This window comes from Dendrobates tinctorius, unplaced genomic scaffold (genome assembly GCF_039654945.1).
Source record: "Dendrobates tinctorius isolate UK_male_01 unplaced genomic scaffold, ASM3965494v1 ptg000103l, whole genome shotgun sequence".
NCBI classification, from domain to species: Eukaryota; Metazoa; Chordata; class Amphibia; order Anura; family Dendrobatidae; genus Dendrobates; species Dendrobates tinctorius.
In genome coordinates this window covers 40,512,095-40,565,257 of record NW_027361771.1, presented here as the reverse complement: position 1 = coordinate 40,565,257, position 53,163 = coordinate 40,512,095, and the positions used below count along the sequence as shown (strand labels likewise).

Here is a 53,163-nt window from a genome sequence, read left to right as displayed (position 1 = left end):
ATTGGCAAATCCAATAAAAAAAATGCTAAAAAAACGCTGTGTGCACACAGCCTTACAGTGGGAGCCGGGCTGCTATAGTATCTTTAGAGAATGCTTCTCTCTCTGTTTCTTTATCTCTCTAATCTATCTTTTTTCTTTCGCTCTGTTTCTTTCCTTCTTTCTCTGTTCTTTCTTGCTGTCCCCTCTTTCTTTCTCTTCTTTCTTTCCCCTCTTTCTCTCTGTTCTTTCTTACTTTCTCTCTCTCTGTTTTCTTTTTTCTCTCTGTTTTTTCTTCCTTTTCCTCAATACCAGTAGAGTAAGAGGGGTAGGAAACTAGGTGGCACTGGTCACATTGAGCCTCTCATACTTTTTTTTGGTGTATAATCATATGCCCTGAGCACCCCCATAAAGTGGGCCAGCCCCAGACAACAGGGTACAAACAAATCACTATTACTATCAGTCCAAGTGGACAATTATATACGTAAAGTTAATGATGTCCCTGTGCCAAGCAGTGCGGAGGATCAGAATACACTGAGGAGACTGAGTAGCGGGGTTTGGGGAGAAGAATTATATGGGGCCCATTATACTGTATGAAGTAATATATGGTGCCCATTATGCTGTCTGCAGTAATATATGGGGCCAATTATACTGTATGCAGTAATATATGGGGCCCATTATACTGTATGCAGTAATATATGGTGCCCATTATGCTGTATGCAGTAATATATGGTGCCCATTATGCTGTATGAAGTAATATATGGTGCTTATTATACTGTATGAAGTAATATATGGCACCCATTATACTGTATGAAGTAATATATGGTGCCCATTATACTGTATGCAGTAATATATGGTGCTCATTATACTGTATGCAGTAATATATGGTGCCCATTATACTGTATGAAGTAATATATGGGGCCCATTATACTGTATGCAGTAATATATGGTGCCCATTATACTGTCTGCAGTAATATATGGGGCCCATTATACTGTATGAAGTAATATATGGGGCCCATTATACTGTATGCAGTAATATATGGGGCCCATTATCCTGTATGCAGTAATATATGGGGCCCATTATCCTGTCTGCAGTAATATATGGGGCCCATTATACTGTATGAAGTAATATATGGTGCCCATTATGCTGTCTGCAGTAATATATGGGGCCCATTATACTGTATGCAGTAATATATGGGGCCCATTATACTGTATGCAGTAATATATGGGGCCCATTATACTGTATGCAGTAATATATGGGGCCCATTATACTGTATGCAGTAATATATGGTGCTCATTATACTGAAGTAATATATGGGGCCCATTATACTGTATGCAGTAATATATGGTGCTCACTATACTGTATGAAGTAATATATGGGGCCCATTATACTGTATGAAGTAATATATGGTGCCCGTTATGCTGTCTGCAGTAATATATGGGGCCCATTATGCTGTCTGCAGTAATATATGGGGCCCATTATACTGTATGCAGTAATATATGGGGCCCATTATACTGTATGCAGTAATATATGGTGCCCATTATGCTGTATGCAGTAATATATGGTGCCCATTATGCTGTATGAAGTAATATATGGTGCTTATTATACTGTATGAAGTAATATATGGTGCTTATTATACTGTATGAAGTAATATATGGGGCCCATTATACTGTATGCAGTAATATATGGTGCTCATTATACTGTATGAAGTAATATATGGGGCCCATTATACTGTATGAAGTAATATATGGGGCCCATTATACTGTATGAAGTAATATATGGTGCCCGTTATACTGTATGCAGTAATATATGGTGCTCATTATACTGTATGAAGTAATATATGGGGCCCATTATACTGTATGAAGTAATATATGGGGCCCATTATACTGTATGCAGTAATATATGGTGCTCATTATACTGTATGAAGTAATATATGGGGCCCATTATACTGTATGAAGTAATATATGGTGCCCATTATGCTGTCTGCAGTAATATATGGGGCCCATTATAATGTATGCAGTAATATATGGGGCCCATTATACTGTATGCAGTAATATATGGTGCCCATTATGTTGTATGCAGTAATATATGGTGCCCATTATGCTGTATGAAGTACTATATGGTGCTCATTATACTGTATGAAGTAATATATGGCACCCATTATACTGTATGCAGTAATATATGGTGCCCATTATACTGTATGCAGTAATATATGGGGCCCATTATGCTGTATGAAGTAATATATGGTGCTCATACTGTATGAAGTAATATATGGGGCCCATTATACTGTATGAAGTAATATAAGGGGCCCATTATGCTGTATGAAGTAATATATGGTGCTCATTATACTGTATGAAGTAATATATGGGGCCCATTATACTGTATGAAGTAATATATGGGGCCCATTATACTGTCTGCAGTAATATATGGGGCCCATTATACTGTATGAAGTAATATATGGTGCTCATTATACTGTATGCAGTAATATATGGGGCCCATTATACTGTATGCAGTAATATGGGGCTCATTATACTGTATGAAGTAATATATGGGGCCCATTATACTGTATGAAGTAATATATGGGGCACATAATACTGTATGGAGCATTATGTGGGGATAGGGGATGACTCTGTTTGTTGTGGATCTGACCGCTGGGACCCCCATGATCCTGGGAAACATAGCTTTGTAGAGCACCATGTAAATGGAGCGGTGGTCAATCATACGCACTGTGGTGCCATGCACATGTGGCTCTTCAAATAACTCCTTAAAGAGAGTGATGAGGGGACAACAAAGTATAGCAAAAATTCACTGATCGGGGTGAGGAGTGTTATAGTTTGTAGGCTGGTGGGATTTGTGTGGCAGGGCTGCTTTTTTGTCCGTGTCTGGTCCTGTGCCAGGCCTCCCATTGCCATTAATGGCCCTCGTTCTGGATACTTCTGTGCTGTTCTTGTATGTGCATGTGGTGGCGCTGACATCCTTGTGCTTGGACCCCTTTTTTTCTATTTATCTAAATCAAAATGGCCATAATTGTACTCAGTTTTACAGGATAGATATGAAAATTTACTTTGTGTGCGGGGGGGGGGGGGATGTCATTTTGCTGTTCACCTGAGGTAGCAGAGAGGCTAGGTTCACCCCTGGGTATAATTCAACCCCCTCATTGGGTATAACTCAGCCCCCTCATAGGGTATAATATAGCCCTCCCCATAGAGTATAATGAAGCCCCCTCATAGGGTATAATGCAGTCCTCCCCATAGAGTATAATGCAGTCCTCTCATAGAATATAATGCAGTACCCCTAATATAGTATAATGCAGCTCCCCCATAGAATGTAATGGAGCTCCTTCAGAGTATATTGCAGCCCCCCCATAGGGTATAATGCTGCCCCCATAGAATATAATGCAGCCCCCCACATAGGGTATAATGTAGCCCTCTCCATAGAATATAATCCAGCCTCACAGCATCATTGCCACCAGTACCCACTCATTTATATATACATAAAAAAAAAACAATACTCACCTCTCCCCTTCGCTCCCCCGCTGATCCCACCTCTGCTACTATCTCAGCAGCTGCAGTGCAGTCTGCCCGGCACACAGCATGGCACTCAATGAAGTGACGCCATTGCGCACCCACTGGGTCAGAGGTAGAGGGGAATGATGAGGGAAGGAGCGTCATGTGACGCTCTCTCCATTATTGCTGTCAACTGTATTGGCATCTATGATGCTGATACAGTTGGATGCGGCGCTAGCGCCAGATGGGCCCCATAGCAGCCACTGACTGGCTCGGGACCTCTGAGGGAGCAGGGGCCCTGTCTGCCTGCCGTTAATGCTGGCCTGATAGGCAGGTGCTGCAGAAACCGACTGCTGCAGCTAACACTGTCCGCTATTAAAGGGAATCCGTCACCAGAAGTTGCAGGCCTATGTAAATGGCCTGGGTCCCGTCCAATGGGCGGTGTTTGTTCTTCTTTCTCCACCCCATCCGTGGCCCCCGTCCACGATCTTCTCCAGTATTAGATTAGTTCTCCATAGTTCACGCATGCGCAAAGCAATCTTGCTTCGCATACGCACAGTATGCTTTGCCCAACTGCGGGCAAAGCCGATAATCATTACTGCCAGGGGCGGACACAGACTGTAGTGGGCCCCTGTGCAAGAAATTTTTTGCCCCCCCCTTCATAGGGCAACAAAGTTATTTGTTGTTATCTAATATTAAGGCTATGCAGGGCTGGATATAATATCTGTAGGGTGCTGCTGGGCTGTATTTATTATTTGCCAGTTGCAGCCTCCAAATTATATATACAGGCCAGCACAGCCTCCAAATAACATATACAGCCCACTAGCCCAGCATTGCCTCTAGTTGTTAATATATACAGCCCAGCACAGCCTCCAAATAAAATATGGTATACAGCCCAGCATAGCCTTCAGTTAATATGTACAGTCCAGCACAGCATCCAAATAGCATATACAGTCCAGCATAGCCTCCAGTTAATATATACTGTCCAGCAACAGCCTTCAGGTAATATATACAGCGCCCAGCACAGCCTCCAGGTAATATATACAGCCCAGCACAGCCTCCAGGTAATATATACAGCCCAGCACAGCCTCCAGGTAATATATACAGCCCAGCACAGCCTTCAGGTGATATATACAGCCCAGCATAGCCTCCACTCCAGGTAATATATACAGTCCAGCATAGCTTTAAGTTAATAGATACAGTCCAGCATAGCCTTCAGGTAATATATACAGCCCAAAACAGCCTCCAGGTAATACATACAGCCCAGCATAGCCTCTAAATAAAATATATAGCCCAAGACAGCCTCCAGGTAGTATATATAGGCACCCCCGTTTCCCTTTGTTTCATAATGCTCTCCCCCATATGCGGTCTACTTTTGGCATAGAGCTTCTCGCCTTATGTGGCCCCCCAGTTTATGCTGCTTCTCCCCATGTGGCCCCCCCAGTTTAGGCTGGTTTTACATTAGCGTTGAAACAACGCTGCGCACTGCGTCGGTAAGCCCCGCATTTCGGCGCACGGCGCACTGTCAAAAGTGCGCAGCACGCTACTTTCACACTGGCAGCACATGATCTGCGCACCCTATGCTAAAGATAGGGTGCGCCGATCGCATGCGTGCAAAAGCGATAGTAGGCGGTGATCCCGGATGGGGCGGGCAGGGAGCCGGATCGGGGCAGGGCTTACCGACACAGTGCGCAGTGTTGTTTCAACGCTAATGTGAAACCAGCCTTATGCTGCTTCTCCCCCTATGTGAGCCGCCAGATTCATGTTTCTTCTCCCCCCATGAGCCGCCCCATTCATGAGCAGCCAAGCATCTCCCCCAGGGGCCCCCCCATTAATGAGCAGTCATGCTTCTCCCAGGGGCCCCCCATTTATGAGCAGCCAAGGCCATGCTTCTCCCCAGGCCAGGGCCCCCCCCCATTCATGAGCAGCCAGGCCATGCTTCTCCCCAGGCCAGGAGCCCCCTATTCATGAGCAGCCAGGCCATGCTTCTCCCCAGGCCAGGGGCCCCCCATTCATGAGCAGCCAGGCCATGCTTCAGTTCTCCCCCAGGACGGAGCCCCCCAAAAATCATGCCTGCCATGCTTCAGTTCTCCCCCAGGAGCCCCCCAAAATCATGCCTGCCTCGGTCCCAGTCCCTCAGTCCTGCTCAGCTCTGGTACTCTTACCTGGAGCAGGCAGGGCAGGCCTGACCAAGAGGATCCATCCACACTGTCCGCACATTCCTGAGCTGCTGCAGCATTTAGTTATGGGCAGGGACACAGCACACAGTGACTCACAGACAGACACACACTGACCTGCGGCTGCAGCCACAGTCCGGCCGGCGCCACATGCACAGTGAGTGACAGACTGTCTGTCTCCTCCCCACAGCAGCAGCGCAGCACAGCAATGACGCTGGCTGGTCTCACCTCAGGGCTGGCTCCTCTGCACCGGCGCTCGCACTCTCAGGAGTCAGACCCGCTCCCGCAGCGCTGCTCTCCTCCTTGCGCCTCGGCTCTGCGGCACTCCACATGGCTAATTTGAAAATTGAAATAATTAGCCATGCGGTGCTGGATGCAGGGCTGGTTTTAGGCAAAGTGGGGCCCTAGGCAAAAGTTTAAAATGGGGCCCCAAATGCTAACATATTGCACATCACACAGAAGCATTTCTGTTGGATTTATGTGTGCTGTGTTCAGTCTGCTAAACGAGTGTGATCGACATTATTGAAGATGTTTGCTTGTTTCCCAGCCTCTTTACACCAACTGAGAAAGAATGATGGGAACTGAACAATCACTATTAGATCCCCATACAGTAACATGTTATCAGCAGCACATCTACAGTTTACACCGGCGATGTGCTGCTGAGAACAATGATTTTTGTTCTGGCATAAACAATCCAATCACTCAATGAATATGCAGCATTTTGCTTATTTAGTGTAATACACCCCATAGTCCTCCATATAATATAATGTGCCCCATAGTCCTCAATATAATACACTCCCCATAGTCCTCCGTATAGTATAATACACTCCCTATAGTCCTCCATAAATTAAAATACACTCTGCAGTACTCCATGTAGTATAATACACTCCTCATAGTCCTCCATATATTAATACACTGCTAAAGTCCTCCATATAGTATAATACCCTCCTCATAGTCCTCCATATAATAAAATATACTGCTCAGTCCTCCATACAGTATAATACACTCCTCATACTGCTCCATATAGTATAATGCACCGCCAGTCATCCATGTACTACAATTCACTTCCCATAGTATAATGCACCCCATAATTCTTCATACAGTATAATGTATTCCCCATAGTCCCCGATACAGTATAATGCAGCCGACATAGTATAATGCAACCACTCCATAGAGCATAATGCAGCCACCCCACAGAGTATAATGCATCCCTGCCATACAATATAATGTAACCCCCATAGAATATAATGCAGCCCCTCCATAGAATATATGGTAGCCCCCACAGAATATAATGCAGCCCCTCCATAGAATATAATGCAGCCCCCTTATAAAATATAATGTAGCCCCTCCATAGAATACAATCTAGCCCTCCTCATATAGTATAATGCAGCCCCCCACAGAATATAATGTAGCCCCCATAGAATATAATGCAGCCCCCCATAGAACACAATATAGCCCCCTCATAGTATAATGCAGCCCCCTCAGAGTATGATGCAATCACCCCTCAGATTATAAATATAATACAGCCCCCATAAAATATAATGTAGCCCCCATAGAATATAATACAGCCCACCTCCTCATAGAATAGAATGTAGCCCCATCAGAGTATGATGCAATCCTCCCTCATATAATATAATACAGCCCCCCACAGAATATCATGTAGCCCCCTCATAGTATAATGCAGCCCCCCTCAGTGTATGATGCAATCACCCCTCAAAGATTATAAATATAATACAGCCCCCATAACATATAATGTAGCCCCATAGAATATAATACAGCCAACCTCCTCATAGAATAGAATGTAGCCCCATCAAAGAGTATGATGCAATCCTCCCTCATATAATATAGTAGAGCCCACCACAGAATATAATGTACTCCCTATAGAATATAATACAGTCCACCTCCTTATAGTATATAATGTACCCATCCATAGAATATAGCCCACATCCCGATAGAATATGATGTACCCCCCATAGAATATAATAGAGCCCACCCCCCATAGAATATAATGTACCCCCCATAGAATATAATACAGCCCACCTCCCCATAGAATATAATAACCCTCTTCCAAGAGAGAATGTTTTTACACTTTTTTCCAGGAAAAAGTTACCGTAGCTTTCCTATTCTAACAAAGTGATTGGGATTTCTTAAATCTGACGCAAGATCTGCTTATTTTTTCCTGGAAGATTTGAAGCAGTTTCATATCTGTCGTGTGTCAGTTCTTTCAGCTTTTTTCCTGCCAGCAGACATGTTTTTTGGTGCAGAAACATCTGCTGTAAATTCCTAACGTGTGCACACAGCCTTAGGTTTCTCACCTCCTGTTACCGCTTTCTCCGTTTTGTGATGCAGCGTGGTGTAGTCCGCACTAGTTATATCAGATAATACTATACACATTATACAAGTGCAGAGCAAACAAAAAAAAATGCATCCTGGTGTTTTTGCATTTGTGAAAGTGGAAATCAATGATAAGAAAAAAAAATAATTCACAACCAAGTGACATTATATTAGCACAGGAGATGGTGCGAACATGAGACCCTTGTAAGGTGGAGGTCCACACAGGGGCAGTGAGAAAGACACAGGCAAACAGTGACTAGGAGGGCAGGGGAGAAAGACACAAGGGGTCTAGGGGACACAGGCACAATGGTGACACGGGACTAGAGAGCAAGGGAGACAGGCACAAGGGGACACTGGGGCTAGGAGGCAGGGGAGAAGGGCACAAGGGGACACACAGGGACTAGTGGGAAAGGGAGACAGGCACATGGGGACTAGGAGGAAGGGGATTAGGGGGCAAGGGAGACAGGCACAAGGGGACTCCGAGGGCAGAGTAGGTAGGGAGGCACGGGGAGACGGGGCTGCAAGGGGACATGGTAACTTGGGAGCAGGGAAGAAGGGAGCACAGGGTTTACGAGGACAGGGTAGATGGAGGACACACGGTGTTAATAAAACAATTGTCCGTTTTTTTAGATCCCCAGTTTGTGCATTTTTTTTTTATTGTTCTCACTTATGAGCTCTATAGAATGCTGGCTCTGTCTGCAACAAATTTTCACAAATCCATGATCTTGTCATCACTGAAACCTGGCTCATCTCCTCTGATACAGTTTCTCCAGGTGCACTTTTTTATGGTGGATTCCATCGTTCACACCCCCCCACCCCAGCGACAAGCATGGTGAAACAGGTGATTTTCTCCTGTTAGCTAACTGCTCCTTCACCCCAATTCCACTGCCACCATCCCTTACTGTCCCTTTTTTGAGGTGCACTTTGTCCTCATCTACTTCCCCTCCAACTGGCTGTCATTTGCCACCTGCCCTGAGCTCGCCACCACCTTTTTTTTAACCACTTCAGCACTAGGCTACTTCATTTCCCTTCCACTGACATCTCCACTATCATGATCTTGATTTATACTTCCTACTCAGATGTCTCCAAGCTTCTAACACTCACTTCGTCCTTAGGGTCTGTGCACACATTGCAGATTTGGCCCTGCAGATCCGCAGCAGATTCTTCTGCTGTGTACAGTACCATTAAAGTCAATGTAAAATCAAAAACGCAGTGCACATGCTGCGGAAAAATCCACAGCATAAACGCTGCGGGTTCATTTCCGCAGCATGTCAATCCTTTGTGCAGATCCACAGCGTCTTGACACCTGCTCCACTATAGGAATCCGCAGGTGTCAAAACGCAGGACATTTTACCTGCGGATTTAGCCAAATCCGTGCTGAAAAACGGATTACTTACAGGTAATACTCTTTTGTAGAGTCCACGACAGCACCCACTGAGAGAGGGGATCCGCCCCTAGGAACAGGAAACCTACAGAGAGATAAATGGGGCGGTCCCCCTCGCTCCCTCAGTTTGTATTACAGAGAACAACGGAGGAACCGCCATACACGTTTTAGTCAATTTGTTTAGACGATTCATCTATCCTTACACATATATACTTCTATGTTTGCTAAAGTTATCAACATCTTAAATTATAATTATAATCACCACCACCAAGGAGAACCATTTGTGAAAATGTTACAGGCGGGAAGTGAGCGGGTGCTGTTGTGGACTCTACAAAAGAGTATTACCGGTAAGTTATCCGGTTTTTCCTCTTCGCCACGACAGCACCCACTGAGAGATTTTCAGAGATAATCACCTGGGAGGGCACACCGTGTTAAGGACAGATCTACCAAAAGTCAGATCCTCGGTAGAAGACAAATCTAGTCTATAGTGACTATAAAAGGTAGACGGAGAAGACCAGGTTGCAGCCTTACATATTTGCTAAATTACATATTTGCTCAAATACATTAATTTCTGTGTAGACACCTCGGTACCCACAAAAGTAGTGAGGTGCTTCTCTAACAATAAACCATGGATCAGCCCCGGAATAAAGGCTCTTCTCAAAGAGAAGAAGTTGGCCTTCAAATCAGGTGACAAGGGCAGGCTGAGAGAGGTGCAGAAAGATCTGAAGAATCTAATCAGGCAGGGAAAGGCTAATTATAAGAGAAAGATTGAACTGAAATTGTCACAGAAAAGGATTCATGAAGTCTGGGAGGGTCTAAAGTCTATATCTGGACATAGACAGACTGTCTCCAGGATGGTTGTAGATAAAGAGGGGCTTAATGAACTTAATCTATTCTTTAACAGATTTAAATCACACACTTGCTGCTCCTGCCCCTGCATACCATTCACACCTCTCTGCTACAATAACCTCACCCCCTGCTGCAACTTGTCAACTGAGCCAGGGTCTGTTCTTCACAAGTACGCAGGTTGCAAAAGAACTGGATAAGATCAAAGTTTTGAAGGCTGCAGGTCCTGATGGCATCAGTGCAAGGCTAATCAGAACCTGCGGGCACCAGCTGAGTGAGATCATTACATATCTGTTCAATATGAGCCTGAGAATAGGTATAGTACCACAACTGTGGAAATTATCGTGTGTGGTACCAGTTCCGAAGAAACCTTATCCGAAAGACCTTAATGACTATAGACCTGTAGCATTGACATCACACCTGATGAAGGTACTAGAGAGATTGGTTCTCACACGTCTCCGTCCTCTATTGAGCTCGGATATGGACCCTCTCCAGTTTACCTACAGGCTGGGCATTGGTGTGTATGATGCCATTATCCACCTTCTAGATAGGACTCTCTCACCTGGAGAAACCTGGGAACACTGTGTTCTTCGATTTCTCTAGTGCTTTTAATACCATACAGCCAGGTCTACTGAGAGACAAGCAGGGCCTTGTTGGCGTGGACCTCCAACTCTCCACCTGGATCCTTAACTACCTCACGAACCGACCTCAGTTTGTAAAAGTTTAGGACAGTGTGTCAGACACGGTAATCTGCAATACAGGGGCACCTCAAGGTACAGTTCTTGCCCCTTTTCTCTTCACACTGTACACTGAGGATTTTAAGTGCAACTCATCTAGCGGCTACTTGCAGAAGTATTCTGATGACTCTTCAATAGTAGGCCTCATCACAGGAGGAGATGAAAGAGAGTACAGAGATACTAACCAAGCTTTTGTGGAGTGGTGTCAGAGGAACCACCTTAGGATTAATTCCGGGAAGACCAAGGAATTGGTGGTGGACTTTCGCAAGGGAAAAAATCCACCAGTAATGGTGAACATTCAGGGTAAGGACATTGAGATAGTCGACACCTATAAGTACCTTGGTGTGATCCTCAATAATAAGCTTGACTGGGCCCATCACTTGGATGCAGTGTACACGAAGGGCTACAGTAGGCTTTATCTGCTCATAAGGCTGATAGCCTTCAGAGTTAGGGGGGGCACTCCTTGCATCCTTCTTCAACTCTGTTGTGGCATCAGTCATCTTCTTTGGTGTGGCGTGCTGGGGTAGTGGCATATCAACCAGGGACAGGAATAGGCTGGACAAACTGATTAGAAGGGCCAGCTCTGTCCTGGGATGCCCCCTTGATCCAGTTCAGGAAGTAGGCGACAGGAGGATACTGGCCAAGGTGAGCTACATGGTGCAGAATAATTCCCATCCCATGCATGAGACCGTGACAAAGATGTGCAGTACTGTCAGTGACCGGCTACTTCATCCTAAATGTGAGAGGGAGCGCAATCAAAAGTCCTTCCTTCCTGCTGCAGTTAGGCTGTATAACCAGCACTGTCCAAAACGGAGAACAACCCAAACAGTGAACTGATAGATCCAAAGTTGTGATAGTCCGGTTATATCTTTTTTTTCCGTATATATACCTACCTACTGTCAATGTAATGCCTTTATGCATCTGTATCTGTACTTGTTCCTGCCTTGCTGCTGTAATGCTCTGAATTTCCCCATGGTGGGACGATTAAAGGATTATCTTAATTGGGACGTTTGCCCTCTCGGCCCAGGAGGATGACATGGCTCTAGTAGAGCACGCCTTAATACCCCGTGGAGGGGCCTCTCCTTTTTCCGAATATGCCATTGTGATCGCATCTCTGATCCACCTGGACAACGTGCCTGTTGTAACTCTAGCCCCTTTTTTGTTACCCTGGAAGGAGACAAAAAGAGACCTACTCTGCCTCCAGGGACTGGTCCTATCTAAGTAGGCTAGCACAGCTCTTCTTACGTCTAAAGTGTGATATTTAACCTCGTCCTGTGTTGTTGGGTTCTCATAGAAAGAAGGTAGGCAGATCTATTGAGACCATGAAACTTAGTTGCCCGTTTGGGAAGGTAGGACGGGTCCATTTTCAATACCAATTTGTCCCGTGTTACTGACAGGAACGGGGGGGGGGTCTACTGACAGGGCGTGAAGATCACTTACTCTTCTAGCTGATACTAAGGCTACTAGCATAGCAGTTTTTAATGAGAGGCATTTCATTGATGCTGAATTTATGGGTTCAAACGGGGCCTGAGTGAAGGCATCCAAATCAAGACTAAGGTTCCATGCTGGTAGCTGAGGAATATGAACTGGCTCTGACCGCTGACAAGCTGAAATAAACCTGGTCACCCACCTATTACCTGCCACGTTGTAGCTAAACAAGGCTCCTAGGGCCGATACATGGACCTTTAGAGTATTTACTGAGAGCCTCATTTCTCGGCCCTTCTGAAGGAATTCTAGAATGGCCGTAATGGGCACTTCACCGGATAATTTTGCTGGGTGAAAGGCCAGGAATTTCCTCCACACCTTAGTGTATATTCTTGTTGTAGATTCCTTCCTACTTTGCAGAAGGGTACTAATCAGGTTTTTTACGAAGCCTCTCTGCTTCAATAGTTCCCTTTCAAATTCCAGGCCGCTAGGCGCAGGGCTTTGACCTGTGGAAGGTAGCAGGGTCCGTGCGAGAGAAGGTCCTGGTGTAGCAGCAGAATCCATGGGTCGGTTATTGACATGGCTCTCAGCCATGAAAACCACGGCCTCTTGGGCCAAAACGGGGCTATCAAGATGACCCTCGCCTTTTCTTGTCTTATTTTCCTGACCACTGTTGGTAACAGAACCATTGGAGGCAAGGCATAGGCTTGCCGGAATGTCCAGGATGCTTGGAGGGCATCTAGTATGTCTGGGTTGTCTGCTCTGTAGAGAGAAGCGAACTTTTTTACACGCCTGTTGGCTCTGGTCGCGAACAGGTCTATTTCTGGTCTGCCCCATTTCGCCGCTATCATCTCGAAGATGTGCCGGCTGAGGACCCACTCACCCTGATATAGGGTTTGGCAGCTGAGGTAGTCTGCTCGAGAATTGTCCACTCCTCTTATGTGGAGTGCAGACAAGGAGTGAAAATGCACTTCGGCTATCTCTAAGATCTTTTCCGCAATAGACATCAATGGTCCTGATCGCGTACCTCCTTGCCGGTTTATATATGCCACTGCGGTGGTATTGTCTGACTGGATCCTCACATGGGCTCCTCTTAACTGCGGGAGAAATTGAGATATAGCATAGTAAATTGCTGTTAGTTCCTTCATATTAGAGGAGCTTTCTGCTACATGCTCCAGCCACCGGCCCTGTACCATCTCTTCCTCCAGGTGGGCCCCCCACCCTGAGGGGCTAGCATCCGTGTTGAGTACCATAGAGGGAGTAACCCACCATTGAACTGCTTTTGACAAATTGGTAGGATCCAACCACCAGCCTAGGGAGTTAATAACTTCGGGCGATAGGGACATCTTCCCTTCCAACCGCCCCTGCAGTCTGTCTCCTGTAAAATAGCCCACTGCAATTTTCTGGAGTGGAATTGGGCCCATTGCACCACTGGAATGCATGATATTAGGGACCCTAGCAAGGACATACCCTGTCTCAATGATATTATGGGTTTTTCAGTAATGTTCCGTATTTTATTAACTATGGCCTGCGCCTTAGCATCTGGTAGAAAGCATTTCTGACTTACGGAATCTACTTGCAGGCCTAGGAACTTCTGACAGGTTACCGATTTTATCCTGGACTTCTCCCAGTTGATTAGCCAGCCTAATGTCTGTAGGGATGAGACAATATCAGCTATTCTTCTTTCACATTGGGAAACAGATTTTCCTACTATGAGCAGGTTGTGCAAGTAGGGGACCACTAGGGTGTCATTCAGCCTTATATATGACATCACCTCTAGCATCAATTTGGTAAACACTCGAGGAGCCATAGATAGTCCGAACGGCATTGCCGTAAACTGGAAATGTTGAATCCGACCCTTGAACTAGACTGCTACCCGCAGGAACTTCTGGTGACCTTGGTATATGGGGAGATGGTAATAGGCATCCTTTATGTCCAAGACTGCCATATAGCACCTGGGGAACAAGAGTTTTATTGCTGAATTTATTGACTCCATTTTAAACGGCCTCAGCTTCAAGAATGTATTAAGCTTTTTTAGATTTATTATAGTCCTAAAAAAGCCGTCTGACTTAGGGACTAAAAATAGGGGAGAATAAAAGCCCCATCCCTTTCGTCCCCTGGGACCTCTATCAGAACACGCTTAGTTAACAGTGCTGCAATCTCCATCTCCAGTGCTTCCTGCTGTGTTTGGGACTTCATAGAAGTCAATAGGAAGGAGTTCGGTGGATGCCAAACAAATTCTAGTTTTAGGTTTGATAAGATGATATCAATGTCCCAGGGGTTGGATGTAATTTTTCCCCATTGGCTGAATTTCAGTAGCCTGCCACCTACCGGTGTACTGGTACTAGCGGAACCTGTCTCCTCTGAATGGACGTTTCCCAAATAGGCTGCCCCTCTGTTTGGGATCCTTATTTCCCCAGCAGTCCTGAGGTTTGAAATCTTTTTTTCCCAAACGGAGGTTTCCTGAAGGCCCTCCTGTTAAAGGGAATATACGGGTTAGGAAAACCTTTCTTTCTCTCCCCCGCTTTTGTTAGGATCTCATCCAGCTCCGTGCCAAATAGGTACTTACCCTGGCAGGGTATAGCACAAAGTTTGTCTTTGTCTGCGTATCTCCTCTCCATCCTTTCAACCATAAGGCCCGACGGCCTGAATTGGTTAGCCCTGCTGCTCTAGCAGATAGTCGGAGACAGTCCGCTGAGGAGTCAGACAGGAAAGCCGCTGCTCCTTTAATCAGGGGAATAGAGGAAAGGAGCTCGTTTCTAAATACTCCGCTTTTAATTTTCCCCTCCAGGTAATCCAGCCATACCAACATTGACCTTGCTGTGCACGTGGCTGCTATTGCGGGCTTAAAAGCTGCCGTGCATGCCTCCCAGGATCGTTTAAGAAAGGTATCTGTCTTACGATCTAATGAGTCAGCCAACGACCATGAATCCTCCACCGGCAGGGAGGATCTACAAGAGGTAGAGGCCACTGCCGCATCTACTTTGGGGGCTCTCGACCAAGATGTTAACTCCTCGTTGTCAAATGGATATTTGCGTTTTGAAGTCAAGGGGAGGAAGGTTCTCTGACCCTGCTTCTCCCACTCTCTCTTTACCAGCTCCTTAATAGCTGGGACTACTGGGAAAGCACGGATCTTCCTCCGGGAAATTCCTGCGAACATCATGTCTTGCAGAGTTTTGGGGTCCTTAGTCTTGGGTAGCCCCATGGTATTTCGGACAGACTTAACCAAGTTATTAACACTGTCCATAGGGAAACAAGTCTGTTCCTCTTCATCTGAGGAAAAGTATTCCTGGGATCTATCGGAGTCTAGTTCCCCAGTTTCTGATGGCGATCCCGACGCCCGTGAAGCTACTCCTCTCGGTGAAACTATTCCTTTGACAGAGGAGTGACCCCCCCCCCAGACTACTGGAGCTGCCCAAGGCCCGTAGTTCCTCTCTAATTATCGCTCGGATATCCTCTTTTCTCCCTGAGGATTCCTCTTGCAAGGTCTTTTCAATACAAGACTGGCATAATCTTTTAGGATGGCCATCTGGGAGGGGCTGAGAACATAAGGCACACACTCTATTTTTCGCCTTCTCTGTTCTTTTGGTCTAAAAGGTATGGATCAAGGAAACGTCATCAGCTATAAGCCTGACTAAAAACACTCACCCGTGAATTTCGTCAGCAAGTGTCCGGATGCGGGGTTCACGACTCAGGCTGAGGCGAGGTGTGGGACGGCTTTTTCTCCTTCCGTTTTTTCTCCACGGGCTCATTTTGCCTGGAATGGCCGCTGGACTCTCTTCTGGAGCTGCCACTTCTCCTGGTGCTGCTGCTCCTTCTTGTAGCACCGCTCTTTCTGCTGCCCTGTGGGGACTCGTCTGGCTGGCTCAGTTGGAGCAAAACCGAGTCGTTTGTGGACATCGCTGCGCACCGCTGTAGCATTACCGGTGTCTTTTATGCAGCTTACCGGTTCCGCCTCTCTTTCTCTCCCCCTTTTTTTCTTCTCTGCCTCCTACTGCACATGCGCGGCTCCTGCTCCCGCGATACCGCTCTTACCTGCGTCCTCTGACCCGGGAAGCTGTTGCAGCACTTCCGGGTCGCCTCAGCCTGGGAGCGCTGGCTACCTGCCCGACCTGTCGCCTCATCGCTGCCCCTTAGACCGCCGGACACCTCCCAGGTATTTTCCTCAGCGCTGCCCCGCACCTCAATCTGTGAGCTCAGGTCTTCATGGTTTACCCGGCCTCGCTGTAACGGGGGGGGCATCCCCCGGTGCCGCGCTCCTGTAATCCGTTCGTATCCCTCTGTGGGGGGGGGACCCTGCCCCACAAAGTGAGCCTCGGTACTCCACACCACAACCTCACCTGCATTACCAGCCTGGGGGGTCTTCTCTCCACCCGACACTGCATCCAGTCCTGGAGCCCCCGCTGCTCATATCATGCATGCGGGCGGCTACCAGACCAGGCATCCTCTTCTGCGGGTTCATTCTAGGAACAGGAAACCAAACTGAGGGAGCGAAGGGGACCGCCCCATTTATCTCTCTGTAGGTTTCCTGTTCCTAGGGGCGGATCCCCTCTCTCAGTGGGTGCTGTCGTGGCGAAGAGGAAAAAATCTGCAGGGTAATCTGCAACGTGTGCACATACCCTTAGGTGATGAGGTTCATTAAGCAAGGCCTGTCTGTTCCCTATCTAACCTCTCCCCGACTGACCATTCTCTTCCCTCTCCTTTCCAAGTGCACAATCCCCATGCCACAAACATAGACACCATTGCAGAAATCTCCAAATACCTTGATTTACAGACTTTGAGTCCCTTCTCCCACTAAAAAAAACTGAGGCTGGCTTCCTGGGTTGCTGAGCAGATTAAAAAGATCCCATTCCAATGAGCACTTCATCACATTCAAACTGTCCTTCACCACTTAGTCCACACTCACTGCAACAAAACAAACCTACTTCTCATCTCTCACATCCTCCCTGTCTTACAAACCTAAGCAGCTATTCAAAACTTTCAGTTCTGACCTCCGTTCCCCAGCACCTCCTCCCTCTCATCTCAGCTGAAGGCTTTGCCTCATTCTTCAAGCAGAAGATTGACAGAGAAAACTGACAAGCCCACAACCTGCAGTAACCCTCGTTCCACTATACTGCTGCACGACCAGCTATACCCTCACCATCCCTTTTAGACTGAGTCCTGTCTCCTCCTGTACCAGTCAGTGACTCATTTTGTTCAAGATTGTACTTGTTTTTTTGTTATGTATACCTTTTCACATGTAAAGCACCATGGAATAAATGGCACTACATTAATTAGGCCAGTGTGCTGCCTGTGACATCCAGCACAATCCAATAGCTGTGCAATCACCTAGTGTGAACTTTGTCAGCTGCAGTGTTTACTGATGTTGCACAGCAAGTCAGTTCTAGCACACACTGACATGTTTGTGGAGATGAGACTCCTACTCTTCGTATATATGTGAGGTGAATGCAAGGTGAAAGGTGAGAGGCCAGCTCTGCTTAATCTGTGGGATCCAACTTCAGACGCTCCATTGAGAATTACCAGTAGGAACAGAATACAGTAAACATGCATACACTGAGTCCCCATTCATGGTTTACCCAGCTGTAGTGGCTCTTCACATCTACACAGATACAGTACCAGGTTCAGCCATTGTGGCTATGTGATGGACTAATAATATCGGCTGAATAAAGTAATCAGTCATGCTTCTCCACAATCAACAGAGGTTTTCATGCTTTTGTGATCAGACTTCCTTTTGTCAGTCTATAATCCTTTTCTATACTTGAACACGTCACCTAGCAGATTATGTAAATTAAACATCCTCAGTGTGTAGCATTACTCAGTATGCAGAACTATTAATGGATTTTATATGGGGACAGCAAATCATGATGCCCCAGATGCTGGGAAGCTACAACTCCCAACATGCCCTGACAGCTGCATGCTTAGAGTTGTGGTTTCAGAACAGTTGACCAATATGACTTCAGTTTTCATATCTAAAGCAAGGGTGAAGCTGGAAGACTCAAGGATAATTTTGAAAGTCTACTAATCCACTAAAAACTTTCATTTTTCATGCATGGTATTTAAAGATGAGTAACTGCATAAAAATTGATACCCGATATCACACTCCATCACAACTGATTGCACCCATGCTCCTCCGTGGTCCTTTTTGCACCTGTCAAGAGACATCCCTTCTGGTATTAGTGACGTGACGGTGGTGACCACCATTAGAGTTTTGATCAGGGCAGATTCATCATTTCCCAATCCCATGGGTTTAAAAAAAAAAAAAAAAAAAAAAGGACGCTAGTAAATGACTGGACACCGAGTTACGGGAACGTATCCTGGAACACTATAGCTTCTCATGATGCAAACAACGTTTTATCAAATTATTACCCCTTTTAAAACTTGGCCCCCCAATATGTAACAGACGAGAGATGCAATATCTATTAGAGAGGCCTCCAGATTACAGTGGAGAAAGTAAAAGTCACACAAAATGTTAAGTGGACAGAGGGAGCTTTATTAAAATGAACATATCCTATAAAAAGTAACAGAAAATCGTATGTACAAATAAAGGGGGATTCTCAACGTAATCCACTTTGTGAGCTTCCGGCTCCTGGGTGCTCAGGACTATGGCGATTCTGGAAAGGAATGAAAAGTCACACGTTACAAGATGTGAGAAAAGAGGTTATGGTAGATTACTAGTTTATTTCACTACTTCCTGATGGTTGGGGGTCCATCTGGCAGGGCTCAGATGGATCCTCAACATAAAGGCATTAATGAGTAATTAAACAGCATGTTTTTTTATACACTGCAGTCAGTTTACCTGCCTGCATATCAGTGGGGTCTGGGTGGCGAGACCCTCCCTAATCATTCAAAAGTCCTCCGTGAAGCATGCAGCTCAGGTGTCAGGAATGTGCACACAGTGTGGCCTACAAATGAATAAAAAAAGAGCTATGGCTAGATATGTGCAATTCTCGGGACTTGTGAGTAGACATGAGCAAACATCGTCGGTTCCCTCATTCGGCAGAAGCTGCATCGGGAAGCCGGATACTTGGAGCGCTCCCTATAATCAGCTGATTGGCCCCGCAGCTGCATGTGTCGCGGCTGTGCGACAGTCACTGCACATGCATGGAGAGCCCAAAGGCCGGGACGTATGCAACTGTGGCACCGAACAGCTGATTATGAGTAACGCTCCAGGTATCCGGGTTCCTCAGGCAGCTATTCGGTAAGTGCTCTAGCTATTCCGATAAGGAGGGAGCCTAACATTCACTCAAGTCTACTTGTGGGCACTCTGTGGGAGGTCTAAGGTCCCAAACCCTCCCATCGAATTGCAAGCCAATGAAGGAGCTTTCAAGTAGAAAAAGAGAAATAGGGATTTTTGTGTACTCACCGTAAAATCCTTTTCTCCAAGCCAATCATTGGGGGACACAGAAGGGTTTTATGCTGCTTGCCACTAGGAGGACACTAAACCAGAAAAAAAGTTAACTCCTCCCCTGCAGTATTCACCCTCTCGCTGGATGAGTTTTCTCCAGTTCGGTGAAAAAAGGAGTAGGAGCATAAACAGTCAATAATAACCATAACTATGTCAAAACCTAAGAATGCTACAGTGAGCCAATAGGGTAAACAGGGTGGGTGCTGTGTTCCCCAATGATCTGCTTGGAGAAAAGGATTTTACGGTGAGTACACAAAAATCCCTATTTATCCTACGCCTCATTGAGGGACACAGACAGTGGGACGTCCTAAAGCAGTCCCTGGGTGGGGAGCATACATCTGCTAATACCCCAAGTACCACTGACTTAACATTGTGGTACTGCCGATTGCAGGATGCGTCTGCCGAGAGCTGCATCCGCAGAGGCCTGAGAGTCAGTTTGGTAATGTTTTGTAAAAGTATGCAGACCTGTTCTGCCGAGGCCTGGTGCCGAATGGTCCAATTGGCGCGCACTGAGCGGATAGAGTGCACCTTAATCCCTACTGGGACAGGTGCTTTCCTGACACGGTAGGATTCCTGAATCGCCAAGCGAATCCACCTGGCTAGCGTTGCTTTTGAAGCGGCTAGACCCATCCTATGCCCCTTTGGAAGTATGAACAGGGCATCTGACTTGCGGAAGGGAGCCGTCCACGAGATGTACCGTATCAAAGCCCTAACCACATCCAGGGTGTGGAGGGGCCTTCTCAATGCGATGGACCGATGCCGCACAAAAGGAAGGCAAAACAATTTCCTCATTGAGATGGAAAGAGGATACGACTTTGGGCAGGAAGGACAGGGACGTCCTGAGAACTGCCTTGTCCTGATGAAAGTTCAGGAACGGAGGGCGGCAGGACAGGGCCGCCAATTCCGAAACTCGTAATTGCCACTAGAAAGACCACCTTCCAAGAGAGGATGGTCAGTGGCACGTCCTGCAGCGGTTCGAAAGGAGCCTCCTGTAAGCCCCGGGAACCTGGTTAAGGTCCCATGACTCCAATGGCCTTCTATAAGGAGGCGCCACATGGGAGACTCCCTGAATGAACGTCTTGACCTGAAGTTTGGTGACAATTTTGCGTTAGAATAGCACTGACAAGGCCGAAATCTGGTCCTTGAGCGAGCCAAGCGTGAGGCCTGACTTTAATCCAGATTGAAGGAATTCCAATATGGCCAGAATGGAAAACACCAGAGGGGATCGACCATGATCCTTGCACCATGAAAAGAAGGTTTTCCAGGTGCGGTAATAGATGTGCATGGACACAGGCTTCCTAGCACTAATCATGGTGGAAATAACGTCATAAGAGAACCCAGCCTGTGCTAAAATCCAGGATTCAACGGCCACGCCGTTAAAGACAGGGCCCCGGAGTTCTGGTGGTAAATCAGGCCCTGAGAGAGTAGATCCATGCGATCTGGAAGTCGCCAGCGGACATCGGCGACTAGTATCAGTTCTGCGTACCATGCCCGGCGCCGTCAATCTGGCGCAACTAGGATCACTGGTACTCCCTCTGTTCTGATCTTCTTGATGACCCACGTAAACAAGGGAAGGGGGGGGGGGGGGGGGGGGGGAAGATGTACGGGAGCTGGAACCGGTGCCACGACAGAACTAGGGCGTCCGCTCCGATGGCGCATGGATCGCGCGATGAATCAAGGACCCTTGTTGTTTAATCTTGAGGCCATGAGATCCACATCCAGAGTCCCCCAACGATGACAAATCTGCTGAAAGACTTCCGGATGAAGAGACCACTCTCCCGAGGCAAGGCCCTGGCGACTGAGAAAATCTGCTGCCCAATTCTCTGTGCCCGGGATGTGGATTGCTGAGATGGGCGAATGGTTGGTCTCGGCCCAATGGAGGATGTGACTCACTTCGTGCATGGCCATCCTGCTCCGAGTACCTCCCTGGCGGTTGATATACGCTACAGCCGTAGCGTTGTCGGATTGGATCCTGATGGAGTGACCTGCGAGGAGATGGTGGAAACTCCGTAGAGCTAGTCTGATCGCACGTATCTCCAAGATGTTGATGGGGAGACGTGACTCTCGAGTTGACCAACGACCCTGTGCCATGTGGTGACGAAAGACCGCACCTCAGCCCAGAAGACTTGCGTCGGTGGTTACTACCAACCATTTTACTGGGAGAAAAGACCTCCCTTGACTCAGGGAGGACTTCAGTGTACAGCACTTGAGGGCTTGGCTGTCCCGCAGGGACAGAAGGAACCGACGGTCCAGGGAGAACAAGTTCTTGTCCCAAGCTAACAGCAACGCGTGTTGTAAGGGACGGAGATGGAACTGTGTGAATGGAACTGCTTCCAACGCTGCCACCATCTTTCCGAGAACTCTCATGCTGAAACGAATGGAGTGAGAAACCGGTCGGGAAAGAGTCCGCGCTGCCCGTTGTAAGGCTTGGGTCTTTTGTGGAGGGAGAATGACCAACCCGCGGGAAGTGTCCAAGATCATTCCTAAAAAGGAAATCTGCTGAGCCGGTTTTGGGAAAGACTTTTCGAAGTTTATCTTCCAGCCCAGGCGAGAAAGTGTATTTACTGTTATATCCACGGATTCCTCGCAGGCTGGAAGGGACGGACCCTTGATGAGCAGGTCGTCCAGATACGGTAACACCACCACTCCCCGAGAGTGGAGAATGGCCATGACAGCCGCCATGACCTTGTTAAAGACCCTGGGGGCGGTGGCAAGTTTGAAAGGCAAGGCAACGAACTGGAAGTGTTCCTCATGAATTGCAAAGCGCAGGAACTGCTGGTGGGACGGGCAGATCGGAATGTGAAGGTAAGCGTCCTTGATGTCGATGGATGCTAGGAACTCTCCTTTTTCCATGGAAGCGACAACTGATCAGATTCCATTCGGAATCGCCGTACCTTGACAAACTGATTTAACAATTTAAGATCCAGTATGGGCCGCATCGTCCCATCCTTCTTTGGAACCATAAAAAGGTTTGAATAAAAACCCCTGAACCTTTCGTAATGAGGGACTGGAATGATGACTCCGTCCCTTTGCAGAGCCTGAACAGCCCGAAGGAAGGCTCGTCTTTCTTGGATGGTGGGGACCGGAAAAAAAACGTGCCCGGGGGGGGAGGGGGCGCTAGTAGGCCGGGAAAGCCAGGGACTAGATTTTTAGCCTACCCGTGGTAAGCGCCGAGAGCAAGGGGGGGGGGGGCCCCCGCGAGGGGCGCCGGAGCACCGCTGCTGAGAAAGTCAGCGCCTCTCCCGGGGACCAGGACCCGACCCCATACCTCTACTCCAGTGCTCAGGCCTGCAGTCGCTGTCCGTGCCATCCATGCAGGTCTTCTCATCCTCCTGTGCTGATGTAGCAGATTCAGGGCATTCGGGAGCGCTGTAGGTAAGGTCCTCTGTCGGTCTCCATGCACTCCATGCTGCGCTTGGCCTCATATCTGTCCACCGTAAGGAATGATCGTCAGAGGAATCAGCCCAGTTCGTCGTAGGAAAGTGTACGGGGAGGTATACTCCGCGTGCTTGCCTGTTGTTGGTTCGGGGGAGAGCGGGACGTAGAAAGAAACAGTCGCCCCCTTCACTCCGTTAATTAAAAAATAAAAATTTACAGAAAATTGAAAAAAATAAATACGGTGGGGTCTGAAACCAGACCCAAGTGCCTCCTACAGACACTAAGAAAGAAAAAGAGAAATCTCATCCAGCGAGAGGGTGTATACTGCAGGGGAGGAGTTAACTTTTTTTCTGGTTTACTTAGTGTCCTCCTAGTGGCGAGCAGCATAACACCCACTGTCTGTGTCCCCCAATGAGGCGTAGGAGAGAAAAAAACAAGCTAAAAGGTTTAAACTGTGTTCCAAATTATTATGCAAAAAGAGTTTAGGAGTGATAAGGTTAGAATTTTTTTGTCATTTAAACTCATTGATGGTGATGTGTATCAGGGCTCTTTATATCACTGAAAGCAATTGCAGATACCTGTGCAAATTAGTTTGGCAGGTGTGTCCAAATAAAGGCAAGACTACTTAAGAAGGCTGTTCCACATTATTAAGCAGCCTACATTTTTTGCCAAAATGGGAAAGAAAAAGGATGTGTCGGCTGCTGAGAAGCAACAAATTGTGGAGTATTTAGGTCAAGGCATGACTACAATCAACATTGCCAAGACACTTCATCGTGATCATCGCACAATCAAGAAGTATGTAGCTGATTCCCAGCACACACGTGTGCGTGCTGATAAGGAAAAATTGAGGACTCTTTCCAACAGGCAATTGCGTCAGGTTAAAAGAGCAGCTGCAAAAATGCTTTGTCATAGCAGCAGACAAGTTTTTGAAGCTGCTGGTGCCTCCAACATCCCCCGAACAACAAGATGCCTTCAGAGGTTTGCAGCTGTGCGTAAGCCATCCTGTCGACCACCTCTATCCACTGCACACAAGCAGAAACGGCTCCAGTGGGCCAAACGATACATGAAGACTGACTTCCAAACTGTTTTGTTCACCGATGAGGGCCGTGCAACGCTCGATGGTCCAGATGGATGGAGTGGAGGATGGCTGGTTGATGGACACCCCATGAAAACACGGCTAAGGCGCCAACAAGGAGGAGGTGGAGTAATGTTTTGGGCTGGAATCATGGGGAGAGAGATTGTCGGCCCCTTTAGGATCCCTGAAGGGGTAAAGATGAACTCCATAATCTATGTGGAGTTTCTAAAACAGCACTTCCTGCCATGGTTCAAGAGGAAGAACCGTGCTTTCCACAGCAAGATCATTTTCATGCATGATAATGCACTGTCTCATGCTGCAAATAACACATCTGCATCTCTGGCTGCTATGGGCATAAAAGAGGACAAACTTATGGTGTGGCCACCATCTTCCCCTGACCTCAACCCCATTGAGAACCTCTGGAGCATCATCAAAAGGAGTGTCTATGATGGCGGGAGGCAGTTCACATCTAAGCAACAGCTCTGGGAGGGTATTCTGTCCACATGCAAAACAATTGATGCACAAACGATCCAAAAACTGACATTCAATGGACGAGAGAGTTCAGAAGCTTCTTTCCTATGTGCAAATGTAACATCACCTAGAATAAAGTTTTGACTTGAAAACTGTTTGATTTCATTTTGTAATAAGCTGATAATGCTTATAAGGTCACAATTGACCATTTTTTTGTTCAAAATAAAAAGGTTGAAAACTCTGCTGTACATAATAATTTGGAACATGCATTTTGAGTGTTTCTTATTTTTAAAAATATACTGTTTTCATAGGCAGTTTGTTCAAAAACAATGCAATTATACTAGAATATTAGATGACTGGAAAATAACAATGACTGCAATTCATATAGGTAATTTAGAGAAAATATGAGGAAATATTTTTTGCATAATAATTTGAAACACAGTGTAGAAGCCCTTTCACAGCAAGTTCATAGATTGCATTTTTTGTACTTTTTTTTCCTGCACCAAAAACCAGAGTGTTGAGCGGTTTTCCTGTGTACAATATGCTCGTTTGTGCTGCATTTTTTATGTTTTTTAGTGTTCTGACTTCGGTTTTTCACCCATTCATTTGAATGGGGGCGAAAAGTGCAGCAAAAATTTTAAAAGAATTGACATGCTGTGTTTCGGCAGAAATGCAGGTCTGAAGATACGAGTGGGGAAAAAACAAAAAAACACTGTACGCATCAGATTTCAGAAGTCTCGTCAATTAAGCTGGTACTGCAAAATGCTGTGCAAAATACACAGCAAAAATGCCATGTGAGAACATGCCCAAGTGCTTTGACTTCTCAGATTTTCTCCATACAGTGCTCCTGACCACCTGCTGAGCAGAGAGCCAAAACACAGCCCCATTCACAAAAATCCAACTGTGCACTGAATTCCAGCTCAGCAGATGGCACAGTCGAGGAGAGAACTGATGAACGCACAGTTGGCCCTTCACTCTGAAGGGATACTAATAAGCCAATATCTGCTAATGTAAACTAAGCTGCACAGATTCCACCCCAAATTTATACCTTTTCATTTTTTTCCCCTTTGGGTCTTCCTCCACACCACTGCTGATCTGTGCTGTGCTACCGTGCATGAACTACTGGAAATGAAACGCACAATCGGACAGTGACCCAATTATCTGCTTTATTTGCCGACAACTCCCAAAACCACAGAACATACATGTTTGGACACAAATATTGGGACACTCCTCAGTGAATTCAGGTTTTACCATTATCACGAGTATATAAAATTCCGGCCCCTCACCTTGCAGTCGCCTTTACTAACATTTCTGAAAGAACGTTCTATAGAGCTCAGAAACAAGAGTGGCCCTGAAATAGGAGGTCACCAGTGCAGCATGTCATGACATTTCTTATCTCCTAAATCTTCTACAATCAAATCTGAATACATTACTGAAAAGTGGAAGTGTTTAGAAGCCAAAGTGACAGATGACGTAAAGTTGCAGAGTAGTGTCTACGAGTGCTGAGGGGCATTGTACATAAAAGTCACCAAAGTTACGCTGAGTCAATAACTGCAAATCACCTACCTCCGCTGGCATTAACATCAGCACAAAAACTGTGCATCAAGAGCTGCAAGGCATGGGTTTCCATGGCCAGCCATCTGCATGAAAGCCTTACATCACCAAGCACAATGCCAAGCGTCAGATGGTGTAGTGTAAAGCCGCCACCACTGAACTCTAAAGCAGTAGAAACGTGTTCTATGGATTGATGAATCACATTTCTCCATCTGGCATCTGAGGAATGCCAGGAAACTGTTACCTGACTGACTGCACTGTCATGTTTGGGCAGGAGGGATAATGCTATAGGATTGGTTTACAGAGGTCAGCCTAGGCCCCTTATTTCCAGTGAAGGGGAATCTCAATACTTCAGCATTCCAAGACATTTTGGACAACTTTAGCTTCCACATTTGTGGGAACAGTTTGGGGAAGGCCCTTTTCTGTACAAGCGTGACTGTACCCCAGTGCACAAAGCACAGAATCCAGACCTCATCCCCTTCGAGGTGAATAAGAACAGATTCTGAACCCGGCCCTCTCATCTAACATCAGAGTCTGACCTCAATAAATGCTCTTATGGATTAATGGGCAAAAATTAGCACAAGCTCCAAAAACTGTTCTAGCTGCAGAATGGGGACCAGCTCTATATTACTGTCCACGGATGTAGAATGGGAGGTCATACGAGCTCCTGTAGGAGTAATGTGGAGGTGTCCCAATACTTGTGTCTAATTTCAAGTTAATACCAGATACTGCACCCCACAGGCAGCTGTACATATAATCCTTCAGGTTAGCTGCCAAAATTCATGCACTTGTGCAGGCAGAAGGCCATTCTCTAGCATTGCACTGCATTTTAGTTAGGATTCCACAACCCGTAACAATGTATGAACCTGGCAATGACAAGTGTACCACTGACTGACAGCCTCAAGCTCAGTGACCGACAGAGTCAGTGGTGCGCCCATCGCAAGGCTCGCACACAGAGTTGCGAAATTCCCATGAAAATCCTATACAGAATGCAGCTGGTGAGCTGAAAGAGAAATAAAAAGGGAGTCACAGGGTGCCTCGTTCTGCCCTGGTTTTCATCTTACCTTCTTTTTCTTCTTGTCTTTCTTCTTTCTCCTTCTTTCTGGGTCATCTTCTCTTTGTTTCTTCTTCTTTTTCCTGTGATCAGAATCTGATGGTGTTTCTGTAGAAGGCAGTAGAGTGAGATGGAGATCACCTCCTCGCCCATGACATACCCACACACATTATACAGACCTGGAGGAGCCGGCTCCTGTGTTCTGCTTGCTTTGTGTTTCTTGTTCTTTTTCTTTGGGGGCTGTATGTGCATTAGACGACAGTGTTCTGGAAGCTGAAGGAAGATGGAAGAACATAGATGAAGCAGAGCACAGTGCGATTTGAGTGTGCAAGCCCCAGCACTGCATGGATGTGGCTAATATACAGAAAAACTGGCCAAATTTCCACCCAATAAACAAGTAACCGGCCTTAGTGGCCCACCACCTCCATGGACAATATGATCTTGTCTCATATAGTCAGTGAGGACAGGTGTGGGTCCCATGATCAGGATCACAAGTTGATTTGAGAAACAATGCAGTAGACATAGCATTTATTGGGGTATCCTACAAGAAAGCCAGTCACTCCTATCACTTGGTAAGGACAGCAATGGCGTTTCACAAATACGCTTCCGCTCACCGGGCCTGCATGTAGTCTGAAGCCAGTTAGTAGTGCGCCAGTCAGAGGAGTGAAAGAATTCCCGCAGATCGGTGGCTTTTCAATTAAAGATCGGAGACTGCTATTATCCTGAGAGCCGGGGGTATCGATCATACCTACAAAGAGGACAAGGAGAAACGGAAATGACTGCTAGGATTAGGTCAGAAAGCACAGGTCATTTTCAGAATTGACTAGCCTCCACCAGCTACATAACACTAGAACTTTCACCCGCAATACATCATGTTGTGTGACACGGACCCCTCTGTCCAATGACTGATAACATTCTCCGACAGCTTGGATTCCTCCAGCAAAGGAAGAGGAAAGGGAGATGCAGGAGTATGAAGGGTTAAATTTCGGTGGCCACTATGGATTACACTTTCTGTTCAGCCGCTCTTCAATCTCCGAGAAGAGTTTATTAATCAGTGGGGACGGTGTTCGGGGGGGGGGGGGGGGTATGGGAGGGGGTCACAGCACCCGGACCCACAGTGATTAACACTATAGACACCGGCGTTATGGCAATTTAGGTTTCCTATTATATATCCTAAAACTCAACGTAGACAAAACTGAACTCATTATCTTTCCTCCATCTCACGTATCTTCCCTACCCGATCTATTATGGTAAATGGCTCTCTCATGCTCTCTCCCGCACCTGAAATCCGCTGCCTTGGAGTAACTTTTGACTCTGCCCTGTCCTTCAAACCGCATGTCCAATCTCTCGCCACCTCCTGTCGCCTCCAACTCAAAAATATTTCCAGAATCCGTCCCTTCCTGAGTCCTCAATCTACTAAAACTCTTGTACATGCCCTTATCATCTCCCGCCTTGACTACTGCAACACTCTCGTCTGTGGCCTCCTTGCCAACTCTCTTGCACCACTCCAGTCTGTCCTCAATTCTGCTGCCCGACTAATCCACCTCTCTCCTCCCCTGCCTCTCCCCTCTGCAAATCCCTCCATTGGCTCCCAATTCCCCAACGAATCCAGTTCAAACTACTAACACTGACCTACAAAGCCATCCACAACCTTTCCCCTCCCTATATCTCTGAACTAATCTCCCAATATCTTCCCTCACGTACTCTTCGATCCTCCCAAGACCTCCTACTCTCCTCCACACTTAGTCGTTCCTCACACAACCGCCTCCAAGATTTCTCCCGAATATCCCCTATCCTCTGGAATGCCATGCCTCAGCACGTCCGATTATCCACCACCCTCGGATCCTTCAAACGGAACCTGAAAACCCATCTTTTTAGAAAAGCTTACAAGTTACAATAACCATTCTGCCGCCTCACCACCGCCTGAGCTGCCGCCTCATCACCACCAGAGCTGCTGCACACCCCCGACCGTCTGTCTTTTCCCCGCTATCCCGTAGAATGTAATTCCGCAAGGACAGGGTCCTCTCCCCTCTGTACCAGTCTGTCACTGTAAATTTGTTGTGGAAATTTGTTCACTGTTAACGATATCTATAACCCCCATTCTCATGTACAGCACCATGGAATTAATGGCGCTATATAAATAATTAATAATAATAATATTTCATGCTTGATGTGAGGTCTGTGTCCAGGAGGCGGCCATCTTCACTAGTTCTCACGTATCGGCACAGATATATTCCCATTGTGCCTGACCCTTCAACTGCCCATGAAGCCTAGTAACCTGCTTGTGATATCAGGCACTGAAAAGTTCCTACTTTCCTTCTAAAACAGCTGATCAAATGGATGGTCATCACCGCCGAGTCTGCGAAAGCCGCAGTGTCATGACTCTCCCCTCTGACCAGGAGCAGGGCTTCTCCCTCCACAACATCCATACGCCTGGACAGTGGGCATTTTCACTTCTTACCTGGCAGGTCCGGAAGAAAGTTGCTGAGTTTTTCTTTGACTTTCTTGCCACAAAACTTCCCAAATGAATGTTCCAGATTGTAATGTAGAATAAGATTAACGCTGCCTGTGAGGTCAGAAAGCCCTGAAAGAGACAAATCAGAAAACACTAGAATCTAAAGGGTACAAGAGGATAACCACCCCCCACACACCATGGGGGCACCGATCCGCTGTGAACACAGCGATCCACTAGGGATAACCCCCCACAAACATATACCGGGAGGAACTGATCCACTAGGGATAAAACATACACATCCCGGGGACACCGATCCGCTAGGGATAAGCCCCCCACCCATAGACACCATGGGGCATCGATCTGCTTGGGAAAACCCCTCCACTCTCACTCCGCGATGGCACCGTTCCGCTAAGGATAACCCCACACACACACATCCCGGGGGGGCACCGTTCCGCTAAAGATAACCCCCCCACACACACTTACCCCGTGGGGGCACACTTTCGCTAGGGATAACCCCCAAAACACACACACCCCAGGGGGCACAGTTCTGCTAAGGATAACCCCACACACACACACCGGGGGTCACCGTTCTGCTAAGGATAACCCTACACACACACACACACACCGGGGGGGCACCGTTCTGCTAAGGATAACCCTACACACACACACACACCGGGGGGGCACCGTTCTGCTAAGGATAACCCCACACACACACCGGGGGACACCGTTCTGCTAAGGATAACCCCCCACACACACACCGGGGGGCACCGTTCTGCAAAGGATAACCCCCCACACACACACCGGGGGGCACCGTTCTGCAAAGGATAACCCCCCACACACACACCGGGGGGCACCGTTCTGCAAAGGATAACCCCCCACACACACACCGGGGGGCACCGTTCTGCAAAGGATAACCCCACACACCGGGGGGTACCGTTCTGCTAAGGATAACCCCCCACACACACACCGGGGGGCACCGTTCTGCTAAGGATAACCCCCCACACACCGGGGGGCACCGTTCTGCTAAGGATAACCCCCCACACACCGGGGGGCACCGTTCTGCTAAGGATAACCCCCCACACAGACACCGGGGGGCACCGTTCTGCTAAGGATAACCCCCCCACACACACCGGGGGGCACCGTTCTGCAAAGGATAACCCCCCACACACACACCGGGGGGCACCGTTCTGCAAAGGATAACCCCACACACCGGGGGGTACCGTTCTGCTAAGGATAACCCCCCACACACACACCGGGGGGCACCGTTCTGCTAAGGATAACCCCCCACACACACACCGGGGGGCACCGTTCTGCTAAGGATAACCCCCCACACACACACCGGGGGGCACCGTTCTGCTAAGGATAACCCCCCACACACACACCGGGGGGCACCGTTCTGCTAAGGATAACCCCCCACACACACACCGGGGGGCACCGTTCTGCTAAGGATAACCCCCCACACACACCGGGGGGCACCGTTCTGCTAAGGATAACCCCCCACACACACACCGGGGGGCACCGTTCTACTAGGGATAACCCCCCACAAACATATACCGGGAGGAACTGATCCACTAGGGATAAACATACACATCCCGGGGACACCGATCCGCTAGGGATAAGCCCCCCACCCATAGACACCATGGGGCATCGATCTGCTTGGGAAAACCCCTCCACTCTCACTCCGCGATGGCACCGTTCCGCTAAGGATAACCCCACACACACACATCCCGGGGGGCACCGTTCCGCTAAAGATAACCCCCCCACACACACTTACCCCGTGGGGGCACACTTTCGCTAGGGATAACCCCCAAAACACACACACCCCAGGGGGCACAGTTCTGCTAAGGATAACCCCACACACACACACCGGGGGTCACCGTTCTGCTAAGGATAACCCTACACACACACACACACCGGGGGGGCACCGTTCTGCTAAGGATAACCCCACACACACACCGGGGGACACCGTTCTGCTAAGGATAACCCCCCACACACACACCGGGGGGCACCGTTCTGCTAAGGATAACCCCCCACACACACACCGGGGGGCACCGTTCTGCAAAGGATAACCCCCCACACACACACCGGGGGGCACCGTTCTGCAAAGGATAACCCCCCACACACACACCGGGGGGCACCGTTCTGCAAAGGATAACCCCCCACACACACACCGGGGGGCACCGTTCTGCAAAGGATAACCCCCCACACACACACCGGGGGGCACCGTTCTGCAAAGGATAACCCCCCACACACCGGGGGTACCGTTCTGCAAAGGATAACCCCCCACACACACACCGGGGGGCACCGTTCTGCTAAGGATAACCCCCCACACACACACCGGGGGGCACAGTTCTGCTAAGGATAACCCCCCCCACACACACACCGGGGGGCACCGCTGTGCTAAGGATAACCCCCCCACACACACCGGGGGCACCGTTCTGCTAAGGATAACCCCCCCCACACACACAGCGGGGGCACCGTTCTGCTAAGGATAACCCCCCCCACACACACAGCGGGGGCACCGTTCTGCTAAGGATAACCCCCCACACACACCAGGGGCACCGTTCTGCTAAGGGTAACCCCCACACACACACCCCGGGGGGCACCGTTCCGCTAGGAAAAACCCCACACATACACCTAGGGGACACCGTTCCACTAAGGATAACCCTCCACACACATCCCAGGGGCACCGCTCCGCTAGGGATAACCTCACACAAACACCGTGGGCACCGCTCTGCTAAGGATAACCCCACACACACACACACACACACACACACACACACAACGGGGGGGCACCGTTCCACTAAGGATAACCACACACAAACATCAGGGGCACCGTTCTGGTAAGGATAACCCCACACACACCCCAGGGGGCACCGTTCGGCTAAGGATAACCCACACACACAGCGGGGGCACCATTCCGCTAAGGATAACCCACACACACACACCCCGGGGGGCACCGTTCCGCTAGGAATAACCCCACACATACACCCCGGGGGCACCGGTCCACTAAGGATAACCCTCCACACACCCCAGGGGCACCGTTCCGCTAGGGATAACCTTACACAAACACCGTGGGCACCGTTCTTCTAAGGATAACCCCCACACACACATACACACCGGGGGGGCACCGTTCCGCTAAGGATAACCACACACAAACATCAGGGGCACCGTTCTGCTAAAGGTACTGTCACACTAAGCGATATCGTTAGCAATATCGCTATAACTTGTGACATTATAGTGATATTGCTAGCGATATCGCTGTGTCTGATACTTACCTACAACCCGCTCCCCCGCTGGTTATCGCTGATCGCGCAAGAACGTTCAGGACCGCTTCTCGTCGTCAGCTTCCTGCGGCGCTTCCTGCTGTGACGACGAGCGACGCGTGGAGCCGGGTGGGAGGACGCAGGATCGCCTGGTGTGACAGATAAATAGCGACCCCAGTCCCCAGCAATGTCGCTAGTGAGATCTGCCTGTGTGGCAGCTCACTAGCAACCACTTAGCGATGTACCAGCGATCCTGACCGCGTCATATCGCTGGTCGGGATCGCTGGTACATCGCTAAGTGTGACAGTACCTTAAGGATAACCACACACACCCCAGGGGGCACCGTTCCACTAGGGATAACCTCACACACACCCCCCGGGGGCACCGCTCTGCTAAGGATAACCCCACACACACCGGGGGGGGGGGGGGGGCACCGTTCCGCTAGGGATAACCCACACACACCCCGGGGGGGCACCGTTCCGCTAGGGATAACCAGGGCTGTGGAGTCGGAGTCGTGGAGTCGGTGTCGGAGTTGGTATAAAATGGACTGACTCCGACTCCTAAAATATATAATAAATTGGGTACAGTAATTCAATGCAGGATGTGCTGAATATTTTTTCATAGGAGTTTGGGAAAGTTATGAAATGTCCTATAAATGGCTGTTATATTCCTGATCTAAGGCTACATTCACACACAGCGTTTTTCCTGTGTTTTTTGAGGATACGTTTTTCAGCTGCAAAAGCTGATCATCTTTTTAAAAAACTGCATCACCTGAAAGGTTTTTGAGCTCATAGATAATGTTTTCAATAGCAAAAGCAGATTAGAAATCTGCTCTATCTATCCATTTATCCATATCTGTCTATCCATATCGTATCTGTACCAAAAAGAATGAAAACCGGGTAGTACACCAATATATATTCTGTTCTATATAAATATCTTGATTATTGGATCATAAAAATGATTAAATGTCTGAGGTTCACATTGTACTACAATAAATTTTTCACTTAAATATAAGCAATATTTGTGGGAGTCGGAGTCGTGGAGTCGGAGTCGGAGTAAGGGAAATTGAGGAGTCGGAGTCGCAGGTTTGGCTTACCGACTCCACAGCCCTGGGGATAACCCCACACACACACGCTAGGGGGCACCGTTCCACTAGGGATAACCTCACTCACACACCCCGGGAGCACCGTTCCGCTAGGGATAACCCCACACACACACCCCGGGGGCACCGTTCCGCTAAGGATAACTCCCCCCACACACACACACCCCGGGGGCACCGTTCCGCTAGGGATAACCTCCCACACACACACGCCAGGGGGCACCGTTCCACTAGGGATAGCCACACAAACACCGGGGAGCACCGTTCTGCTAAGGATAATCCCCACACACACACACCGGGGGGGGCACCGTTCCGCTAAGGATAACCACACACACACCCCGGGGGCACCGTTCCGCTAGGGATGACCCCACACACACCCCGGGGGGCACCGTTCCGCTAGGGATGACCCCACACACACCCCGGGGGGCACCGTTCCGCTAGGGATGACCCCACACACACCCCGGGGGGCACCGTTCCGCTAGGGATGACCCCACACACACCCCGGGGGGCACCGTTCCGCTAGGGATGACCCCACACACACCCCGGGGGGCACCGTTCCGCTAGGGATGACCCCACACACACCCCGGGGGGCACCGTTCCGCTAGGGATGACCCCACACACACCCCGGGGGGCACCGTTCCGCTAGGGATGACCCCACACACACCCCGGGGGGCACCGTTCCGCTAGGGATGACCCCACACACACCCCGGGGGGCACCGTTCCGCTAGGGATGACCCCACACACACCCCGGGGGGCACCGTTCCGCTAGGGATGACCCCACACACACCCCGGGGGGCACCGTTCCGCTAGGGATGACCCCACACACACCCCGGGGGGCACCGTTCCGCTAGGGATGACCCCACACACACCCCGGGGGGCACCGTTCCGCTAGGGATGACCCCACACACACCCCGGGGGGCACCGTTCCGCTAGGGATGACCCCACACACACCCCGGGGGGCACCGTTCCGCTAGGGATGACCCCACACACACCCCGGGGGGCACCGTTCCGCTAGGGATGACCCCACACACACCCCGGGGGGCACCGTTCCGCTAGGGATGACCCCACACACACCCCGGGGGGCACCGTTCCGCTAGGGATGACCCCACACACACCCCGGGGGGCACCGTTCCGCTAGGGATGACCCCACACACACCCCGGGGGGCACCGTTCCGCTAGGGATGACCCCACACACACCCCGGGGGGCACCGTTCCGCTAGGGATGACCCCACACACACCCCGGGGGGCACCGTTCCGCTAGGGATGACCCCACACACACCCCGGGGGGCACCGTTCCGCTAAGGATGACCCCACACACACACGCCAGGGGGCACCGTTCCGCTAGGGATAACCCCACACACACGCTAGGGGGCACCGTTCCACTAGGGATAACCTCACACACACACCGGGGGGGGGCACCGTTCCGCTAAGGATAACCACACACAAACATCGGGGGCACCGTTCCGCTAAGGATAACCACACACAAACATCGGGGGCACCGTTCCGCTAAGGATAACCACACACAAACATCGGGGGCACCGTTCCGCTAAGGATAACCACACACAAACATCGGGGGCACCGTTCCGCTAAGGATAACCACACACAAACATCGGGGGCACCGTTCCGCTAAGGATAACCACACACAAACATCGGGGGCACCGTTCCGCTAAGGATAACCACACACAAACATCGGGGGCACCGTTCCGCTAAGGATAACCACACACAAACATCGGGGGCACCGTTCCGCTAAGGATAACCACACACAAACATCGGGGGCACCGTTCCGCTAAGGATAACCACACACAAACATCGGGGGCACCGTTCCGCTAAGGATAACCACACACAAACATCGGGGGCACCGTTCCGCTAAGGATAACCACACACAAACATCGGGGGCACCGTTCCGCTAAGGATAACCACACACAAACATCGGGGGCACCGTTCCGCTAAGGATAACCACACACAAACATCGGGGGCACCGTTCCGCTAAGGATAACCACACACAAACATCGGGGGCACCGTTCCGCTAAGGATAACCACACACAAACATCGGGGGCACCGTTCCGCTAAGGATAACCACACACAAACATCGGGGGCACCGTTCCGCTAAGGATAACCACACACAAACATCGGGGGCACCGTTCCGCTAAGGATAACCACACACAAACATCGGGGGCACCGTTCCGCTAAGGATAACCACACACAAACATCGGGGGCACCGTTCCGCTAAGGATAACCACACACAAACATCGGGGGCACCGTTCCGCTAAGGATAACCACACACAAACATCGGGGGCACCGTTCCGCTAAGGATAACCACACACAAACATCGGGGGCACCGTTCCGCTAAGGATAACCACACACAAACATCGGGGGCACCGTTCCGCTAAGGATAACCACACACAAACATCGGGGGCACCGTTCCGCTAAGGATAACCACACACAAACATCGGGGGCACCGTTCCGCTAAGGATAACCACACACAAACATCGGGGGCACCGTTCCGCTAAGGATAACCACACACAAACATCGGGGGCACCGTTCCGCTAAGGATAACCACACACAAACATCGGGGGCACCGTTCCGCTAAGGATAACCACACACAAACATCGGGGGCACCGTTCCGCTAAGGATAACCACACACAAACATCGGGGGCACCGTTCCGCTAAGGATAACCACACACAAACATCGGGGGCACCGTTCCGCTAAGGATAACCACACACAAACATCGGGGGCACCGTTCCGCTAAGGATAACCACACACACACACCCCGGGGGCACCGTTCCGCTAAGGATAACCACACACACACACCCCGGGGGCACAGTTCCGCTAGGGATAACCCCACACACACACGCCAGGGGGCACCGTTCCACTAGGGATAGCCACACAAACACCGGGGGGCACCGTTCTGCTAAGGATAATCCCCACACACACACACCGGGGGGGGCACCGTTCCGCTAAGGATAGCCACACACACACACCCCCCCGGGGGGCACCGTTCCGCTAAGGATAACCACACACACACACACACACACACCCCCCGGGGGGCACCGTTCCGCTAAGGATAACCACACACACACACACACCCCCCGGCGGGCACCGTTCCGCTAAGGATAACCCCACACACACACACCGGGGGGCACCGTTCCGCTAAGGATAACCACACACACACACACACCCCCCGGCGGGCACCGTTCCGCTAAGGATAACCCCCCACACACACACCGGGGGCACCGTTCCGATAAAGAAATAACCCAGTGACAGATTAGAGCCCCCCCACCCTGGAGACACTGCTGTGCCCGGCACAGACATGACGGTGCCCTCCTCACCAGCAGGGTACGGCCCCCACCAATGCCGTGCTCCGGTTCAGGACCGGTTTCGGTAACTGACACCCTCCGTGTAATGGCTCGGGCTAGGAGACAGTAACAGCAGGTCGCCGGGCACAGAACACGGCAGTACCCACCTGGCAGTTCTCGGAGCAGGTAGAAGGGACCAGACGAGCGCCGGGCTCCTTCATCCCCAGCAGGACCTGCAGACAGTGACGGCGGAGGCGGCAGGGGAGGGCCGGGAACTAACGAGTTGGGCGCCCCAGAGACGGGATGAGGTTTACCTGCCCCAAACCCAACGCCGCCCCCAGAGACAACCGCCGGTACCCCCGGCCCAGAGGAGAGTGTCGGTGGCGGATCGGAAGGGACAAACAGTCCAGAGAAGCCCTCCATCATCTTGCACTGATATCCAGCCAATCAAACACAGCCTCTTTCTGACGAGCGACCAATTGGAACATTATGCTAAGTCCCGCCTCCTGCTCCCGCAAGTTGAGAGAATCTCCTAGCCACATCCGGTGGGCCGAGCCTTCTTTTCCTCCAGCCAATGACCATGCGCGCCTGCTAGTCTCCGCGCACAGGCCTTTCTCGGTCCTCATTCGTCACTGTCACCGCCCCTGATAGGTTGGCGCTGTGTGATGTAACGGTCAGTCTGGGCACTTCTGCGTCTGATTGGCTGGTGTAGTATAGCGCGCTGTGAATGGTCCGTGCATTCCTGGGCTAGTTCCTGCTGTTCTGGGTTTCTGTGCATTTAGAGTGAATCTCTCAGACAGGCAGAATGGCGGTGATCGCTCCGCTGCTCGCTCTGGTGTATGCGGCGCCCGGACTATGGCGCTGGGTGTCGCAGCCCTACTACCTGCTCTCTGCACTGCTGTCAGCCTCCTTCCTCCTGATCCGTAAGGTTCCTCCTCTGTGCACTGCGCTGCCGAGCCAGCGGGAGGATGGCAACCCCTGTGACTTTGACTGGGTGAGTATACTGCAGGTGCTCAAGGGCACAGGGTACGATAGTGTGCCGGGCTGATCCCACACCTGTGCCCCTCTCGTTATAGCCTGGTACGTGGCCACACCGGGAGACGTTGCTCCGGTAGTGTGATTGGTTTCTCACGTCTGTACCTAAGGTTGTGGTGGCCGCTCGTATTCCCTGGCATGTCAATGTGTGGTCTCTGGGGGTCTCGCCCTGTAGGCCCCTGATCAGCGTCCTCCACTGCAGCTCAGAGACTGTGCCTGGCACCGCTGCCCCGCCACCGCTGGTACGAGCTGTAGTACCAGGCACTGCTGTCCCGCCACCGCTGGTACGAGCTGTAGTACCAGGCACTGCTGTCGCATCTCCACTGGTACGAGCTGTAGTGCCAGGCACCGCTGCTGGTACGAGCTGTAGTGCCAGACACCGCTGCCCCGCCACCGCTGGTACGAGCTGTAGTGCCATGCACCGCTGCCCCGCTGCTGGTACGAGCTGTAGTGCCATGCACCGCTGCCCCGCTGCTGGTACGAGCTGTAGTGCCAGGCACCGCTGCCCCGCTGCTGGTACGAGCTGTAGTGCCAGACACCGCTGCCCCGCCACCGCTGGTATGAGCTGTAGTACCAGGCACCGCTGCCCCCCTGCTGGTACGAGCTGTAGTGCCAGGCACCGCTGCCCCCCTGCTGGTACGAGCTGTAGTGCCAGGCACCGCTGCCCCCCTGCTGGTACGAGCTGTAGTGCCAGGCACCGCTGCCCCCCTGCTGGCACGAGCTGTAGTACCAGGCACTGCTGTCGCATCTCCACTGGTACGAGCTGTAGTGCCAGGCACCGCTGCCCCGCTGCTGGTACGAGCTGTAGTGCCAGGCACCGCTGCCCCGCTGCTGGTACGAGCTGTAGTGCCAGACACCGCTGCCCCGCCACCGCTGGTACGAGCTGTAGTGCCAGGCACCGCTGCCCCCCTGCTGGTACGAGCTGTAGTGCCAGGCACCGCTGCCCCCCTGCTGGTACGAGCTGTAGTGCCAGGCACCGCTGCCCCCCTGCTGGTACGAGCTGTAGTGCCAGGCACCGCTGCCCCCCTGCTGGTACGAGCTGTAGTGCCAGGCACCGCTGCCCCCCTGCTGGTACGAGCTGTAGTGCCAGGCACCGCTGCCCCCCTGCTGGTACGAGCTGTAGTGCCAGGCACCGCTGCCCCCCTGCTGGTACGAGCTGTAGTGCCATGCACCGCTGCCCCCCTGCTGGTACGAGCTGTAGTGCCATGCACCGCTGCCCCCCTGCTGGTACGAGCTGTAGTGCCATGCACCGCTGCCCCCCTGCTGGTACGAGCTGTAGTGCCAGACTCCGCTGCCCCCCTGCTGGTACGAGCTGTAGTGCCAGACTCCGCTGCCCCCCTGCTGGTACGAGCTGTAGTGCCAGACTCCGCTGCCCCCCTGCTGGTACGAGCTGTAGTGCCAGACTCCGCTGCCCCCCTGCTGGTACGAGCTGTAGTGCCAGACTCCGCTGCCCCCCTGCTGGTACGAGCTGTAGTGCCAGACTCCGCTGCCCCCCTGCTGGTACGAGCTGTAGTGCCAGACTCCGCTGCCCCCCTGCTGGTACGAGCTGTAGTGCCAGACTCCGCTGCCCCCCTGCTGGTACGAGCTGTAGTGCCAGACTCCGCTGCCCCCCTGCTGGTACGAGCTGTAGTGCCAGACTCCGCTGCCCCCCTGCTGGTACGAGCTGTAGTGCCAGACTCCGCTGCCCCCCTGCTGGTACGAGCTGTAGTGCCAGACTCCGCTGCCCCCCTGCTGGTACGAGCTGTAGTGCCAGACTCCGCTGCCCCCCTGCTGGTACGAGCTGTAGTGCCAGACTCCGCTGCCCCCCTGCTGGTACGAGCTGTAGTGCCAGACTCCGCTGCCCCCCTGCTGGTACGAGCTGTAGTGCCAGACTCCGCTGCCCCCCTGCTGGTACGAGCTGTAGTGCCAGACTCCGCTGCCCCCCTGCTGGTACGAGCTGTAGTGCCAGACTCCGCTGCCCCCCTGCTGGTACGAGCTGTAGTGCCAGACTCCGCTGCCCCCCTGCTGGTACGAGCTGTAGTGCCAGACTCCGCTGCCCCCCTGCTGGTACGAGCTGTAGTGCCAGACTCCGCTGCCCCCCTGCTGGTACGAGCTGTAGTGCCAGACTCCGCTGCCCCCCTGCTGGTACGAGCTGTAGTGCCAGGCCCCGCCGCTGGTACGAGCTGTAGTGCCAGGCCCCGCCGCTGGTACGAGCTGTAGTGCCTGGCCCCGCCGCTGGTACGAGCTGTAGTGCCTGGCCCCGCCGCTGGTACGAGCTGTAGTGCCTGGCCCCGCCGCTGGTACGAGCTGTAGTGCCTGGCCCCGCCGCTGGTACGAGCTGTAGTGCCTGGCCCCGCCGCTGGTACGAGCTGTAGTGCCTGGCCCCGCCGCTGGTACGAGCTGTAGTGCCTGGCCCCGCCGCTGGTACGAGCTGTAGTGCCTGGCCCCGCCGCTGGTACGAGCTGTAGTGCCTGGCCCCGCCGCTGGTACGAGCTGTAGTGCCTGGCCCCGCCGCTGGTACGAGCTGTAGTGCCTGGCCCCGCCGCTGGTACGAGCTGTAGTGCCTGGCCCCGCCGCTGGTACGAGCTGTAGTGCCTGGCCCCGCCGCTGGTACGAGCTGTAGTGCCTGGCCCCGCCGCTGGTACGAGCTGTAGTGCCTGGCCCCGCCGCTGGTACGAGCTGTAGTGCCTGGCCCCGCCGCTGGTACGAGCTGTAGTGCCTGGCCCCGCCGCTGGTACGAGCTGTAGTGCCTGGCCCTGCTACCGCCACTTGTATGAGCTGTAGTGCCATGCACCGCTGTCCCGCCGCCGTCACTTGTGCGAGCTGTAGTGTCAGGCACCGCTGTCTCATGGCCACTTGTACAAGTTGTCGAGCAAGGTACCGCTGACCCGCCGCCACTTGTACAAGCTGTAGTAACAAGTGCCGCTTGCATGAACTGGTATGCCAGGTGCTGCTGTCTAATTGCCGCTTGTATGAGCTGTCGTGCCAGGCACCGCTGCCCTGCCACCGCTTGTATGAGCTGTGGTGCCAGGCACCGCTGCCCCGCCGCCGCTTGTACAAGCTGTAGTAACAAGTACCGCTGCCGCTTGCATGAACTGGTATGCCAGGTGCTGCTGTCTAATTGCCGCTTGTACGAGCTGTGGTGCCAGGCACCGCTGCCCTGCCGCTGCTTGTACGAGCTGTGGTGCCAGGCACCGCTGCCCCGCCGCCGCTTGTACGAGCTGTAGTAACAAGTACCGCTGCCGCTTGCATGAACTGGTATGCCAGGTGCTGCTGTCTAATTGCCGCTTGTATGAGCTGTGGTGCCAGGCACCACTGCCCTGCCGCCGCTTGTATGAGCTGTGGTGCCAGGCACCGCTGCCCCGCCGCCGCTTGTACGAGCTGTAGTAACAAGTACCGCTGCCGCTTGCATGAACTGGTGTGCCAGGTGCTGCTGTCTAATTGCCGCTTGTACGAGCTGTGGTGCCAGGCACCACTGCCCTGCCGCCGCTTGTATGAGCTGTGGTGCCAGGCACCGCTGCCCCGCCGCCGCTTGTACGAGCTGTAGCGCTTGGCACAGCTGGCTCATTGCCTTTTTTTTTTTTTTTCTTTTTTTTTTTTCCCTCCCCAGAGAGAAGTGGAGATCTTGATGTTTCTCAGCGCCATCGTCATGATGAAGAACAGGCGGAGTAGTAAGTCCTGAATGTTGTCCACATAATGTTTGAAACCCGATTGGAGCTAATGTCGCCATTTTGCTATAAATTGCAGCTATTTCATATCACCATGGAGCTCTAAGCTACATGGGAAACCATAACTCCTGGAGCATTGGCGCGGAAGAGACGAGCCCTCATCTTTCCAGTTTACAGAAAGTGCCCCTTCTTGTTTTACCTCTTTCACCTTTTCACCATGTTTTTTTCTGAAGAATGCAAATAGCAGGAGGACAGGGGCTCCAGTGCCATCAATTGGGGGTAGCAATGCTAACAGTCAATAGCGACCTGTCACGGGTTCCTTCTCCGATACCACACAATCAACAGAGCGAGGGAATTGTGAGCAATCCCAAGACCTTTATTACAGGCAAAATTAGAAGGTCCATAAACAATCCACCACACTGAGGATACAATATTCCAGAACAAGAATGTAGTCCAGTAACAGGATAAAATGTCCAGGGAGACGAGCTTCCAAAACTCTAGAACCAGAGGATAAAATGGGTCCTTCTCTCTGAGGTGCAGTCTTTACACGATCCTCTCCACACAGGAACTGACCTGTCCAGCTCCTGTCCTCCCCACCCCCTTCCTTGTGTCCAGAGGTAGTCAAACAGGTTGGGGCAGTTTGCAGGCCTCCCAGAGGAGAACAAGGGAGCCTTGGCGACTAAGGAACTACAGGGGGTCATCAAGAGACAGATACAGTCAGGCTATAGACATACAAGGCAACAAGAAAAACACTATGAAAATAAGTGAAATAGAAATATACACAAAATGATATCCACATAGCCTATCACACCATCACAACCCAATAAAGGGCCTTGTCACATGACTTATTATACAGGGTCAATACTGACTTATAGGATTGCTATACATAATACGTGGGACTAGATTTGCAGTCCTTTCTCCGTGAAAAGGCGATTTGTACATTTATATTCTTAGGTTAGCACTGCATGGCCTATAAGTCTCCTTACACCTGCTTTGCAATCTCCATAAGGAGAAACTATTTTTTTTAAACATCTGATGTGTAAGTGATATTTCAGACACATGAGGACCTGACTGCTGTTCTCCTCAGCTGTGACTGATCTGGGGTGGCGCTGGTTGTGATGCCGTATTGTGAGTGTCTGAACCCATTTCTTTCTTTCAGTCACCATTGAACAACACATCGGGAATATCTTTATGTTCAGCAAGGTGGCCAACACAATTCTGTTCTTCCGCTTGGATATCCGTATGGGCCTATTGTATGTCACCCTGTGCCTAGGTGAGTCCTAAAGACCTATTGTAAAATGTGCAGGCCCTCGTGTAGTCCCCAAAATTAACTCGTAAAAGGACGCTGTAATCTAATATATAAAGCTCAAGTGTGTGTGTGTGTGTGTGTGTGTGTGTGTGTCCGGGATTGGCATCCGCACCGTCGCAGCTACAGCCACAAAAATTTGGCACAGTCACACGTCTGGACCCCGAAAGCGTCCTAGGCTATGTTGTGAGGCGAAATTTTAACCCCGCGCGTTCCAATTCACCAAACAATTTAGCCCCTATCTACATAATGGGGGAAAAAGTGTGTGTATCAAGCCCCGCCCCTCATTATGATGTCATAATGGTTGACTATGGGATGGAGGATGTGTGATGGGTATATGGGCACGGGACTATGGGATGGAGGATGTGTGATGGGTATATGGGCACGGGACTATGGGATGGAGGATATGTATGATGGGTATATGGGCATGGGACTATGGGATGGAGGATGTGTGATGGGTATATGGGCACTCGACTATGGGATGGAGGATATGTATGATGGGCACGGGCCTATGGGATCGTGGATATGTATGCTGGGTATATGGGCATGGGCCTATGGGATGGAGGATATGTATGATGGGTATATGGGCACGGGCCTATGGGATGGAGGCTATGAGATGAAGGATGTGTGATGGGTATATGGGCACGGGACTATGGGATGGAGGATGTATGATGGGTATATGTGCACGGGACTATGGGATGGTGAATATGTATGATGGGTATATGGGCATGGGACTATGAGATGGAAAACGTGTGATGAGTATATGGGCACTCGACTGGGATGGAGGATATGTATGATGGGTATATGGGCACGGGCCTATGGAATGGTGGATATGTATGGTGGGTATATGGGCACGGGCCTATGGGATCGTGGATATGTATGATGGGTATATGGGCACGGGACTATGGGATGGAGGATAATTATAATTTGCTATAACTAACCACAGTTAGTTACTATACCCGGGCAGCGCCGGGCTCTTCAGCTAGTTATTCTTAAATGTGAACTGTTGTCACTGTTTTCCTCCGCAGTCTTCCTGATGACGTGTAAGCCTCCGCTCTATCTGGGCCCTGAGCATATCAAATATTTCAGTGACAAAACAATCGAGGTAACTGCCCCGGGGGCTTTCATTACCAGGGGTTATTTGGGAAATATAAATGGCACAGACTGCTTGACGAAAAAAAAGTCGTCTCGAACATGTCATCTTCTACCTTTTCTTTGCAGGAGGAGATGCAGTCGGATCGACGCGTTTCATGGATTGTGGAATATTTTGCTAACTGGTCATCTGAATGTCAGTCATTTGCCCCCATTTATGCTGAACTGTCGCTAAAGTATGTCCTTGTTCCACTCTGACGTGCACTGTAACACACACGTGTTTTCTCCCAAACCGATCATTCTCATTCCTGCCTACAGATATAACTGTGCCAGACTGAAGTTTGGTAAAGTGGATATAGGAAGATATCCAGACGTCAGCACTAGGTAAGAATGGCTGCCCCTGGAACTTCTGCCTATTGGGGCTTCCACATCTGGACGGTGCCGCTGTTATTCCTGAAGTGCTGCGTCCCACCATTCACACAATGTATGCGTTACAGGTACAACGTCAGCACCTCTCCGCTGTCCAAGCAACTTCCCACGCTTATCTTGTTTCAAGGTGGCAAGGAGATCTTACGGCGACCACAGGTGGATAAAAAGGGCCGTGCGGTGTCTTGGAGCTTCTCTCAGGTAGCTTTCTTTGTAAGAGCACAAGCGTGAATGGAACCATGTGTAATCTTGCCTATCTTGTCTCAGCTGTACACCCCCCCCCCCCCCCCCATTTTTTTTCTCTATCCGTGAGGGGGTGGGGGATATTGGCTATATGCAATGTCACAGTGGCTATAATGGGTCCATGGCACACAGAAGCCCAAAGTCAGAATCGGAACCAGTAATGGAAAGCTTTACATCTCTTCTGTATTTTGGAAACACGCCTATGAATGAGGGCTGTGGGTTCAGGGCAGGAGACCCCTGGTCAGGCTCGGGGATTATTACCACAGACTGGAAAAATATGACCGCTAAATGGTTGTGTCCTAAATGTCTATTAATTCATGTTTGGTACCTACCATGTGTCACCCATATTGGCTCTGGGGAAGACTCAAGTGCAGCTCTTTGTCTGGAGGAGTCAAGTAATAAATCGGTGTCCTCATACTACTGGACAGCGGCTGGTCCTCTGGTGAAGACGTCCCATGTGGGTATAGACTGCATCTAAATTTTTTTTTTTTTTTTTTTCCTCCTTGTACATCAGGAAAATGTTATTAGAGAGTTCAACCTGAATGAGCTGTACCAGCAAGCGAAGAAAACCTATAAGAACCAAGATGAGGCAGAGGCAAAGGAAAATCCCCCAACTGAAAGCAAGAAGGATCAGTAACTTTGGGGCCGCTGCTCGTGTTCCCCCATCCTCTAATGTAAATAGAATAGAACTACCACTCCATTAATGATTTTCAGTTCTTCATTCAACCTCATCAAGGCGTTTTTTTTTAATGAATGTATAGTAAGAGGCAGCCCAGGGGCCTATGATGTCTCCATCTTTGTCGGTTCTTCCTCCGCTGTTGCACTAATTCTGCTCATTCTTACCAACAACTTCAAGACTCCGCCTCTGCCGGCCATTGTGTACGATGTGACGTCTGCTCAAGACCAGAAGAGTCATGTAATCCAAACCATGGACATTGCCAATTATCCCGTGAGAGCCTATAATAAAGGGTTCCTCTCTAACCATTTCCAAAGTCTCTCTGTATATTCTCCTGAGCGTCATTAATGGCTTATCTCAGATGAGGAGATTGGTCTGCTTTCTCCTGAACTAATGCCACTCTTATGTTGTTACCTGTAATGGTAGAAAACCACCCTTATGTATGGCCATTTTTCTAGTTTCCAGTTCCCTGCCTGTGACCCTCCTGAAGGGCTAAGGATGTCAGCAGTGTTTTCCGTGTATGGTATTGTCCTTGAATAATGGCTGTTCTGCAGTATACGGCAGCAGCCACTACATTGGATGGAGCTATGGATTGTAGCTGTGTTCATATCCGGATGGTCCTCATAAAAGCTAATGGGTAGGTTGCCAGACCCCTATAGATTCAACACTGACGACAGGTCATCAATATCTTGTAACCAGCCAGATTTTTTTCAACTCCCAAGACACATACATTGAGCAGGTCAGGGTGTGTGAATTAGGTGGTATCTTGGGCCACACGCTGGCCATGTTAATTAGCATATGCCTGTAACAGCAGAAATCTGAGAAAGTGTCATGGAATTTTTACTATATATTGAACTGATGTAATCTTTTAGTACATGGAATAAGTGATCAAACAATGGCAGGTTTAAGTCCCCTATGGGGAGGAAACAAAATGGGGAAAATAATTTTTTTAAGGGGTTAATGCTTATATCTCATCACATGAGGGCAGAGGTGATGAGGCTTTTATTGTTGGGGAAGGTATTATAACAAAAATAAAACCTGAATTCTAATCCAAAAGTGGTACCATGCTCAAGTTCTTGTAGATGTCTAGCACTTTACACTTAGGTGCCTTCATGCAGAACTGCAATAAAATGGGATTGGTTTAAAAAATAAAAAAAAAAAAGTCGTCCTTGCAGCTAAAATGTTGTACACAGGCTGGCCCTGGAGGCACACAACTGCTCCACAAATAAAAGTGGAAGATGTACAGAGGTCGTTGAGATTGTGTCAAGTTGTATACTCATAGGCGTAAGTAGAGCACCAGATGACAGTAACACCTGAAGTCACAGTATGGGAAGTGGCTTACAATGTGATAAGTGACTGTATAGCTACACATTCCTGCACAGGAAGACAAGGATTCCTTTACACCTTCAACCAGAAACAGCATGTCATCCTACTCCCAAATGTTGCACCTACAGCTTTAGTCCTGTTGTCAACAGAAAGCCCTAAAAAAGCTACTGTCAAGCTTTGAAATTATCTATTTTCCACGGGAAAGGGGATAGCTATCCTACTGTTGGGACCCCAACCAATTCAGAGAACATGGGCGCTGAAGAGCCCTGGGTGAATTAGGTGGTGATTGATCGTGCACAGTGAAAATCCATTCATTCTTAATGGGACCACCAGAGACGGTAGAGTGCTGTGCTTGGCTGGTCTTTGGCACTCTAAGAATGAATGGAGGAGGGGTAGTGCATATGACCATCCCTCAGTTCAAAGCTGCGGTTCTTTGGATCAGTGGGGGTCCCAGCGGTCAGCCCCACAGCAAACCAAAAATTATCCTGTTGATAGTGGATAACTTTCAAACGTAGGCGTTCCCCCTATAAAGCCAACATACACATTAGACTGTCAGCTGACCCCCGCTGATCTCTATTGGTTCTGTCAACAGTCTAGTGTGGACTGGGGTCCCAATATTTTACTTTGGAAGTGATGAGGATCTGTTAAGGTACTGTCACACTTAGCGATGTACCAGCGATCCCGACCAGCGATATGACGCAGTCAGGATCGCTGGTACATCGCTAAGTGGTCGCTAGTGAGCTGCCACACAGGCAGATCTCACCAGCGACATCGCTGGGGACGGGGGTCGCTACTTACCTGTCAGACTAGGCGATCCTGACGTCCTCTAGCCCGGCTCGTTGCTCGTCTCTCCACAGGAAGCTGACGACAAGAAACGGTCCAGGACGTTCTCGCACGATCAGCGATAACAGCGGGGGAGCGGTCGGAGGTAAGTATCACACAGCGATATCGCTATAACATCACACGTTATAGCGATATTGCTAGTGATATCGCTTAGTGTGACAGGCCCTTTAGTCCAGTTTTAGACTACCAACCTTTTGTTTGCTGGAGATAAGCTGCCATTAGAGAGGGGTATGGGAAGATAGCTGCAGAACAAAGGACAGTTGTCTATTGTGTATGGGGAGTGTAGGGATGTGACTCGTTTAGGTGCAGCGGGAGACAAACATGAGGCATGTTCCTTTAAAATTTCACCAGGTTTATTACTCCATAAACCAGAGACAGCATAACACTGAAATGTAACCTTCACTTCAGGCAAAGGAACAGAAAGGTCCGTGGCTTCAGACTCGGACTGAGAGTCTCAGCACATGCTGGGAGCTGTAGTCCTCCCCATATACACTCTCTGTAGTGTCCCACCTGGACACATGGAAGTCTGTCCACACTCAGACAGACTCACTCCACTCTCTCACATGTGCCAAACACCTCAATTACATAGCCCTGTAACCACACCCAAAGGGGATCACATGGCTATGACATCACCAAAGGTTGTATAGACACACAGGCTTCCCTGATACAGTGTAACAGAAAGATCAGCAGTACCTCTGCTGATCAATACACCCTGGAGCCTGCATCCCAAGGCCACCCACCTTGAGACCCACAATGGTCATTTAGGACCCTGCTCCTGTTACCACACTGAAAGTGCCTGTACACCCGTCCTGGGACACCCACACAGCGCCCCCTAGCCGACACAGTGGTAACTACACCACATACCTCCCCCCTCTGTTCAAACTTGTGGGGTTGAACACATGACATCACCCAGGTATCTTGAGACCTGGCACCCATGTCACCTTGCCCTACAAGTCGAGAGGACCATCTCCGTCTGTTTCGGTAGTCAAACTGCCTCATATTCACGTTAGGCCTCCCCCGCCCCCAGCGGTCAGTATCTCGGCCTTGGGCTTTGGCCTTCCCGTCAACGTCCGTCAGTGTGATCAGACACTCTTTAGTCTCCACCTGTTTGCAGTGCGCTCCGACACCCGACCTTTCTCTCACCGGCCGGCTCTCCCAGTTCACACTGTCATGAGTCCCACGTCCAGCTGGGCCAACTGGCTGGTCTGAGTCTGACCCTCTGTCACTATGTCCACCACCGGGTCTCGTGCCTATGTTACTACGATTAGAACGGCCACTTGCGGACTCTCGACGTTCTTGCCTTCGACTACCTGTCCTTTCATTCCTTGGAGGATCCCTTCGGGTCCTTACACCTTGGGTTGGAGGTGGACGCCACCTGACGTTCTCTATCTGCTCATTCATCTGCAGTCGATCCTGTCTTAGCTGCTCAATCTCCTTCAGGTACGCTACCCGATATTCCAGGAGCATGCGAAGCTTCCCAATGCTTTCCACCGAACCAACCACAATGACAGGAACCATGTCATCTTCAATAACGACTTGGATTTCACCAGCAGGTGGGATCCTCACTCTCTTCACACAGGATCGATTCACCATCTCCTGCATCACCTTTCCAAGTCTGCCAACGACTTTCCCCACCAGATTTCTGGGTACCGGAATTATGTCTTCCACAAAGCCCAGCCGACTTTGTGCTTCCCTTGCAAGCTCCAGACGTCGAGCGGCTTTCCTATTACGCTCCACGAGCATCTGTTTCGTGCGGAGACATTGTAGGTGCATCTCCTTCAGGACAGCCACCCTTCTCTCTGTGTCTTCCGTTTCTGCCAGTATCACCAACTGGTCTGTTTCTGGTGCCCAGCTCACACTATAGGCCTTTACTGCCTTTTTAAAAGTCTCATGCACACCTTCGCTGGCACACGCTTCTCGCACGTCTTCGGGTACCTCCATCACGCACTTGAAGGTCATGGACTTGCTCTCATCCTGGACAGATGGCTCTGGGTTCCCCACGGACACTTCCCTCAAGGTATCTGCCAAGACCGGGTGACTCTTGTGCAGCTCTTGGTTCACCATCTTCCTGAGATTTACAGTCTTCAGGACCCTTTTCCAAGATGGGCTTTGGCAGTTCTGCCTTGCTATCAGTCGGGCACGGCCGCTGTACGTCTTCACCCATCCACTTCTTCTGCAGAAGACCTTTTACTACTCCACTGAGTTCTTGCAGAACTTTATCTCGCTCCTCTGCCAGGTAGCGATGCTGATCCTCTCTCCTGAGAATCTCCTGTTGATGCTTCTCTTGGGCCTCTCTGAGCACCTCCATATCTTCCAACAGGGTCTTGTTCATGGTTTTACATGCTGACAGGTGACCTCTGAGCTCAGAGACTTCCTTCTCCAGCTCATCCACTCTGTGCTCAGCTGCTTGCCTTAGGACTCTTTCCCGTTCGACATGTTCTGTTACAGTCTCCTTTATCAGCTGTATCTCATGATCTTGTTCTCTTTTGGCCAGCACGTGTCTCACCACTACCTCTTTAATTATATCATCAAAGGGTACCACTGGGTCAGTCACACCAGTCGAGTGAACCCTCCAGTTACCGTCCAGCACCAATGTGTCTAGTCCAGTAGTCTCATCGCCCAGCCCACCATCTGTCTTATCACGAGACGTCAGGTCCGTCAGTTGGGCAGATGTACTTCTTCCTCTGGTCAGTTCTACCTCTGACCTGTCCATGTCAGGAGCCGTCACTGTCTCAGTGTCCGCTGGCCCCACAGTCGAAGCATCTCCATCATCCGACCAAATGTCATCAAACAAAAGAAAGTCCCGGCCCCTCTCCCAGGCATAGACTAAGTCCCGTGGTATCCCTCTACCTTGGCACTCACCACCTTTGGTCCCCTCAAACACTACTGTGTCTACTGCGTAGTTCACCGTGACCCCGTGTTTACAGCGAACCCTGACGTTTTTCTCGGTCAGAGAGAAAACGAGAGGCGTTCCTGTCAGAGTCACCTGACTCTCTGAGTCCAGCCGACCAAAGGCTCCTTCCCGGTGCAGCATCACTGTACACATCTGTGGCCCGTCATTACTACCTGGAAAGGATATTCCACATTCTGAAAAAGACCTGCACATACACTGCGGTACTCCAGACGTACCTACTGAGTCACCTAGTGCTGTCACTTCTTCAAACTTGGCCCCTTTCTGGACCACCACCCTGCTTTGGGTTGCCACTCCAATTTGGGTCACCGCCCCCTTTTGGGACTCCACCCCCTTTTGGGTTACCACTCCAATTTGGGTCACCTCCCCCTTTTGTGACTCCACCCCTTTTTGGGTTACCACTCTAATTTGGGTCACCGCCCCCTTTTGGGACTCCACCCCTTTTTTGGTTACCACTCCCTTTTGGGTCACCGCCCCCTTTTGGGATTTTCCCATGTCCGTTCTGCAGAACTTCTTATGCCACAGTTCACACAGTACAGTTTGTCTCTCACGATACCACACAAGTCTTTGCTGGCACCACCACAGCTCCTGCTGTCACTGATCACCGGCACCTCCGGCTGCTGTTCACACACATACACAGCGGCTGGTATCACTGCAGCTCCTGCTGCGCCATCTTCGTGGACCCGCCGATCCACCGGAAGCCGCTTGTCACCTTCGTAACCCCGCCGGGTTACTGGAAGCCGCTTGTCACCCTCAAAGATAAAAAAGCCACAAAAGTGCGCCCATAGGGCCTTACCAGTGCAGGTATAATGGGTTATGCAGCAATAATACAGGGTACTCACCCTCAATAGTTGTGTAAAGCCACAACTACTGTATCCGCTTAGTCACATGCCATAAAGCTGCAGCAGGATGGTGTAGACAGACAGCGTCTGCTACCAATGCTCCCAGGGCAGATCCCTTAAAGAAAACACCAGGTCCCTGTGCTGCGAGACCTTCGTGACCCCACTGAGCCACAGCAAGCACCTTCAGGTTTTGCAGAGGAAAAGAAAAAAAAAAAGAAAAAAAAAATACATGCACAGTCTCTCACATGTCCTGTTCGTGTGCCACTCAGGACGTACCGTCTCCACCTGAGACCGTCCAACACACAGGGCACACCGGGTGCTATTCAGGGAGCCGACCCTCCTCCCAGGGTCTCCCAACACACCAGCCTCACCAGGTCCAGGGGCTCAGCGGGTGCTCTTCAGGACATCCGTCTCCGCCTGAGACTGCCCAACACACGCCTCACCAGGTCCAAGGTCATAGCACGTGTTCCAGGGATCCGATTCCTCTCCCAGAACCTCCCAACACTGACCCTCCAGGACCTTGCTCACTGACCCCTCCAGGAACACAGTCTCTCACTGACCCCAGTGCAACACAGACTCCTGTCTGTTACCTGTGTCGGCCACACAGGTTCCTGGACGCCTCTTCTCCTCAGAGGTATCCCACAAATTTTAATACAGTCACTTTCTCTGACCTCAGTCAGTATTACTCACGGTTGTCAGACCGTCTGCTCTCCTGGCTCAGAATCGCCAGCACTGCCACACGTGCTTCTGGGAGTCGCTGCCCGCAGTCTGTCACCAATTGTAGGGATGTGACTCGTTTAGGTGCAGCGGGAGACAAACATGAGGCACGTTCCTTTAAAATTTCACCAGGTTTATTACTCCATAAACCAGAGACAGCATAACACTGAAATGTAACCTTCACTTCAGGCAAAGGAACAGAAAGGTCCGTGGCTTCAGACTCGGACCGAGAGTCTCAGCACATGCTGGGAGCTGTAGTCCTCCCCATATACACTCTCTGTAGTGTCCCACCTGGACACATGGAAGTCTGTCCACACTCAGACAGACTCACTCCACTCTCTCACATGTGCCAAACACCTCAATTACATAGCCCTGTAACCACACCCAAAGGGGATCACATGGCTATGACATCACCAAAGGTTGTATAGACACACAGGCTTCCCTGATACAGTGTAACAGAAAGATCAGCAGTACCTCTGCTGATCAATACACCCTGGAGCCTGCATCCCAAGGCCACCCACCTTGAGACCCACAATGGTCATTTAGGACCCTGCTCCTGTTACCACACTGAATGTGCCTGTACACCCGTCCTGGGACACCCACACAGCGCCCCCTAGCCGACACAGTGGTAACTACACCACAGGAGTTACAGTATACTT

General features: G+C 50.4%; 2 protein-coding genes across 8 annotated transcripts; one reads left to right on the top strand and one right to left on the bottom strand.

The window, feature by feature from the left end:
• Positions 1 to 18,855: 18,855 nt before the first annotated feature.
• Positions 18,856 to 37,942, bottom strand: MED19 (mediator complex subunit 19). Of its 7 annotated transcripts, none has more exons than XR_012234589.1 (8): positions 37,608 to 37,941; positions 29,785 to 29,907; positions 27,938 to 28,071; positions 27,503 to 27,596; positions 27,334 to 27,431; positions 25,764 to 25,834; positions 19,183 to 19,288; positions 18,856 to 18,997 (listed from the first exon to the last, which is right to left on the bottom strand). XR_012234589.1 is itself a non-coding variant. In XM_073588274.1 (7 exons), exons 1-7 carry the CDS (start codon positions 37,864 to 37,866, stop codon positions 18,895 to 18,897), a joined length of 882 nt encoding a protein of 293 aa, XP_073444375.1. In that variant the 5' UTR covers positions 37,867 to 37,942; the 3' UTR covers positions 18,856 to 18,894. The 7 variants fall into 7 exon arrangements, 2 of the variants coding, with proteins under 2 accessions (XP_073444375.1, XP_073444376.1); XR_012234590.1 differs by having other exon boundaries at positions 19,187 to 19,288; XR_012234591.1 differs by lacking the exon at positions 25,764 to 25,834 and having other exon boundaries at positions 37,608 to 37,939.
• A 184-nt stretch (positions 37,943 to 38,126) lies between these two features.
• Positions 38,127 to 46,175, top strand: TMX2 (thioredoxin related transmembrane protein 2). The gene is made up of 8 exons (XM_073588276.1): positions 38,127 to 38,434; positions 42,065 to 42,125; positions 43,282 to 43,395; positions 44,457 to 44,533; positions 44,650 to 44,756; positions 44,839 to 44,904; positions 45,018 to 45,147; positions 45,704 to 46,175. The coding sequence occupies exons 1-8, from the start codon at positions 38,246 to 38,248 to the stop codon at positions 45,824 to 45,826; spliced, it is 867 nt and encodes a 288-aa protein (XP_073444377.1). The 5' UTR covers positions 38,127 to 38,245; the 3' UTR covers positions 45,827 to 46,175.
• Positions 46,176 to 53,163: the final 6,988 nt, after the last annotated feature.

What these genes read in the sequence shown, in the direction of transcription:
- MED19 (XM_073588274.1), bottom strand. Translation starts at nt 37,866, where the DNA reads ATGATGGAGGGCTTCTCTGGACTGTTTGTCCCTTCCGATCCGCCACCG. An exon ending in ACAGGAGCCGGCTCCTCCAG is followed by an intron (nt 27,432 to 27,502) that starts GTCTGTATAATG and finishes TGCCTTCTACAG; the next exon opens with AAACACCATCAGATTCTGAT. An exon ending in AAGACAAGAAGAAAAAGAAG is followed by an intron (nt 25,835 to 27,333) that starts GTAAGATGAAAA and finishes CATTTCCAGTAG; the next exon opens with TTCATGCACGGTAGCACAGC.
- TMX2 (XM_073588276.1), top strand. Translation starts at nt 38,246, where the DNA reads ATGGCGGTGATCGCTCCGCTGCTCGCTCTGGTGTATGCGGCGCCCGGA. An exon ending in GATGAAGAACAGGCGGAGTA is followed by an intron (nt 42,126 to 43,281) that starts GTAAGTCCTGAA and finishes TCTTTCTTTCAG; the next exon opens with TCACCATTGAACAACACATC. An exon ending in TCAGTGACAAAACAATCGAG is followed by an intron (nt 44,534 to 44,649) that starts GTAACTGCCCCG and finishes TTTTCTTTGCAG; the next exon opens with GAGGAGATGCAGTCGGATCG.